Genomic DNA, 55,361 nt, shown 5'->3' with positions numbered 1-55,361 from the left:
AATTATGAGCATTGATTAATTTTATTTCATTGAATTAATTAGGGAGAAATTCTGGCATTGTGTGAAAAATAATACTTAAAGATTAATATATACAGATTAGGAAGGGAAAGCAGAGGATAATGGGAAATACTGAATGCAGAGAGAGCCCCAAAGTCTTTATAATCATCATTTTGAATTACCTCTTATCCAAGGATTTTAGATGAGATAAATTAATCAATGGATATTAGAAAGTAAATATAGAGACATTGGGTTTGCTCTATGTTTACTTCAATATAAATTTGGGATTGAAATTAAAGCTAAATAAAATATAATATTTGACGTAGTTAAGAAAGAAATGTTTTTAATAAAATTTATTAGTTATTTTACCAAAGAAATTTGTTAGGAGTACATAATTTGGTGTACCGAATAGTGTACACCCTTTCAAAAGGTGAGATCCATTTGAATATTTTATTCACGTGGATCCCACCCTCATGTGTACACCCTTTGATATACCAAATTATGTACCGTTTAGCTTTATCCTTACCTTATATATATTGTATCGACATTAGATAAATTATTATTCATCCCTGGCCTCACATGTAAAATTTTTGTTTGTAATTGATCAACAGTAAAACTTTATGTGTCGGGATACATTAGATTAACTCATCGTAAAAGGTCTTAAACTTGAATTTTTTCAAAGATAATAGGGAAAATACTCAATTTAAGTGGAAATTTTTTTTAACAACTCAACCTAATATGCGTTTTGTAATTTGAATGTGTTTTTGGGTCTATAGACTCAAAAACTCTAAATTAGAACTTAATTATTTCATCTAAGTTGTTGCCAGAATATTATGTTAGTTAATAGCATCCAAATATTGAAAAAGAGGCTGACTACCCACCAAGCAGAAAATTTGGAAAGACATGATGCATGTTAATAAAATATTCCCTTATCTTGCATGTCGTGAAATAGATCAAATGTATTTATATATTTCCTTAAAAGTGAAATCATCCAATGGGGGTTGAACAAATATGGGGAGATAAAATTTATTTATTCATATTAATGTCTTCAATATGCCTATTTACCTATAGGGCTGAACAAAACTCCCGAATCGAACCGAACCCGAAAGTTCTTCTCAAATTAGATACCCGAACTGATATTTGAATCAAGAATCGACAGGTATGGTTCAATTTTCGGTTCTAGGCCAAGACTCGAAGAACCGAATAAGAATCGAATCTCCGTAATTTTTTAATTAATTTATTTTGAATAAGTAAAATTATTTTATTTTTTCTAAATAAATTTGTTAACTAGTTAATTTAGTTCAAACCACAAAATATGATTTTCCTATTTCTAATTTTCAGTTCAAAATCAACTTAATCCAATTGACCTCAATTTTATCCAAATCTGTTATTCTACTGTAGTGTCGTTTCTACCGGAGAAAATCGAATTAAAGCTCTACAACATCTCTTTTAATTATTTTGAGCTTGCTATCTTTCTCTTTCTGTGATTTTAATAATCAAATTTATGAAGAATTCAGTAAAGAGAGACGTGAAACACATAAGATTGAATTACGTTATTTTGTAAGAGCTAATATTGAACATATCATTAATTAAATTAACGTAACTTTGTATATATTAAAATTTTTAATTATAATACGGAACCGAACCGAACCGAATCGAATGGAACCGAACTCGAACGGTTCCGTAATTAAATTTGGACCCAACGATCCCACTTATTAAATACCTGAAAATTTTGAGTCGGTTCGGTTCTCGTTAGAACCGAATCGAACTGGACCATGTCCAGCTCTATTTACGTACAAACTTGATTCATTTTTTATCACAAGATTGATATGCAAATTTCTATAATCGACTAACAGTTAAATTTGACTCTAAAACCTTCCTATGCTCTAGTTTTGTATTAAACAAACCGAGCCTTAACATCTTAAACTCAAAGGGATTCAATTCTTGAAGGCTCGCTACGCTCCTAGCGCCAAACTTGGCAAAGAGAGAATGTATATCGATAACTTCTTCCCTCATCTTGCACACTTAAAAACAATCAAACGCAAATAAAATCACCCGATGAGAAGTTCAACTAAGTTTTTCAAAGGGATGCCAAAAAAAAAAAAAGGGAAAATTTCATAAGTGAGAAATTAAGTATGATATATTTCAAAATTAAGAAAATAAGTTTCAAAATTCAAAAATCAGATTTTTATTTAAATTTATTTATGATTTAATTATTTAATTTATTAATTTAATATATTTAGGTCACGGATATATACAATTTGATCACGAATTAACAATTTAATTACTAATTTATTATTTTTTGATCACAAATCAAAAATTTTATGTCACAAATTATTTTACGATCACAATTCAAAAAATTTGAAGGTCACAGTTTGTTCATCGGTTACAAATCAAAAAATTAATTAGTCACGGATTAATTTCTAATCACAACTTATCAATTTAATAGTCACAACTTATTTTTCGTTCACAAATAAAAATTTTCATAGGTCACATATTATTTTTCGATCACGAATAAAAATTTTTGTAGGTCACAAATTATTCATTAGTCACAAAATCAAAACTTTATTGGTCACGATTTGGTCACAGTTATCTATTTAATTCATATTAATTTTTAGTCACAATTTATCAAATTGTTGGTCACAACTTATTTTTTTATCACAAATCAAAATTTTATAAGTCACAGATTTTTTTTGATTACGAATCAAAAATTTTGTCGATCATCGATCAAATTTTTTATTGTTCACAACTCATTATTCTTTGCAAATTATTAGATTAGTTGGTCACGATTAATTTTTTGGTCACAACTTAATCAATTGTAAGTCACAGTCACAATTTTTAGGCCACGAGTTAACCAATTTAATGGTCACAGACTCACAGTCAACCAAATCATCTGTGACCACCACCGACACTTGTAACCACTACATCACCACTGTCATCAGCCGCAGCCAAATCATCTGTGACCACCACCGACACTTGTGGCCACTACAGCCAGAACCACCATCGCCACACCAACAGCATCACAGTAACACCATCGCCATTGTCATAGCCTCGGCGTCACAGAACCACCACAACACGCCACCGTCATACCCACAGTATCACAGAACCACCCGCTACCCGAACACCACAACCATAACGCACACCTCCACCTCCACCTCCACATTCACCGCACCACTAAGCACTACACCCAGGGAACTGTTGCACCGACGAGCGAAGCGTACGTCGCCACCAACTGAGAGCACTGCGACACTAGCCAACACCGGTGCTCGAACCCCAACCCACCAGATCCAACCACAACTACCACATCACCCAGATCGCCGCCGCTAGAACCACCACCACAACCACACATCACCACCATCTCAACTGATCCAATCGACTGAGACCATCGCATCACCATCCAATCGACTGAGACCACCATATTACCATCACATCATCGCCTGAGCCACCACCATGCCTCACCACTGCACCACCACAGCACACACCAACGCACAAATATAGGTCATAGTTTGTCCAACACTACTGTACCTGCGCACCCACCATCACACCGCCAACACAACAGCACACAACATCGTACAATCACCGTACACAACCACTCATCGCACCATACAGAACCACCGGTCACCGCACACAACGACAACATCGCACCACCCACCCACCACACAACCCCAATCAACTTCCCCACACTTGAAACATCAACCATACTCTCCATTCCCGGTTCAATTGTCTTGACATCTTCTACCACCAGATGTCCAGCTCTGACAAAAACACTCCATCGCCGTAGCCGTAGTCGCCACTGCGCTGCCACCAGCACCAACACCAAGCAACCACCAACCCCAACACCATTGCGTAACCAAAAATCAGAAGAGTTAGAGCAACGCCGGTAGAGAGTCATCACTATAGACGGCGACATCGCTTAATTTCCACCACCATTGATAGTTGGCGGCTGAGAGGTGAGAATCGAGAGAAATGTAGAGAGAGAGAGAGAGAGTTTTGGGAATTAATTAGGTTTGTGTAATAGAGTATATATTTTTAATAAAAATTTTATTTTAAAAAATATTAATTAAAATAAAATCTCTGATTTTTGAAATGTTGAACTCCTCATCTTATTTAGAATTGTGATTTTTTAATGTATGGAATTGTATAATTTCCACAAAAAATAAAAAAACCAACTCATATGGCAAACATGGTCTGTCCCTCTTACCAATCAATCATAAATTAGATTATACAAGAGTCGAACCAGAGCCCTATCAACTTAACACACGTGCACATCCCTAAACTCAACCTAACACAATATGTCGACTTTTTAGTACCCCACGTGAGGAGGGCTGTACATCGAACTGTCAAGCTCGGTGTACATACATCAAAACCCCTTCTCTTTTAAGTTCTTTCCGTATTTTGTCTTTGAATAAAGTCACTTGTACAATGTTTATGCACAACTTGGTTGACAACAAGTGTGTAGAAAAAATCATGGCCATCAATTTTAAAAACTATTTTTCAAACGTATGAATGTGATATTTGTCAACTCATGCATTGTAAAATGAATTGTACAAATAGCATGATTATTTATCTTTTGGTGGAGTTGGGGACCCACAAATTATCCCAACTTTTTTGAATTATAAGTTGAAAGAACCACGGTTGTGTGGATTTTGGCCCACAAATTTTGTGGGTTCCCCATATTATCATATAACTACCGTTTTGCTAAACATGCCCTTGTCTATTACTTTTTAAGTAGTGTTATTTGGAAAACTTTCTGATTAGTTAATGAACTTGAGCAAGAAGGAACTATGAAAGACGAACTTTATAATATGCTCAAGCAATTTGTAATGGAAGCAGAAAAGGCCAGTGGGCAATGTCAACCCAACTATATAGAGCAAAGGCAACTCCTCCATTGCTTCAAATAATTAAAATCTAATACATAAATCCATCTCCCTACCAATGTAGCATAAACCCAGGATACAATTAATACAAATAATTCAAATAAGTGTTCTGAGGTCTTCAACAGTGTGTATTAAAAAAAAAAAAGGGACTTATTCTAATGGAATGTATTGCACAAAATGAGCATGCTCTGATGCAGGCCCTGATCATGCATTTTGCCCTCAATTGAATCTCAGGGTCAGACTATGATGGCGGTTGATAAAGGAATCCTTGATCAAGCCGCATATCCTTAAAAACAAAGATACTTGCCAAGTATCAAATATCCTACAAAACTGTGGCTGAATTGCATCATCCATTCTCGAACAGTATCTTCCTTTAGTGAGGTTTTGGCTTGTATCCATCAACGGCAAAGTTCCGTGTGGCAACAGGAAGCGCTAAACGAATTCCATCAATTTCAGGTTTTGCAATTATTTGACAACCAAGACGAGACCTGCAGAGAATCAAAATGAATAAATTCGTGGACAAATAAAGGCTAGATGAATAATTTATTAATTTTCACGACAAGGGAAGTACGTGTCAGTCAGCCCAAAAGCAAGATCTAACATGTCGTTCTCTTCATCAGCTGGATCTTCTAGTTTGTTGTAATAGTCCACGTCCTAGCAAAAAAGCACCGAAAAAAATTTAATAAACATGGTCGATTTTCCTAATGCATTTTCTCCCAAGATATCCCCTTTTTGTTTTCCCCTTTTAATTTTTTTCTGCTGCCCTAAGGGAATGGGTAATTCACGAAATAACTGTCCTTTCGTATAGTAACTTACCATCACAATAACATGACAAGTTGAACAAGCAAGTGACCCTTCACATGCTCCTGTAAAAATTACCCACCCAAATTAGCTTAGGCTCAAGCTTAAGCATACCATTTATGAAAACTGTGGTACAGGCAAAGAGAAAATCCAAGTAATTATGTGAAGATATAATCTGACATTGAACCAATATATGCCAGTAGAAAGGAAATTGAGCAAACTGGTATTCCGTAAACTCGCCCAAAAACGTGATAAGTTGACATGAAGTCCAGAATGGAGATTACATTTTTAGGCAATTTTTACCTTCTAGCTCTACGTCATTTTCATGCGCAGCTTCCAGCATTGACATTCCAAAAGGGACCTTGACGTGTATCTCTTCTCCATCCTTGTCTACAAATGTTACCGATACTCTGTTGTGTCCAGTCATGGTGCATAGGAAAACAACCAGTTAGATAATATAACATCATATATGAGCCTGATTTTGCTGTCCATACATCAGAAATCAAAGATGGCAATAACAGCAGAAGATGAATAACCCCCCTTTTTTATAGGTAATCAGATAGCAGAAGATGAATAACTGAAGTTTCTAATATGATGCTTATTAATGGGGACCATGCAAATACAATCAGTTCATAAGAGATAATCATAGAAAACAAAACGATAACATCATATCTACCTGAATTGGACCTCCTATTCTCCAACTATAAATTTGAAGGTTGGTTGAACCTTTTCTTGGGTAAAATCCTAACAGCGAAGGATAGGTTTTTCAGGCTAGTGCAACATTTCCATTTGGATTTCATCCTATTCAGGTTCTTTTCAATTTTCTCCTTAGTAATGTTAAGTGAACTCTCAAGGTGCAACCTTCTATGAGCCACTGATCAGAACCTGTTTGATTCCCTTTAGTTTAATTTATTTCTCATACTCATTTCCAACCACACATTCACATAATAAGATATTCTACACGTAAGTGCGTAGCTTTTCCTTACTTTTTAATCACACATTCTCCAAAAAATACTATTCAATATTATGTGTTTTAAATTTTAAGGCCACCAAACAGGGGCTTGATTTCCTACTGGGAAGAAAGGAACTAGAAGAAGAAAAGAAAATATATGGAGCTATATGCTTAGAGAACTTACTTTTGCTTTTCTTCACTGCCCTCTTCTGACACTTTCTTGGCTGTAGTGCAAAATGATTTTTGTCTCTGAATACAAAAAGGAAGATGGGCCAATGAACAAGTGCATCTAGAAGTCAATGGTTCCCAAGACTTCCCTTTTGCAGGGGAAGAAACAGAGAACGCTAAAATGAAACTGATGTATATTATTTAATATTACCACCATTTCAATTCCTATTTGACTTTCAAAATGAAGTTCCGTCATTGAGTATCACATGATTATATATCCATCAGTTACTACCCAGTGCTTGTCAAACCAAAAGTGCTTGGATTTTGATAAACAAAACCGTCTGGCATCGAAGTAATAGAAACAGACAAATGGAAGGCCTCACGCTCATTACATTCCTATTCATGTCATGTCATGTCATGTATATGAAACATTGAGATTTGAGACTAACTTTACACTCCAATTGCCCATAGCTTTACCATAAACTGGAGCCTATACTAGATCACAACCAACACTTAAATGTATGTTTTAACTGTGACCATTGTAGGTACAAGATAAAGCTCTGCAAGTCATTTAGGAACTTTCATGTCATGAAAAGGTAATATACATTGATTTTAGAACTGTGAAACACTAACCAGGGCTTGTGCATAACTGTTCTGAATCACAGGCACATACGATGTCCTCCATGTAGAAGATGGAGCTGAAATGCAACAAAAAGGAAATTATAAAAAGATGATGACGATGATGATGATAATAATAATAATTAGTGATTGAATAAAGTCCACCAAAGTACAGAAGTGTAGCTTTAAATGTGCATGTAAACGTTATAAGAAATTAGTACTTCCATACAAAAAAAAGGCATGAGAATATCAAGCTCTATTTCATCAAAATAAGGCACTTCAGCTAAACAAAATAAGATAAAAAATGAGTTAAAACAGCATTTAAAGGAACAAACATAGAGCACATTTCTCTTCTTGATGTTTCCCTTCCTTTTCATTGGCCCAATCATCCTCTATGTTCTGGATCCTTATGAGAGAACTGACAGTCACAACTCACAACATCTGCCTACTGGAGTTCAGTGATATCTCAAGTCACAGGCAATACATTCATTCTCAAAAAAGAAAGGCTTAACTCAGTTCGTATAAGAGGGAAAGAGTTTGATGGAAAACAGATCTCTGCCTATATTTCTTCAGAGTCCGTCCTAAGCCTGAATAAAGGAGAAGGCTATGGAACAGGAGTGATTTTTCAACAAAAGACACTCACGAGTTGATCAAAATATAACAAACTTATATTATTGTTTTATTTATGATAGATTTTTTTATGTGTTTTATTTGAAGAATAATGTTCAGATTTATATAATTTGGTAACAGAACAGGAATGGAGTCACAAAATGTAGCTTGCTGATGTTGTTGATAGAAAAAGAATAGACAAAATTGTCTTAGAATTGAGGAACCAAAGAGTTTCAAAGGAACAAAGCAGCAAGAGCATTCAGATTTCTGGATATGTTTTCTATTCTGCTGATTAGTGAAATATTCCAGGAGAATTTTTTTAATTTTGTAGCACTTTGAATCAGATCTAAAGCTCTTTGGAATGAGAATGAGTGACCACAACTTACAACTTAGGCATTTGCCCACCACAATTCATGCGAACAACCGTGAGAACGAATCCAAAAAAAAATAAAAATAAATAAATAATTGGAGCAAGCATTTATTAATGTTCAAGTTCCCCACTTGCAAAATATAGTTAACGCAATATTTATGACACATGCCATAAAATCCACGTGTGAAATGGATCTTGGTTTAGGAAGGTCATCAGCTAGTAGATTTACTCCTAATACTTCCCAGAGAAATACAAAGAATGTCTGGCGAGTGCAAATAAAATTAGCACCATATACCAGTTAATGTCATGTGAGTGAGACATAATAAAAAGAATAATGTTATTTATAATCGCTCACTACCACAGTCGCTCTATGTGACATTCGTGTGATGATTATACATCAAATCACTAACCGCCACATGTATGCCAAATAAGACGATTACGACGGTGAACAATTGCAATTAACATTATTCTAATAAAAACTTTAAGGATCATTAATGTGAAATATAGCACAAGTGAATAAAGCATACCTTTGACCAAATCCTTGATTGCATGAGCTGCTAGCAGAGAAAATTTAGAAATGAACATAATCCTCCCAAATGTGCAGCCTGAAGGATTAGTGATTAGGGTGATTAAGTCAGAATTTTAGTGACTACAGAAAATTTGGGGCCAGGCTCGACCCTGATCATGAGCATATGAGCCCTAATATGTATCCAAATTGGCTCGTGAAAATCACATAGATTCATCCCTGACTTAATTTAATGACATTATTAACAACCATAGCAGAAAAAACCCCAGGCATATGCATTTGAAAATTAAATTAAATTTCTGTTTCAAACTGATCTAGAACTTATATTAAATGGGTTGGGGGGGAGGTGGGGGGGGGGGGATTTAACATTCATTCAAAGTCAATCGGTAGTTCATAGAAAACGTATTCATAAATATCCACAAGCACATAAAACATATATCAACATGTTTTGTTCGACAAACAATTTATCAACATGTATATACTATATGCCGGATCGTATTTGTGCAAAACCGATGCCGTCAAATATGTCCCAAGCATATAATGATACCAATAATCTCGCTAAGAATCAGTCATTGCCTGAGGGTCTGAGAATGGACTTACACTCACGTGTTGCAACTTGCAAATAGTGGGCTGGCTTGAAGGAAGGGGAATGAATCAGTGGGAAGGTTAACAAATCTAGAATTAGGGACCAAGGCATGACAGATTTGTGGAAATGGGAGGAGAACATTTTCAATAACTAACAGTAAACTTGGATTTCTAGATTCCATATTCAAATGGTTAAGTACGAACTATTGACAAGTTATAAACTCAAAAAATATAAATAATCCATATCACATAGCGAAACTTATAATAAACCTGGACATCAACCCGAACTCCTTGAGTTAAATACGAGAAACTAAGTTGAATAGTTTCATTTCATATAGTGCTCATAGCTTCAGTTTTAAATTAATTATTACCCAGAATATACTGTATTTTCATTAATGTATTTATTTTATTGCTTTTAACATACTTTCCGCAGCTAGGGGAACAAATAGTTATAGACAAAAACCAAAAATTAACACCAAGAAAAACAAAAAATCTATAATCGACTAATCGTTCAGATTCATATGAAAAATTACCAATAAAGCAGTAATTCAATAAAAAAATGAAAACTTTTGCTAAATTAAAATTATGAAAACACCGAATAAGTTTAGAACATATTAAATATGCCAAAATAAACACACATTTACGCATTAAACTGAATTCAGAATCAATATTTCATCTCTCAATATACTGAATTCTAAAAAATCATAATGAAAAAAGAAAAAGAAAAAAAAGAAATAGGTACCTTAAATCGCCTATGCCTCAAGTGAAAAAGTTTATGCCCTTCAGCTGAATCTTCTTTTTCCCTTTTTCTTATGGAGATGGAATCTGTGTCTGCTAACTCTTAGTCGTAAGAAAAACGAAAGGGTAAATTCTTCTAGGAATCCCCGACCTTTATAAATGTTGCAACTATGTCCTCGACCTTTTATTTATGCCACTTATCTCTTCAACCTTTTAATATTATGCATCAGAATCCTCACATAAGGAAAACATCTATTATGAAGTTAAATTTTCAGGTCACACAAACGTGACGTCTAAAATATTAAGAAAAAGGTTCTTTTTTTTTTCTATTTCCGAAAACAAAGCGGGATTCAAATTATATTACAATCACGCTATACGGCCCAAGTGGGATGACAAACTCAAGTTACAAAGTGACGTAGCGTTTTTAAAAACAACAAAAAGAAAGAAAACAAACCTAAAAGGAAAAAAATCAAAAATCTGAAATATAAGGCGTTCTCTCTCTCTTCCATTATCTCTCCTTTCACGTTCTTTATCACCACTGGATTTTCCTCTTACCAGAGTTATGTACGGCTAGCAGCCGCTCAGCACCTTCGGCGTCTCCGCACTTCGCTCAACACCTCCGACGTCTCCGCACCTCCGACATCAAGCTTGTTTTCTTCCCTTTTTCTTTTCACCAACTGTCCTTCGATCGAGAAATTACAGACCCACCACCATCAATCAGTCCCTATTTCCACCCATTTGAAAAACCCTCAACCCCTCATCCCGCGTGCAACATCAGGAGCGGATTCTATCACAGTAACTTTGTACTCCGTTTGTTAACCAGTCCGAGGTGCTCTCGCGTTCCACTCAAATTAGTTTAATCTGTGTACTTTTTTTATGTGATTCATGTTTATATGCTGCAAATCTATCCACGATGTCTGAATTTGAGGCGGATTTTCTTTTATGTGTTCGGTTTGTAAATTGCTCAATTTATGGTGCGTGTTCTGGAACTTTGCGGATTGAGGTTTATGATTGCGTTTGTAGGGGTGAATATTGATTTGGTGATATGATCATTTCCATGGTAAAATAATGGGGGTGCTCAGATGATCGTTAGGTCATGCTGCTGTGATATTTTTGTTTATGAATCTGTTATGTGCAAGAGGGGTCGACACTTGTGATTCTAGCTAGTTACATTGCTACTGATGATCTTATGGTTTTGCAATGCTGCTGGCTAATTCTTGTCATAAATTCACTCTGATTAACTTGGCAATTTCTTCCAATGTTGCAGTTAGAAGTGTGATTTTTAGGATTGATGTGAAAAAGGATAAGCAAACGGCCAATACAGTAACACTTGCGTTACGTTGGCTAAACCAGCAGCGCACAAAGAAGTTGATGATATGTCTCGAACATTCGAATCTCAAGTGCGGCTTAATGATAACGAAGAACTTTTGATTTATGTGAATGTAAACTTGACCTTCCGCCGTGGAAAACCACCTACTGAACGAGAAACTAAGGGGAAAGAGAAGGCATAGTGCACTTGGTTAAGTCATGTATACTGTGGTACTATTTTTGTAGCAATGCCGCACGACATTTGTACTCTCTTCGTCTTTCATGAACGTATGCCATAGACGTACTTGATGGGAAGAATTAGTTTTTGATCCCATGCTTCTTAATATGAACTGCATTCTAATTAGAGTTGTGGTTATGTAATTGTTTGTAGCTTTAATTTAGTTAACTATTAATGTCATTTCATCAACTCACTCAGTTTGGAATTTCGCACTGTTGGATTTGGCAATGATGCATCGCTTTATTGAGTTGTGCAATATTTGAAGTGATAGTGGTTTGCACATTTGTGTCTGCATTTGCATGGTCTTGGAGGCATCTTGGATGGCTCATTTTTTGAGTACTAGTTGGCAAGATAAGGAAAACGTTTGGGGTGTGTCTTATTAGCAATGGCATGTATATTTTTTTACAAAGTTCAATACTGCCTGGATGTTTGGAATTGGCGCTTCACAACAACAGTTGGTTCAATTTCAAGCATATTCCTGTTGTATTTTCCACATTTTCCATTGTCTAAACCATCTACAAATCATTAATCACTGTAATCAAAGTAGCTCATGTAACATTTTAATTGCAACTCAATATATTGAATCAATATACCGGTAAAATCAATTGAATGTTATGTTATAATAAAATCCCAGAAAAACCATCTATCAAATTCATTACTTCACAACAAACCATGAAAACCATCTATCAAAATATAAATCCATATTAGAAATTATAAGCAACCATGAAAATAAATCGACCATTTGGTTAACACATACATGCAAGTTATGCCATCGAAAACAAAAAAGAGAGGCTACATGTTCGTACTGCTCATAACAAAATAAAAGTGGGTCATTTGCGAATGAACTAGCTTGTAATAACATTTCAATTTTTAGTGTTCTGATAACTGGCTTGGAACGTGAATGGGAAATGGCAACGGGTTGAAGATTGGACTACTCAATTGGGTTGATCCGAAAGCCTCTTGAAGTGGCATTTCAGGCTGACTTTGGAGACCTATATCAGTTTGAAACCAAATGACAAGCAATCAATTAAGAAGCTCATATTAGAAAACCAAAAGAAGACATCATTTAAAAACAACAAACTAAAATTTATTCGAACAACCAATTATTCCAACAAAGATCAACTAACGAAAACATAAATGTTGTTCATCACAATATACCATCGAATCGGGGATATTACTATCCCTCAGCGTCAGACTTCTTCCTTTTGTTTGGTTCGAACATGCCTGCATGCTTTCCAATAAACACCGTTAATTACTATACAAAAAAAAAGTGAATAAAAGAGTATGGCATAAGAATAAGAATATACCTTCGATTTATTCGATCTCGCCTCCAACGGACCTTTCCTCCGTTAAGTCTTTGGTGCCCCCTTCGTCTTTGATGGTTTTGGATCCCTTACAAGCCCACTTCCTGCATTTTCAGATGGAGTACACTGCAAAATCTTATTACTCCCATAATTGAACTTCGTCAAACTAAGTTCTATCCAATCCTTGATCGCACCATACTTTCGTTAGTCGTCTGCTGCAAGGTTTGCCACCTCCGTGAACGACTGACACATATCGTCATGCCTCAATTGTGGTGGAGTGGTAACCAAACCATCGTAGTGAATGGGGACCCTCGTGTGTGCTCTGGTGACATCTTCCCTCCATCGTCGCAAAATGTACCGATCCGGCATTATAGTAACGTCATTATGTATCAAAACCGTGATCGCATGTCTACACACTATTCCCCGAAACTTGAACAAGCGACAACTGCAAAATACTTCACTTTTTTCTCTATTAAACCACACCAGAAATATTTTTTTCTTTTGTCGCTCGCCACATACTACGTCTTCACGTACCTCATACTTTGCCCCCATATGTCCCTCTACTGCAGATATGAGATCGCAATAAACATTTCCCGTAAATTCGGATTGAACCTCTTTGAACTTAGAAATGGTATAATATGTCTGATATTGCTTTTCCATTTCGTATGTTGTTGCACACGGTATAACTTGAGAGTAAGACTTGAAATCAACCTGAAATTTCTTTTCAACCTTATTCCGCAGTGCTCGTTCGTACTGCTCAACGAACTGTTTCAACGATGTCTTTGAATGCATGTAACCATCGAAGAAGGTGTTCATACTTTCACTTCTTTGTGTCGTTGACATACCAGCTCAGAAACTTGTTTTTAGGAAACAGGGCACTCTGTTTTCGTATAGTCCCGACAACCAAACATTATCATGCAGCTCAAATGTCTCGATCATATCTGTCCAACCTTTCTCGAACTCTTTGACAGACTGTGAATCATAAACTATTACGTGTACAGTCGAAAATATTGAAGCTTTATCCATGTGGTATCCAAATTTTTTCGGCAACTTCTTCAGAATATGCCACAAGCACTATCTATGCTTTGTATTTGGGAAAACTATTTCGATTGCATTTTGCATGGCTCTATCTTGATCAGTAATTATTTCATGAGGAGCTTGATCATGCATGCACTTAAGTCATGTTCGGAACAACCAGACAAATGTATTAGTGTCCTCATTCGATGCCAAACCACACCCCAACAACGTCGATTGCCCGTAGTGATTAACGTCAACAAAAGGGGCGAAGGGCATGTCATACTTATTAGTAAGATAGGTTGTATCGAATGTGATGACATCCCTGAACTCTTTATAGGCTTGTCTACACCGGTTGTCTGCCCAGAAGACATTCTTCAACCGTGAATCGTCATCCAAGTTAATACTAAAGAAAAATCCCGAGCATCATGCTTGCATTTCAGAAAAGTAAGACCGTATTGCAGCTGCATCACCCTCACCAAGTCTTAGTCGTCTCACTTGATCAATATAGTCATGACAATCCTTTTCGACACACGTCATATTCTCGTAACCACCTGCTTCAACAACTGCAGAGTTAAAACTTTTATGCAATGGTATTCCTGCTATATCATTCACTTCAAGCTTTCGCTTCACACATGCACTCAACACTCGGTTGTACCGATATAATCTTGACTTACTAGGACTTGTCTCATGGTTGTGATCGAGATGAACAGTGTTAATTTTCCAGTAACCATGGATATCTAATGATACAGATATTCTAGCTTTACAATCCATCTGAATTGTTGGTTGCGGTTTCAGAGAAGTGCTTGTATTACTGCTTTTTCGTCCCTCACGACTACATGTGAACGTGACATATCTTAAAACCCCATCATCATCCCTCGATGAACTCTTCCTAACCGGAAAACCCACGGCATAAGCATATCTAGCATAAAAATCATACACTTCTGTTTCATCCTTGAACTTCATACTAACCTCAGGCGCAGTCAAACCATCTCCTCCTTCTGTTTCACCTTCCATGAAATTCACATTGTCCTCAACGTTGTCATTTTCGAAGTCCACGAGCATAATATCATCCATATTCTCGTCTCCTGCAAAACATGGACACCCATTATTTACGCGTCCAAAATGCTATACGTGAATCAATACATAGCTCAGTTAAGTGCATATATATTCCAATCTTCCACGGACTTCATCATAGGAATATGTGCACACATGAATGCAGGTTTTTGCTCAACAGAACTCGACACCCTTAACAACTCAAAACTTCTCCACATGTAGTTAATATAAAGCATCTTTCAAGAATAACTAAACGTGGGGCGGCCAACGTCGATGAGAAATTACCTCAAACCAGTTGCAAATATTCCAAAAATAGTAAACGTATGTAAATTAAGCTGTCGAAACTTTGCATTTCAAAAAAAAAAAAGTGTTTTACCATCCCTGTTTGTAAATGGAACATACCAGTAGGCGATGACAGCCAATATTGCTGGGTTCACTGTCGGCCCTGCTCAGCATGAAGAGCTGCAGTACTATCGAAGCTGCACGATTTCCAAAAATCGAATTTGGAGGATTTTAGAGCAAGTATATGTTGCATAAGCAAGAACAGAAAAAGCTCTATTCGGGTTTGTCTCGCTTCAGCTTGAAATTACAAAATGAGCAGCGCTATATTCAACTTTTGGAACAAAAATTACCTCTACTCCATAGTCCGGTTTTGTAGATTTCTGGAGCAACGAAATACAAGCTGTTGGAGAAGGAGACCGGAGTCATAATGGTTTTCGCGCTCTCTCTCCCCTGTTTTCCCCTCTTTCACGTTGAAGAATAAGGTTCTGCAGATTTATGGAGCAACAACTAAATACAAACGACCGGAGAAGGAGATCGAGCAACAAAATACAAGCTGCCGGAGAAGGAGACCGCAGTCAAATTCACGTGGGGAAATGGTTTCGCGCTCTCCCTTCCCTGTTTTTCCCTTATTTCACGTTCAAGAATAATGGGCTGGTTTTGGCGCCTAATTGACCCAATTATTTATCATAGCCGTCCATCCCCTTTCAATCCTAGGCGTACACATCATTTTGTTAACTCACTTTGTCATCCAACATTGTAGGAGTAGCATTATTCATTATATTAAGCCTCTATTTGAGAAATATTGAAAAGAGAATTCTGGGAAAAAATGAGTTTTGAAATAGTGAATTGTTGGAGAATGTTTAGATAAAAAATAAGAATAAATTTGAATTTACGTACAAAATATTTTATTGTAAGAATGTGTGAATGAAAAAGAGTTCGAGAAAAAAAATAGTTTTATTTTAATGATTGTCAAACAAGGGGTTTGGACAATTTAACCCATTAAGTCAAGTATCAAATGTTTGTTGTCTGGCCATTTAATGTTTAAATGGACGTTATCCGTCAAATGAAGATATCGCACATAATATTAAAAATTAAGAACATAAGTACCACAAATTTAAAGTCGAAATTTACGCTAAGATAATTGATAAGATGGTGATTATATTGGCGCAATTTTTACCTGTTAAGCTATATATTAATTGTATTCAAGGTCATATTATTTTGCTTATTGTAATACTTATGTTTTTTACTTTTTCGTCAATTTTATTCTTCCATTACTTAGAGAAAATTATTTTGTACTTTTGTATCTATTGATTTGTTAGATGTAATGGGCAAATAAGATTTTTTACGCCCTCCCAATAGTCTTTTTGGACAAAAACAATTAACAAAGGCGAGAATGTGCTAATTATGGAAGGTTAAAAATTAAAATTTGAGAATGTAAATATTACCAATGAGCCAACCTTGAGGGACCTACAATCAGTATATAACTGCCCTTAAGAAATAGCACCTGATAATGTTTAACTTAGCATTTCAATTTGATCGAAAGTTACAAAAACCTCAAATGAGAGTTTTACTATTACTAGTCCCTATCGTGTGCGTTGCACGAATTTTGTATTTATCGTATTTTTATTAGTGTATGAATTTTAGTTTTTTTTGAAAGTTTTTTAAGCAATATCTAAAAATATTTCCATGATATAAGAAAATAATTGTAAATTATTTTTACAATTGCATAGAAGTATGTTATCTAAAAAAAATATGCTTGTATATTTCATACTTGAATAATAAATATACAAACTATTTTGCTTGTATTCTTTGATAATGTTAATATGATTGAATTGAATGTGAAGATTATATTTCTAAATTTTGTGTAATTTAATATTGTAAAATTGAAAAAAAAACTCTCCGCACAGTGCGGAGAGAGTTGAACCAAGTGCAGAGTAAAAATAAAAATTAAAAAAAAGGTGCGGAGAGAGTTGAATCATGTGTAGAGTAAAAAAAAACTCTCCGTAACTCTTTCCGCACAGTGTGAAGAGTTGGTCCGCACCATGGCAAAACTCTCCGCACAGTGCATAGAGAGTTGCCAAACTCTTTGCACAGTGAGTAAAAAAAAATCTCCGCTCAGTATAGAGAGAAAAAAACTCTCCGTACAGTGCGAAGAGTTGTTTTCAAATTCCTTAATTACAAGTCAAATTTCAAGATTGTAAATTTTTCGAATATACAACGAAACAGAGTCGAAAAACATGGCTCAAAATCAATTATGTCTTCTTTAAATTCCAGTCACAGCTCAATCTCTTGGAAATGAGCTTTCTCGTGATTCATACAATGAAACAATATATGAGTTGTGCAAATAAGGGGATATTGATAGTGCCATGGCATTGCTTTCACAAATGGAGGCTCTAGAGTACTACCCAAATTCAATATTTTACACTTAGTTGATAACAGCTTTTGGACATTAGAAGCGGATACAATTTCAATGAAATTATACTTTCGGGTTGTAGGTCAGGAATTAAAGTGTTCAATACATTGCTCAAAAGTTGTTTGAGAAAATGCCTCTTGGAACTTGCAGAAAAAGTTCCGAGAGTTTTTGTTTTTCTTTTTACACTGTGCGAAGAGATAGTTTGCCATCTCTCCGCATTTTGTGGAGTCTTTTTTTTTTTTGCTCATGTGTAAAAAAAAATTTTTTGTCTCGTGGAGTTTATATAAACTAAAATTATTATTATTTTTTTAATGTTGTTGGCATGATGCGTGTGTGGAAGAATATTTGTCAATCACCATAAACAAAATTCTTCACAAAATACAAAAAATAAAAATGCATAATAAATCTTCTTATTACGCTAATAAAATTACAATAATTTTTTACAAATAACATAAAAAATCATTTTTATCTTCAACAAAAAAATACATTTAAAAATTAGCAATTTCATAACTTTTTTTTTAATTCTCGAAAATGCAATTATAAAAAAGGAAATAATATTGAATTACAACATTTAATACTTAAGAAATTCAATATTAAATAAATTTTATACATTTAAAACAAATATAAATCCATATAGGCAGCTTATCGTATATACAGCTTACCGTATATGCTGCCTACCGTATTTGCAGTTTACCGTATTTACAGCCTACCATATTTACAAACAACTTACCGTATTTGCACCTTAACGTATATGCTGCTTATTGTATTTGCAAACAACTTACCGTATTTTCACCTTACCGTATTTGCAGCTTACCGTATATGCTGTCTACCGTATTTACAACTTACCGTATATGCTGCTTACCGTATTTGCAACTTACTATATTTTTAAATACCGATTTTTGCACTTACAAATACCGAGAATGCAGAACACCGTACATTCACTTATCAAACCGAATTTCAAAAAAAAATTTGGATTTTTATTTTTTCAACATAAGCATAAAATAAATATTAATTATATATGAAACACAAAATATAAATACATATGAATATGGTGTTCAATCTTCAATTTTCTAATATTGAATTATACAAAATTTAGAAATATAATCTTCACATACAACTCAATCATATTAACAATATCAAAGAATATAAGCAAAATAATTTGTATAATCTCCTATATTTCTTATTCAAGTATGAAATATACAAGTATATTTTTTTCTAGATGACACAATACTATTATGCAATTGTAAAAATAATTTACCATTATTTTCTTATATCATGGAATTATTTCTGAATATTGCTTCAAAAACTTTCTAAAAAACTAAAATTTATACACTAATAAAAATATGATAATTGTAAAATTCAAGCAACGCACGTGACAGTCATTATCAGAGAGTTTTTTTTTTAAACTTCGCACTGTACGGAGAGTTTGTCAACTCTTTGCACTGTGAGAAATTTTTTTTGTTTCTTTTTTTACTCCACATTGTACGGAGAGTCTGCATAGATTGTGCGGACTGTGCAGAGAGTTTTGCCATGATGTTTGCTATATTTTCGCACTGTGCAGAGAGATTTTTTTTACTTCGTACTGTACAGAGAGTTTGTCAACTCTCCGCGCATTGTTTGCCATCTCTCCACACTATGCGGAGTGTTTTTTCTTCCTTTTTTACTCCGCACATAGTTTACCATCTCTCCGTACTGTACAGACAGTATATTTTTTATTTTTTTTAAAGTTCACATGCGAAGAGTTTTTTTTTTGTTCATGGCAGTTTATATTTACTAAAATTATTTTTTTTTTAATGCTAGTGACATGGTGTGGAAGAACATTTGTTTGACATAATTATTTTTTTAATGCTAGTGGGATGATGTGTGGAAGAATATTTGTTTGACATAAACAAAATGAAAAATAAAAAATGACATAATACATAGTGAAATTGGATTAATTTACTATTGCATGAATAGTAGACAATTCTTTCCCTTTTTGTTAGTTTTTTTAGTTCGCACTGTGCGGAGAGTTGGCAAACTCTCCACACATGATTTGTCATCTCTCCACACTATGCGGAGAGTTTTTTCTTCCTTTTTTACTTCGCACATGGTTTGCCATCTCTCCGCATTGTGCGGAGAGTTTATTTTTCTTTTTTTTAAATATCATGTGCAAAGAGTTTTTTTTTTGTTCATGGCAGTTTATATTTACTAAAATTATTATTATTTTTTTAATGTTAGTGACATGATGTGTAGAAGAACATTTGTTTGACATAAACAAAATAAATAATAAAAAATGACGTCATGCATAGTAAAATTGGATTAATTTACTATTGCATGAATAGTAAACATTTTTTCTCTTTTTATTTGAAATTAGATAAAGGCAACCTCTCACGTTTAGGGAGTGTTTGAGCCACATTATTTTGGTAATAATGCATTTTTGAATAGTGTATTTGATGAAAAATTTGTGGTTAAAAAATAAGGAAAAGTTTTTGATTTACGTGTAATATTATTTTATTGAAGAATGTGTGGTTGAAATGATGTCAAATCGTTGTTTAAGAATGCATTTTTTTAAAATAATGTGGCTCAAACAGACCCTTAATATTACAGAAATCTTCTTTTAAGTTTAACCTATATATGTCAAAGTAGATGGATCAGACTGAATGGGTTCGTGCGCATGCTGAGTCGTCTCGGATCAATAGGGTTAAGAGTAAGCTTGCGCAATCCATGGGTTTTTTTCCGATCAAAAATTTTTGTTGAAAACAACATTGAATAATGGTGCCACCTCTTGAGGCTACTAGGATACAAGATCCTAATGATGATTCTCAACCATCATCGCCATAGATTAATTCATCACCTTCACTATATTCATCTTCTTCGCCGTATCAATTGGCTTCACTGCTTCCAATAACAACACAACCAACAAGCACTTCTCCTGCTACTCCGAAATCCACATTGTCGCATAAATGAATGTGTGGATAGAAAGTAATTTGAGTACTGACGAACTGTTTATAAAAATGAGTCAAATGTAGGCTTAGAATTGAATTACAATTTAGTTGTATAATTAAATTAAGTAATGAACAATGATTTCTAAATAATCAAGTACAAACAAATTTAGCCCCTTGTTTGATTGTCATTATTAAGAAGAAATGATGTTTGAATAGTGATTTTTTTTTTTAAGAATGTGTAGTTAAAAAATAGGAAATTTTTTAGATTTATGTGCAAAATATTTTATTATGTATATGTTTGTTTGAAAATGAATACGAAAACTAAAGTATTTGTTCTAGAAGGAGATTAGCACAGGCTTAGCTGGATAACTAAAATTAACGAACGGTAATTTCTAAATAATCTACCGAACTATATATCAATTTTAAAAAGTAATCCTCCGTTTGGCAATATTTATAAATACAGAGGCTAAACTTCACTAATTTTAATTGGAAGGTCTAATTTCAACAAGTAGCGAAGAGCCGCAGCACCTTTAACCCTTCCGTTCATCCCAAACCGGCCGACAAAGATCCTTCCTTCTTCCTTATTTACCTTCAATAAGGTAAAATTACATAGATACATCTTTTTTTTTTTTGTTTTATTGTTTGCTGTTGTAATTTTAATGTTATATTATCTGATTTTGTTTTATGTTGTATTTAATTTCTGAAAGTTGCAGAAATTAGTTAGGGTTTAGTATGCTTCTTGTTATTATGTTTTTATATATGTGTATATGTTAATTAATTAGCTCAAAACTTGGTGTATAAACTTTTATGCTATATTGCTATGTATATATGTAAACTTAATTTCCTGAGCTTTGCTCTGTCTGGAAGGAGATTGAAACAAATCATAAAAATTTGAAGAGCTCTTATACTAACCTTAAAATTTGCTATAACAAGCTAGAGATTGATGAACATTTGTCGTACCTATTTTTGGGTAATCTTCAAGCTGTTCTTCTAGCTACTATGTATGGCCTTCAGTTGAAACCAAGTTCTGACATCGGAGATTTTCTGATTTAATGAACTTGATGAATATGTATTGAAACAATGCAATGCTATTTTTTTGTTTACTTTTCCAGTAAAAGTTTTATACAATTAACTTAATTGTGGCTAAGGCTTTGCCCAATGGGAATTAATTAGTGACTGTGGAACTCATTAACTGGTGCTCACTGCTCAGTAACCTTGGAGACTGCATTTTGTTGAAATACAGATACAGAACCAGACTGAACAGAATTAGAACCTGACTACGTTGTCATCCCACAATCCGAACCCTGCATTGGTTAAATCCTTAAAAGTTAAACATAACAGAAAAACTAGGATTTAAGTTTTTAACCGTCTCTATTCTTTCTTTTGTTCAATCTCATGGCCCCTACTCACCCTCCAATGATTTCTAATCATTATTCTTTCTTAACAATCCTTTATTTACCTGTTATAAATTTTATTTGTTTCTGTTATTAACAGCATAGTTTTCTTTTGTTTATGTGTTCTGTATTTCTTTTATATGATAACATTTCCCTTTCTTTTTCTTTACAGCTTGAATTTAGCGGTTTAATTGGTATAAAGTGAAAAAGATGGGGGTGAAGATAGCAAACGATGTAAATCCTGTGCCCCTTGTAGAAAAGGTAAAAGAACCAAAAAAAAACTCCCACAACATTGGACAAATGATAAAATAATGAAAAATTGTTTATTCCCTTGTTTGGTGGGAAAATCAGACTTTTGGTAGATTTTGATAAAAATTTATGAAATATATGACTGAAAAGTTATGGTTCTCATAAAATATGTGGATGAAATTAACGGTTGACTTTGATTTAGATTAGAATCAAGATTTTAATCCCCACCAAACAATGGCCTATAACTGTTGGTTTTTGAATATCCTAACAACAATTTAAAATGGATTTGCTTTGAAATGGTTTTGTTTTGCAGGGCATTTCCGAAGAAGAAGATATGAATGTAATGAAGTATCTGAGAGGTGAAGCTGCTAATTTAGAGGTACGAAAGCATTGGTGATGTTTTTACTTGTCTTTTTTGGTTGAATGATTTTTGCCCATTTTTTAAATTCTTAGTTCTTTTTTTAAAGGTTTTACAAGATAAAAAATTAAAGGGCCAGCTAGCTGTGAGGGAAGATTTGTATGGAAAATCTGCAAAAGCTGCTGCGAAGGCTGAGAAGGTGATTTCTTTTAATACCCCAACATAATTTTGTGTCGTGCAATTTGCACTGAGGTTGCCCGTTTCCATATCTTCTGTACTTTTTTCCTTAGCAATGAATTTTGAAGGTATTGTCATATGACTTCAATTCGGATTCATGATGTTCTAAAGTACCCTTCCCCCCGTTAGTGGCTCATGCCCAGTGAAGGGGGTTATTTGGAAGCAGAAGGTATTGAGAGAACGTGGAACATTAAGCAGGAAGCAATCGCTCGTGAAGTGGACATCTTGGGTTCAAGAAACCAATATGATATTATCTTGCCAGGTTGAGACCTCATTCTTATTGCTTCTGCTTGTTTTATGATGCAGTGAGTAAATTATGTTCTGACCAGTCTGCAGTCGGAAGATTTTTATGCTATTATACGTTGATGACCAAACTTGCAATTTTAGCTCCTGTTTGACTCTCTTTATTTCTAAATTCTTTTTCTCTCAGACTTATTTTCAACCGCACATTCATATAATAAAATATTTTGTTCATAAATCCAAATCTTTTTCGACTTTTTAACTACATGTTCTCCAAAAAATCACTATTCAAAGCATCATTTCCCCCAATTTCTCTTTATAATGGCCATCAAACAGGGGCTTAGTTCGACTTTTTCCCCCTATTAGTTAATACTTTGCCTTTTCAGATCTTGGTCCATACTCCCTGGATTTCACCCCTAGCGGTCGGTATATGACAGTAGCTGGACGAAAGGGTCATGTGGCCATTCTAGACATGAAAAATATGAACCTTATTAAAGAATTTCAGGTATCTTGTCCATTTGAATCATCTGCATGCAGAATCGATTCTTGTTCTGTTTTGTGCGATACCCCTGCTCCCTTCTGTTTTGGGGTGGGGGAATTGTTAAACTACAATTAATGCTGGAATGGTGTCTTTTAAGGTTTTGCATAAAATTATAGAATGAATTTTCTTTTCTTGTATTACTGGGTTAAGGGAATCCCAAATGAAGCCTTCTTTATTTTCTCGTCTCGGTGATTAAAACCCAAGTTTTTTTTTCTAAAATTATGTTTGGGAAGTGTTTATAAAAGGTTTAAATTATAAATAGATAAAAATGAATGTGGATAAGAGGGTTGTATTTGTAGGTCCCTTCAAACGTGTGGAAAAGTTGTTTGAGATAAACAGTTTATAAACACGAGTCAGTCATAGGCTAAATGTCTCAAAAGAATAATAATGAAGCTGAGGGCCTCTCGCCTCATATAGACATGCATAGATTATTTAACGGACGAATTAATTTATGTTCTCATGAGATTCTCTTTTTAGTTGGGGTTTAAACCATCACATCAAATTATAATCATGGCCATATCATAAAATAACATGCCAATGGAATTTGCTGATGAGCTATAATAAGCTAGCATGTTCACATTTTTTATCGAGTACTCAGGATATTGCTAGATTGGAAGTTTGTTTCTCATTGGAGTGTTTTTTACATGCTCTATTTGAATTTTTTCATAGATGCATTCTTGTTTAGATATGTTGGTCATTTGACTTTCTAACTATTTCTTTGATCGTATTGAGAAATTTTCTTTAGGATTTTGCAGACTAATAACTAATACTAGTTCTGTTAGGTTAGGGAAACTGTGCATGATGTGGTGTTCCTGCACAACGAGATGTTTTTTGCTGCTGCCCAGAAGAAGTAAGGTTTCTTGTCCTTTCAGTTATAGATGAAATATAAATGACTATAATTAAGAACAATTATTCATTTTCACCACAACAAACAATTTGTTGTCAAGACTTCTGTTGCTCCGACCTTTTTCTTAGTCCTCTTGTAAAATCAGTGATGATGAGGTGGAAACCTTTTCCATTTGCTTCCTGCACGCTTCCTCATCCATGTGATGGTTTATCTATGTATCATGCCTTGCATACATTTCTGGTGTGTTGGGCAGATCATTAGTTTTGGGTGTTTGCAATTCCTAATTTGGAGAGATCGATGGACCACGTTAAAATGGAGACTTCGGTCATCTTTTTGCCGTGTACGTCCGAACTACCTTATCAATTTTTGAACTATGTTACCTATCTTATGGAGCCGAATCTTTAGCATAGTACTTTGCAATCGTTTTCCAGTTTCCAATCTCATTTAGTTATCTGCTTGTTTCTTTTCTTTTTCCTTAATATGAAGCATGTGATTCTATAACACTGAAATAACTTCTTTTTCTGAGAAGCTCTAATGTCTACTTTAATTACATTGACTATCGTTCAAGGAAATGCTCAAAATTGTAATATTCTGCAGCGTATTATTAATGATATATAATTAACATTCTCTGTGCTTAACTGAATATGTTTACGTACACTTACATACATATCAATCTCCATGCTTAACTGAAAATGTTTACTTAAATGTAACAGGTACACGTATATATATGACCGCAATGGTACTGAACTGCATTGCCTGAAGGTTAGTAATTTGTCCTATTGTTGCTTGTATAAGGTTTTCATTTTGTGATACTGCCTTGATTCGTTTACCATGCTGAAGACCGTTCCTTACAGTATTCAGGGTTTTTTACTCGTGTCTGTTTTCTCTTTTTGTATTCCTGGAAGTTTCTGTTTATTGTATGTTCTTGCTTGATATAAATTAGAAAAAGTTGTCCAGAATAGCATTACAGTATATAGCAATTTAGTAGATGAACTTGTTTACAGAAATACGAGGGACAACCATTTTTTGTAATAGGAAGAAATAAAACTATGACGTTTCATTTGGGGGGAATTTTGTGCTATAAGGATTAATTTTGTCTATTTGTGTGCACTTGGTTTTCTCCAGGAGACTCAAACGTGAATTCAGTCCATTAGCATTAAATGTACTTGAGTTCTCTTTTCTCTCTTTCAGGAACATGGTGCTGCACTGAAGCTTCAGTTTTTGAGCAAACATTTCCTATTAGCATCGATAAACAAGTTTGGGCAGCTCCATTATCAAGATGTCACAACAGGGGAGATGATAGGCAATTTCCGAACTGGTCTAGGTCGGTCCGATGTATTGCAGGTAAATCCCTTCAATAGTGTAGTTGCTGTTGGCCATTCTGGTGGCACAGTAAGCATGTGGAAGCCAACCAGTTCTGCTCCTCTTGTCAAGATGTTGTGTCACCATGGCCCTGTTACGGCTTTGGCATTTCATTCCAATGGCCATCTCATGGCAACGGCTGGTATGGAGAGGAAGATAAAGATTTGGGACTTAAGGAAGTTTGAGGTTCTGCAAACTTTACCAGGACATACCAAGACGATGAATTTCAGTCAGAAAGGTTTGCTCGCTACTGCCTCTGGATCTTTTGTACAGATATTGAGAGATTTCTCAGGATCACATAATTACAGCCGCTATATGAGCCATTCCATTGCCAAAGGTTACCAAATTCAAAAGTTGGCGTTCAGACCCTATGAAGATGTTTTGGGCATCGGGCACTCCATGGGTTGGTCATCTATCTTGATTCCTGGATCCGGAGAACCCAACTTTGACTCTTGGGTGGCGAATCCATTTGAAACTTCTAAACAGAGGAAAGAGAGGGAAGTGCATTCTCTTCTTGACAAACTCCCACCTGAGACTATCATGTTGAACCCAACCAAGATTGGTTCTGTGAAACCTACAAGAAAGAGAGAAAAGCTCGCTAAACAGGAGATAGAGGCCGAGGGAATTTTGTGCTATAAGGATTAATTTTGTCTATTTGTGTGCACTTGGTCTTCTCTTGGAGACTCAAACGTGTATTCAGTCCATTAGCATTAAATGTACTTGAATTCTCTTTTCTTTCTTTCAGGAACATGGTGCTGCACTGAAGCTTCAGTTTTTGAGCAAACATTTCTTATTAGCATCGATAAACAAATTTGGGCAGCTCCATTATCAAGATGTCACGACAGGGGAGATGATAGGCAATTTCCGAACTGGTCTAGGTCGGTCCGATGTATTGCAGGTAAATCCCTTCAATAGTGTAGTTGCTGTTGGCCATTCTGGTGGCACAGTAAGCATGTGGAAGCCAACCAGTTCTGCTCCTCTTGTCAAGATGTTGTGTCACCATGGCCCTGTTACGGCTTTGGCATTTCATTCCAATGGCCATCTCATGGCAACGGCTGGTATGGAGAGGAAGATAAAGATTTGGGACTTAAGGAAGTTTGAGGTTCTGCAAACTTTACCAGGACATACCAAGACGATGAATTTCAGTCAGAAAGGTTTGCTCGCTACTGCCTCTGGATCTTTTGTACAGATATTGAGAGATTTCTCAGGATCACATAATTACAGCCGCTATATGAGCCATTCCATTGCCAAAGGTTACCAAATTCAAAAGTTGGCGTTCAGACCCTATGAAGATGTTTTGGGCATCGGGCACTCCATGGGTTGGTCATCTATCTTGATTCCTGGATCCGGAGAACCCAACTTTGACTCTTGGGTGGCGAATCCATTTGAAACTTCTAAACAGAGGAAAGAGAGGGAAGTGCATTCTCTTCTTGACAAACTCCCACCTGAGACTATCATGTTGAACCCAACCAAGATTGGTTCTGTGAAACCTACAAGAAAGAGAGAAAAGCTCGCTAAACAGGAGATAGAGGCCGAATTGGAGGATGCTGTCGAAGCTGCAAAAAGTATTTCTTTCAAGAAGAAAACGAAAGGTAGGAGTAAGCCAAGCAAGGTGGCAAGGAAGAAGAAAGAAGCAGTAGAGAAGGCTAAGAAGCCTTTCTTGGAACAACAAGCTAAAGGGGAAGGGTTATCGAAAAAGAAGAGGAAGAACATAGAAGAGGAAAATCAACTGCCTAGATCTCTGCAGCGGTTTGCTAAGAAGAGACAAGCAAATTGATGTAGCCCATCTTGCATTTTTGGTTTTAACTTTAAAATCTTGGCGCAAATGGTTCCAAACCTTTGTAGTTTTGGCACACTTGGTCCTTGATTTTGCATGAAACACACTTTTCTATCAATTTTGGTGAAGGTAGCAATGTTGTCCTTAATTAATTTTTCTTCCAAGTTTTTTGTTCCCCTAAAAGTCAAATATGATTTTATGTTACCATTATATTGTTATAAATTGAAACTACATTTCTCCTTTCATTTTCTCAAATTTTTCCTATTTTAGGGACGTGGGGTGTATATGTGTATATATATATATATATATATACATACTCGTAATTTTATAATATTAAATATTATTATCGTAATACTAAAAATAAAAATTGAAATTGAATTAACTTAAAAAGTTTTGGTCATGTTTGGTGGCCATTCTTTCCAAGAAAAAGAGCTTTGAATTGTGTCATCATTCTGGTGGTGCTCTAAAGTTAAAATAAGACCTAAGATCGGCGGAGAATATGAAATATGGCGAGGCCTAGCCCAATGTGGTGGGGGAAGGGAGAGTTGGAAGCAACCGGCCATTTTTGACCAGTCTTTCTTCATTTTGAGAGCAAGAAGCAGAACTACAAGAAAGCACAAGAGAATAAGTAGTTAAGGAGTAGAAAAAAAATTGAATTTACATACAAAATATTTTATTTGTGAATGTTTTATTAAAAATGAAAATGTAGGGAAAAAAAAGTTTTAAAAGTATGGAAATCACCCATGGGCTTAGTTTTATCGTATTGTTTTACTTTATCTAATGAGGTGTATTTTAGTCCATTGTTGCTATATACCTCACGATGGGGAAGACAATGACTCGTAAGCTCAACTCTTTTAGTATTCACAATCCTCTTTTAAAATTTTGGATTCATTTAAATGGAACAAATAATTATTAAAATTTTTCATTTAAGTTAACGTTTCATATACATAATTTCTTTGTTGATTATCAAGCCTTTTAATAAAATAGACTTTGTAGCATTGTATTCTATTTATATATTTATTTTTCGTGGCATATTTAAATTTTAGTATAGGAGTTAGAGATGTATGTGAATATTTACACTTGAAAATATGGTATCGTATATTACACTCCATATTTGACATCGAAGGCCTCTAAATGCAGTCGACACTTGCACTCAATAATGAGTTAAAAAATGTACGAGGAACATACTTTGAGTGTAAGAAACGAATAGGGGGGCCAAAAGGTCTGGACACAATGGAAACTAAAGCTAGTTAACAATATATAGATGGGTCTACTTACATATTTGTCAGAAAATTTGAATAGACTTGTGAAAGATTTTAGAAACATGGAAAAATATCGTGGAGAAAGTGTTGGAATTGGTTCAAAAAAATAACTGAAAATTGGTAAAGTGTAAAATTGGAAAAATGAAAAGGTGTAACTTCGTATCAATTTCGACCAAATATTCGGACTTGATCCGATGGTCAAATTTCAAAAAGTAAATAGACCAATTTATTTTACCCTTTGAGTAGATCGTCATGGTATATTTGAAATCTTGAAACCAATTCTGGATGAATAAGAAATTGCGGTCCAAAGTTGAAAGAAATGAAGTGTTACAACTTTTCGAAAGGATGCAAGTTTTGAAATAAAATGTTGCAACTTTTCAAAAGGATGCAGGTTTTGGCTCACACTACTTGATTTTTACCATTTCTACATCTATAAATAGGACCCTATGGACGTGATTTTAAATACACCATTGCGTTAAGCGTCCATTCTTCTCTTGCAATTCATCTTTCTCTCATTCTCATAACATTCCTTTGTAGAGGAAAAATTCCGTCGAAATTTCATCGTTCTTGTAGTTTGAAGTGCTGCTACCACAAGTGTGTATCCGTTATATCTTGAAAGACATTTGTCATTCAATCGTGAACACCGTAACGAGGCAATTTGTCTTAAGGAAAGAGTTATACTCGCCTCAAATTTCATTTTCTACTTCTTATTTCATTTTGGTTTTGTGTGGTCATTTTAATCATATACTTTGTGTCCTTACGTTATGTTCTAATTATGCCCCTACAGATTGGAACTTTTGCTTACAATAATAGTGTTTTGACTACGCTCCTGTGGGTTGAAATCTTGTTCATTTACAACATATACAATCGTTATACCGCTAAAATAAATACTCGAGACAACAAAATTAAGACAAATTTTGTACGTCTGCGGTTATTGTTATTTTAAGCACTCTACTTTGGAGTAGTCTTTGTGCACTATTCACTTTTCTCGTTGTTACTATGCTAAACTTTTGTTGTGTAATAGAAATAACTTCCGTTGAGACTAATTCAAGTCAAACCGGAATGGAAAATTTGGTCCCGCCTAGAGCAAATATTATGGCTACTCCAATGGCGATAGCAATTCAAATTACGTCAATCCCACATGGGGAGAAATCGAAAAAGTTCGATGGCGTAGACTTTAAGAGATGACAACAAAAGATGTTATTTTATCTCAATATGCTAAATCTAGTTAAGTTTCTTAAGGAAATCGCTCCCGTTGTACAAGAAGGAGAAAACAATTGGGAGTCAATCATTGCTTTAGATGCATTGAAGCTCCCTGACTTTCTATGCAAAAACTACATCCTTAATGGATTGGATAACACACTATATGGTGTGTAAAGTTCGAAAGACTCGGCTAAGGATATATGGATTCATTGAAAAAGAAGTACAAGACCAAGGATGTCGGAACTAAAAAGTTCATCGTTGGCAAGTTTTTAGATTGCAAAATGGTAGATTCAAAAACAATGATAAGCCAAGTCCAAGAGATCCAAGTCTTATTGCATGACATCCATGCTGAAAAAATGGAATTAAGTGAGTCATTCCAAGTTGTAGCTATCATCGAAAAGCTCCCTCCTTTGTGGAGAAATTTCAAAAATTATCTCAAGCACAAACGTAAAGAGATGAACTTGTAAGAGTTGATCGTCCGCTTGAGGATTGAGGAAGACAATAGGAAGACTGAGAAGAAGACTATTGTTCAACTTGGAGCAAACTTCATTGAAATCAAGCCAAAGGTCAACAAGAAGCGAAAGATCTTCGGTGATGCACCGCGTAGAATAACTCCAAGAAAGCCAAAAAGTTCAAAGGAAACTACTATAATTGTGAGAAGGTCGAACATCGCTCAAGCGAATGTCGAAAACAAAAAAAAATGCACAAGCCCACGTGGTTGAGAAGGACACCCTATCAAAGGAATACAAGAGATGAGCCTATCTACGGTTGTGTCCGAGTGCAATATGATTGGCAACACAAGGGAATTATGAGTTGACACCGGTGCTACCCGCCATGTATGTGCCGATAAGGGAATGTTCTCAAACTATCAAGAATGGAATGGGGAACAACTTTTCATGGAAAATGCTGCAACATCAAATGACAAGGTAAAGTCGCATTGAAGATGACATCCGAGAAAGAGCTTGTCGTCAACAACATCCTACATGTGTCGGACATACGCAAGAGTTTAGTATCCGGGTCTCTACTTAGTAAAAATGGTTTTAAACTTGTATTTGTGTCCGATAAGTTTGTGTTATCCAAGAATGAGATGTTTGTAGGAAAATATTATATGTGTGATGAAATGTTCAAGTTAAATGTTCTAACTATTGTACCAAAGAAAGGCATTATAAATAAAATTGCAAATTCTGTTTACTTGCTTGAGTTATCTTGTTTATGGCATGATCGATTAGGACACGTGAATTATAAATCAATGTGCAAACTTATCAAAGTTTAATTTCGGAGCTTAAAATCGATTCTGATCACAAATGTGAAGTATGTGTTGAAGCAAAAATGACTAAAACACCGTTCCATTCGATACAACAGAACACGATAACTCTAGAACTAATCCACAGTGACATATGCGATTTGAAATTCGTACAAACTAGAGGCGGTAAGAAGTACTTTGTAACTTTCATTGACAATTGTACAATGTATTGCTATGTTTTTCTTTTAAAAAGTAAAGACAAAGCGTTGGATGCCTTCAAATTATACAAGGTTGAAGTTGAAATGCAACTTAACAAACGAATTAAAAATATTCGAAGTGATGGAGGAGGTGAATATGGGGCACCATTTGAAGAATTCTGTTCCGAACATGGAATCATTCATCAAACAGCGGCACCCTACTCTCCTCAATCGAATGACATTGCAGAATGAAAAAATAGAACGCTTAAAGAAATGATGGATGCAATGTTGATAAGTTCGGGTTTACCTCGGAACTTGTTAATAGGATACCTAGTAAGAAAGTGAAAGAGACTCCATTGAGTTATAAAAAGGTCATCCTTCGTCCTATCAACACTTAAAAGTGTGGGGGTGCTTGGCAAAGGTTGAAGTTCCTAAGCCAAAACAAGTAAAAATCGAACCTAAAATGATTTATTGCATATTTATTGGATACGCCGAAACAAGCCTAAACAAGTAGTGCATATCGTTTCCTTGTACACAAGTCCAAAATTCAAGACATACACGAGGGTACAATAATTGAATCAAGGAATATAACATTCTTTGAAAATATATTTCCTTGCAGAGATAAGGAAATTGAAAGTTCGAATAAGAGATGAGGAAGAACCAAGGTGTAGTAAATGAGTTAGAACGTCCACATCATTTAGTCTAGAATTTCTAATCTACATGGTAGAAAATGACCCGAAGACTTTTGAAGAAGCTATATCAACTCAGGAAGCACCGCATTGGAAGGAAGCTATCAATAGCAAGATTGATTTCATAATGCAAAATCACACATGAGAGTTGATTGATTTACCTCTCAGGAATAAGCCTTTGGGATGCAAATGGCTATTCAAGAAAAAGTTGAAGCCAGATGGATTCATTGACAAGTATAAGGCTGGGTTGGTTGCCAAAAGGTATAGAAAAAAAGAATGATTTGACTTCTTTGATACATACTCACCCGTAACTAGAATCGTGTCTATAAGGTTACTACTTACAATTGTGATAATACATAACCTTGAGATTCATCAAATAGATGTTAAACCGACATTCCTAAATGGTGAGTTAGAAGAGGAAGAATACATGGAGCAACTTGAAGGGTTCGTTTCTCCTAACCAAAAGAACAAAGTTTGTAAACTCGTTAAATCCTTATATGAATTAAAACAAGCTCGAAATAGTGGCACCAAAAGTTTGACAAAACGGTGTTGTCAAACGGATTCAAAATAAATGAATGTGACAAGTGTGTATATTGTGAAAAATACACCAAATGTCTATGTAATTGTATGTCTTTACGTAGACGATACGTTGATAATGGGCAATAGTCACAAAGCGCTACTCAACACCAAGAGAATGTTAACGAAGCACTTCGATATGAAAGACATGGGTGTAGCAGATGTGATTTTTGAAATTAAAATCACTAAAACATCGGAAGGACTTACACTTTCTCGATCACATTACATTGAGAAAGTACTTAAGAAATACGAAGTATTCGACAAAGGTCCTTCACAAACCCTTATTGAGCCAAGTTTGCACTTAGTCAAAAATGAGGGAAAGTGCGTGTCACAACTAAGGCATTCACAAGCGATAAACAGTCTAATGTACATTAAGAATTGTACTCGATCAAACATTGCCTTTGTGGTGAATAAACTTAGTAGATTCACGAGTAATCTAAGCCATGATCATTTGAAGGCTTTGATAAGGGTACTTAGGTATTTGAAACATACCTTAAACCATGAATCACACTTCACGAAATATCCTGCAGTATTGGAAGGATATTGTGATGCAAATTGGATATCCGATATGAAAGATTCCAAGTCCACTAGCGGCTATTGTTTACCCTAGTTGGAGCTTCTGTCTCATGAAAATCAACAAAGCAAACGTGTATAACTCAATCAACTATGAAATTCGAGTTTATTGCTTTGGATAAAGTTGGAGAAGCAGCAAAATGGCTTCGTAATTTCCTAGAAGACATTCCATGTTGGCTTAAGCCGGTACCTCCAATTAGTATACATTTTGATAGTCAATCGGTGATTGGAACGGCAAAAAGCAGCATGTACAATGGTGAGTCTAGACATATATGTCATAGACATAACATCATTAAGCAACTGATCTCAAATGACATTATCTCCATAGATTATGTGAAATCAAAGGAGAACGTTGCAGATCTACTTACGAATGGTTTGCCTAGAGATCAAGTAAGTTGCCTATCGAAAGGAATGGGATTAAAATCTACTACATAAGAGTCTTTGCAATGGTAACCTACCTTGTTGACTAGAGATCTCAAGATCTTGGTTCAAAGAGACAACTAAGTTGTGAGGATTCCATGAAACATTTAGGAAATCAAAGTTCCTAATTTATTCCTATGATACGAAAGTGCTTTCTGCAGAGTGGTTAAATATTAAGTTAATCTTTTAATGATTACTATATCTTGATTAAAGTCAAGTACAATATGGTAGAATACTCTTAATAGGAGGTCACCTATGTAAGTGTGAAGTGGGGCCATTTCAATAAGAATTATTCTAGGCTAGAATTCTTTAAACACTTATGAAATCGACATGGGTTCAGGGCCAAAATGAACCAAGTCATGAGAAACAAGTACGAAATAGGAAAGACATCTGTGTAAGTATCATTGTCTTGGCTTACACTAAAGGCTGTATGGTTCAAGACATCACGTTCACCACTTAGCCGAGTAAATCCGATGGTATTTCACTATGGGAGGTTCAAGGCCAGAAGCTACCATCTCTCCATGCAATGGCTTTTCGCTCTCTCTCTCTCTACAATGCATCATATCATAGCATTACATGTACATACTCGAATTTCCATTCATGTGACGGATTGTTGGAATTGGTTCAAAAAAATAACCGAAAATTGGTTAGGTGTAAAACTGAAAAAATGAAAATGTGTGACTTCATGTCAACTTAGGTCAAATATTCGGATTTGATTCGATGGTCAAATTACAAAAGTAAATAGGCCAACTTATTCCACTTTTTTGAGTAGATCATCGTGGTATATTTGAAATCTTGAAATCAATTCCGAATGAATGAGAAATTATGGTCCAAAATTAAAAGAAATGAAGTGTTGCAATTTTTTGAAATGATGCAGGTTTTGAAATGAAATGTAGCATTTTTTCGAAATGATGCAAGTTTTGGCCCACATTACTTCATTTGCACCCTTTCTACATCTATAAATAGGACCCTCTGGACGCAGCTCACAATTCATCTTTCTCTCATTCTCATAATATTCCTTTGTAGAGGAAAAATTTTGTCGAAGTTTTGCCGTTCTTATGGTTTGAAGTGCTGCTATCACAAGTGTGTATCCGTTGAGCACCGTAGTGGGACAATTTATCTTAAAAAAAGAGTTATACTCGCCTTGGATTTCTTTTTCTACTCCTTATTTCATTTTGGTTTTGGGTGGTTGTTTTAGTCATATACTTTGTGTGCTTTACATTGTGTTCTAATTACGCTACTGCGGGTTGGAACTTTTGCTTACAATAATAATGTTTCGACTACGTTCCAACAGGTTAAAATTTTGTTCATTTACAATCTATACAACCGTTATATCGCTAAAATAAATACCCGAGACAACAAAAAGTCAATTATAGGAAATTTGATTGAATGATTTGTTAGGGGCATTTTGGAATAAAAAAGGAGAGAATTTATAACTCAATAATGTTAGAAGTACATAATTTTTTGATAGAAAATCTTTACAAACAACACATAGCACTGCATTCTTGGAAGATGGGGGAAAAACACAAATAAATAAATAAATTCAATCACACGTTACCACATCAACTTGGGTACAAGTTCTATAATGTTTTTCTTTACTCACAACTTTATCCTTTTTAACTAGATGTCCCATGTAAGAATTGTAATAATTGTCCAAAAGGGTTTACGAATAAAATTGCTAAAAGAATTCTTGTAAATATCTACAATGAATAATCTGGAAAAATGCATCTAAGCATAAAATAAAATTAATCTCCATTGTCAATTTAAGGAAAGTTGAAGAAGACCTGATTGGTTAAATTGTCAATTTAGCCCCTGTTTAGCCCCCATTAAATTAATTTTTATTTTTCTATCTTATTTTCAACTACACAATCTTCAATAAAATAATATTTCACATAAATCGAAAAAAATCTTCTTTTTCAAACATCCATTCTAGAAAAAAAAAATACTATTTCACCCATTAAATTTTGAAATAATGGAAGCCAGACGAGGGCTTAAGGATAGTTGAAGACTTGATTAGTAACCAATCAAAAAAGAAGCAAGTTGACGAGTGCAATGCAGCATTGAGGATCTCTCTCTCTCTCTCTCCCTCCCTCCCCCCTCTCAAATCACATCATATCATAAAATCTATTAAGAGATGAGGGTCAAATTCAATGTTAGTTGGAGAGAGTAACAAATCTAGCACGTTGGTTGAATTAAAAAAAAAATCAAGAAGTTGAAAAATCAAATGTTGGAATTGAAGATTAAAAACAAGAATTAGATTTCGAATATGTTTCTTATATTTATTCATTACGGGTGATGTTTTTCCAATTTTCTTGTTATTTTATCATTAGAATCATGTTAGGTTAGATTTCTTTTTGTGTTGGATGAAGATGAATCCTTTATTTATTTATTTTTAATTCAAAGATAAGTAATTTAGTAAATCTTGTGTTACTTGATTAAGTATGCATACCCATTAATTTTTTTAATTGCTTGATCATCAATTAAGTAACTATTTGATTGTCGTAATGTTGTGAGACACACAATAAGTAGAAAACTGTATAACTAACACACGGGTAATAGAGATTAAGAATAACATATATCAAGCGTGCAATCACCATAATCAGATTCCAAGATTCCTCCACTTCCTTAAGGCCCTTCGAGGTACAAGGGCCCAATGTTTCCAAATTAGTCCAACTTCGTACTATCGAAATAATCGAGTAATTGAATAAGTTCTATTCATATGAATTTAGACTTGGAACATGATCGGTTTGTGTCCAGAATAGAATTAACTTAACTTGAAAAATAAAGTAATACAGTAAGATTACTGAATATCAAAAATTTATGAATGAAGCTGAATAAAATAGTTGATAGTTCGAATTAGAATAATAATAGATGGATTCAGAATTCCAACTCATATATATCATACTTAGTTTTAAAATCATCTTAATTAATTAGTACGACAATTTAGATATAACTAAAATAAATTTACTTTGTGTCACATGCACTTGAATTTGATTACGAATTGATACGGTTCAATTTAAAGTTTATTTTATGTGGGACGATATTTTTAACTTGCTAGATCTATTACTTATTAATGATCAAGTACTCTTCCGAGAATTGTCCAAATATAAATTAAGAGCTACATACTAAGAAAAAGAGCGGGAGTATGTTATGATATTATTTTAAACTTTATATTAAAGATATTATGTTCCACCAAACTAAATTTTAGGCTCCGCCCAGGGTTACTTAACTAGATAATCGTCCTGTGCATGTCATATAACGTGAACTTGTCAGGTACTTTTGTTTTTGAAATTTCTCATACTTTATTATTGTAACTAAATTTAAAAGCAATAACTCATTCATCTACTTCAGGTTGCATGAAAGTGTCTTTTCTAGGGTTTAATTCGTACAAGATGCGTTCATCTATGAAATATTCTTAGATGAAGGAATTTTCTATAAATTAAAACCAATTTGTTGTAGGCTTAAATGTCAATAGAAAGTTGAGATCAACTTGCCAAAGAAAATTGAAAACCAATGTGTTGTGGACTTCAATGTTATAAATGGGTATTGACCGAAACACTTGTAACGATGAATTTTGGAATTAATAATAGAGATAAGAACATTCTCTCCCCATCTTAAAAATGAGACTAAGGTAGCCAAGCAATCTCCTTTTGAGAAGCGATATGCATGGACCAGGTAAGTAGAGATGCAGTTTCATGGTCTGGTCTAATAGGTGACAATATCACACCCTTCTCAGAGGAATAGTATTTTATATTTGCGTCATACGACTTGAGTTTGAGGCCTTTCATTTTCTTTGACCAACAAGTTTCTAACCCAACAGTGGAAAACAAGTTCCGAAAAAAGATTAATCGATGCCTCCCATTCAATGCTTCTTTATTCAATAAAAAAGTTGAGATCAGTTTGCTACTAAATGAATAAATGGGGGATCAAAGCGCAATACTACCATAAATAAAAAAGTTTGGATCAATTTGTTACTAAATTAATAGATAGGAGACCGAAGGTATAATTATTTCAAAGGAGAATTATCGTAGAAATCCCCTCCACCCCCGAAGATCCTGGCCACCGCCATGCGCCGCTGAATCCTCAAATCCACCATCACCACCACTTCCCTCAGTTCCCCGCTCCTACTCCACCCTTTCTCCAATTCCTTGACGACGCCGCAATCGATTCCCTCGCAGAGCACGACTCCACCCATAAAGCTTTAATCTTTTTTGGCTGCTAGTAAGTAATAAAAATCAATGTCATTCCTCTCCTCCGTGTCTCGTTACCTTTTCTCACCAATCCCACACAAACCCCTTGATTTTTCGTTCGCAAAACTCTGTCTTTTCACCACATCTTCACCGTCAGCCGAAAAGTTCTTGACCAATTTGCTGGAAAATAGGTCCAACACAGAAAAGGTTCTTGAATCTGTGAAAGCAAAGCTGGATGCTCCATGCATAATTGAAGTGTTAAGAAGGTGCGCTGTTAATGAACCCCAATTGGGTCTCAGATTTTTTATTTGGTCTGGACTTCATCCTACCTATAGGCATAGCTCATACGTGTATAGCAAAGCCTATAAATTGCTCAGACTTAAGAATAATCCGAGCATTGTTGTTGATGCTATATCGGCCTATCGGGCAGAAAATAGTGTTGTTAGTGTCAAGATGTTAAAGGTTGTTCTGAATTTGTGTAGGGAAGCTAAAGATGATAAGTTGGGCTTGTGGGTGTTGAGGAAAATGAAGGAATTTAATTGTAGGCCTGACACTGTGGCTTACAATGTGGTAATTAGGTTGGTAGTGGAAAAGGGTAGATTAGATGAAGCACTGGGGTTGATGAAAGAGATGGGTCTGATTGATCTTTATCCTGATATGATCACTTATGTTTCGATGATTAAGGGGTTTTGTGATGTAGGGAGGTTGGAAGATGCATGCCAATTGATTAAGTCTATGAAGGGGCATGGGTGTGTGCCGAATACAGTTGTTTATTCGACACTTCTTGATGGGATTTGTAAGCATGAGAGTTTGGAGAAGGCATTGGAGTTTCTAGGGAAGATGGAAAAAGAAGAAGAGGAATGTAGGCCAAATGTTGTAACTTATTCGGCAGTGATAAAGGGTTTTCTTGAGAAAGGGAAAGTGATGGAAGCGTTAGGGGTCTTGGACCGAATGGAGGATTCAGGTCTTCAACCTAATAGGGTGACAATTACGGCTTTGTTTGATGGGCTATGCAAAGAGGGGCGTTTGGAGGAGGCTTGTAAGATTATCGATAGAGTTAGTAGAGGTAGTGAACAGCATGGTAAGTTCTATGGTTTGCTTGTTGTGTCACTATACCGAATTGGCAAAACTAAAGAGGCAGAAAACATTTTTAGGATGATGATAGCTAGTAGGATGAAGCCTAATGGTTTGGTTTTGAGTACCATCATAAAAGCTATAGTCTTGGAGGGAAGGGTGCTAGATGGATTTGGTTTGTTTGATTCACTTGAAAAGTCTGGACATTTTCCTGCTGTTGATTCTGAAATTTACTCGATCATATTGGCTGGACTTTGTGAAAAAAGCCATTTGGTGGAAGCTGCAAAGCTTGCTAATCTGATGGTTGAGAGAAGAATTCAGCTTAAGCCTCCTTATTTTCAAAATATAGTCGAATACCTTGAGAAATCTGGAGAAGAAGATTTAGCTTCCCGTATAGGTAGTATTGACAGTTTATTATGAGCCAAGACTTGTGTTGTCCGTGACGGAGATCCCTTTTCGCTAATTGAGAAGAATGTCTTTCCTTTGGTTTGTAATTTCTTGATTTTAGGAATGGAAAGAGGCTGCTGTCTCCTCCTTTCAGCTTCTTGACTACTTATGGGGAAGAAAATGATATCATTTAGACTATAATTATTTAAGTAGTGAAAGAACACCTGAGGCAACAGTTACAGCGTGGCAGGTGGCCGAATAAGCAGTCGAATGATGAGAAATAGAGGGGACTTCTCACTGTAAACTGTAATTGTTAATGAGCAACAAACCTGTGCAGTAAAGAAAATATACTCTATAGAGGCTAGCATCTATTTTCATGCTTGAATATCCTTTCAGGCACCTTCAGATGGCAATGGAAATTCTCCTAATTTTGAGTATATATCTGACCTTAATTTGCTTGTTGAAACTTATATTTAATATTTGAACTATGGTTGATGGATATGCTTATTTGTACTTACACACTTTTCATCACATCTAGAGCACGGCTTACCCTGCAAAGATTTTGATTTCTAAGTGCAGCTTTTGCTGTAAGTGAAATTTCTTGATGTTGGAGTCAAAAGCTGATAAGATGTTAATTATTTTTCATGCTATTATACTTGTGCAGCTAGCACTGTTTCGTCTTATTCTACAGAAATAATTCCATTATGCGCATCTGCTATACTATTATGACCTATTTTTCTCTTTATTGAATACTGTTTGTAGCCTTGTGCGATGCAGAAGCTAGTAAAGGATGATATGCAAAAAAATGTCGTAAAATAGGGATTTGGAATCATTGACGTCTGGTAATTTATCTAAAAGAACATAGCACATATATGACTCTCCTGCTATGGTGCTACCTGAATACTTATATAATGAACTTGTACATGATAAACATGAAATATTTACCTGAATACTCAAAATAAAACGTAAAAAAGTTATTAGTGGGGTGCATTTTTGACATTTATAATTTGATGTATGCAATCATCCCTGCCTAAATGTTGATTGTGAAGAAGCACTAGTGAGGAATATTAACACTTCTGAACTAGAATAGAGAACTGTACATTTTCTTGCGGCTATTAGAAATTAGTAGAGTAAATATTAATTGCTGAAAACTGTACCAGAACATGCCAATACGATTTAGTCGCTGTTACAAAATTATGATGTGATTGGTGGACTTGCAGATATATAGATCCGTCATCATGCTTCAAAAGGAACAACCCAAAGTCCTCTTGCATAAGTTGGTGGTGTGATAAAGGTTGAAAAACTAAATCTTGAGCTTCTACCATTGAACATTATAGTGCACTTCGAAACTGACTATTACGGTTTGTTAGCTTCTGAAGAAGCAACTGTCATTATAATAAACCTTGTGTTACTTGGATTGTAGATGCTTCTAGTATGTAGTCGATGTTATACTTATCTCATCCTTTCTAGTTAGGTCTGGGAACGGACGAAGCTTTTCCATGAACCGCGTCATTCACTTATATTTGCGAGATGAGTGTACCAAGCTTGAATATGAACAATTCCATGTATGTATATTCTGTAGTTCTGTACATTTTCATTGGTTTGAGTGTCGCGATATGACTATTATGAAATTTGCCACTTAATAGTTCATCGAAAACAGCCTGCTTATATGTTGCATCTAGTCTCCGAGGCTCTTATGAACACGAGCCTGGTGTAAGCCTTTTTCTTTTTAGCTGAGCCAGATTTTGATTCTTTATTAGATTGTCGATGGTGCTTTATGAAAGGGCGAAACTGAACTGGACGAATATTTGCTGTGTCGTGGAAGTCGATGCATGGAAACTCGAGTCTCTCATTGTAAACCTAGGAGTTACCGAATGTTTCAACATTCAAAGAGTTGAAATCATGACAAAGCAAAAGCAGACAAGCATCTAGGGGCTGTTTTTGATGGATTATCAAGTGAAGGCAAAAACCTTTGTGATTGCTACAAGGAATGTATAAGGATTATGAAAAGCAAAAAACTGGTGTAGGGAATGCAAAAAAAATAATTTAAGCCTAGTTTGGCTCTGTTTTTAAACGGTAAAATTATTTTTATTTACATATTTTGAAGGGCGTAAGACTGTTACACATTTATCTACCGTTCATTTCTTTAAATCGTTTATAAAAGCTACTCAAACAACAAATAGAAACACAGTTTTGTCCTTATCATCTACAAAATGATTGTGGGCCTCTCTACACTTCTCTCTACCGCACAATTATACAGGCAAAAAAAATGGCAATTAAGTTGCTTGGTTTAGCAACCACGTGATCATCATTAGAGGGTTGGCCGGCTATGCTTACATATTTTTACGTGTAACTTTGTGGTGGTGGCGCCGCTGCATTATGTGGTGTTTATTTTTCTCAATTCTTGGAAAAGTCTATCTTCGGGGCATAGTCCAGTGATACAAATGATAAGAGGGGTTATTTTACGCTTTGCTGACGGTCGTATTGTGGGGGTTCGATTCCTGAAACATGAAATTGGATTCCTTTTAGACGCAGTGTACATACAACTTTTGTTTTCTGAAATGTTGGAGCACATATCGTAATTTACCTCCCTTACAAAACTCTAGAAGTGGGGCGGGGCGGGGCGAGGGAGGCCCTCAACCTTGAGGTTTAACCTTTTTTTTCTTTTTTCCTTGGAAAAGCCCATTGTTCACATGATTGTTGTGGGGCCCAGGGCGACATGAGTGCACAGCACATGAGCAGGGACATGAATTAGTGCGAGTTGTCATGATAAAAGAAAAAGATGAAATTGAACTAAAATTGAAAAGTTAAGGGGGCAAATGTGATCCTAGAGAATTTCATTAGAAGCATGCTGCATAGTTGTACCCCGTGACATTTTACTATTCCGTAACGTCTATTTTTTTGTATTCTTTAACGGTCTAAATTCTAATAACCTTTTTCAACGGTCCTGAGAAAACCGCCAGGACCACTTCCACCACATTTTGTTTTTAACTTATTTTCATAACTACTACTACTTTTTGTTACTTATCTCCAATTATAATAAAAAATTCTATCAACATGATTGATCAAGATTAAATAATAGAAGCAAATAAAACATATTGTGATGATTCTACTCAGTTTTCTTTGTTGGATTGAACAAATTATTGAAGAAATAACGTGTAGCACTATGCATTCATCTTATTCTTGATCCAATTGAGTGATAATTCTACTCATATCTTTTACTTATTTTATTAGATATTACATAAAGAACTCTGGAATAGGACTTTTCAAATGCTTGCTCGAGCAACAAAAATAGCGATTTTTTCCCTAGTCAACCACTTTACCCTTATCCAATTCTTGCCGAGTCTTCTTTATTTATTTGTTGATTGGATTCACATAAATATTCGCTTACGAAGTTTTTATATTTTTCTCTATTATAATTTTTTTCAAAACATTGAGTAGGAGAATACGACAACCTATGACGATCTCAAGAAATTCATATATGATTTATAAATATAATTAAAATTAAATTTTAATTAATATTAAATATTAATTTCAAAACTTTCCCTATAACTAGTTCTCTTTTGGGATCCACTATTATCTCTTTATAAAATTGTTGATTTGGAGCCTGTTTGAGAGTGATTTTGAGAATTGATTTTTTGATTGTTGGAGAAAAAGTGGGATCCACCTGTGAGAGAAGAAGTCAAATATGACGATTGAAATAGTAAAATAACGATCAAAAAATCAAATTTTTGGGAGAAAAAATAACTCCCAAACATGCTCTTGATTTTAAAATGCTAAAAAGCAGAAAAATGTAGAATAATGGAGGTGGCCCTGCTAAAAGATAAAGACAGCAAATCTACTGGCTACTATTTGTCTTTTTTGGCACTTTCCAGAAACCTCTCAATTGGTTTACCCCAAACTTCTACTTATTTATTACTTTCACTCCCATATTTTCTGATATACTACATTTCCTTCCCACAAAATTTCAAGATTTTCATTTTATCCTTGACATTTTTAATAATTGGGAGTTTCGTTGCTCTTTGTTAAGTTCATATTACACACACACACAAAAAGAGGTCATGGTTCCATAAAATTTTCAAAATGTTTATAAGAATGTTAAATGAGTAATTAACTATGATCGAGTTTGTACTTTAAAATTTAGATACAAAAGCATAATTCTTGATTTTCAGATATAATATGAATTTTAAGTTATAACATTGCGTAGATTTTTCATAGTTCATTAATTTATGAAATACAAATCAATTCAATAAGAATTCAAGAATACAAATGTCATGAATAGGAATTGCAATTAGAAATTAGGACTAAACTACCATATTACAAGTACCAAAGCCAGGAAAATACAATATGGATCCTTTTGTTCATTGCTTATAATAAAGTTTGAGTCCATATGTTCTAGGTGTTTTGTAATTCACTATATATTCAATACTCTTTGTATTAACATGTCTATGAAATGAGTTAGTATATGCATTACGATGACCATGCTTTTAATAATTCATTTTTAACAACGGTCTAATTTTAAATATACAATAATCTTTATTTATTATTATTATTATTATTATTATTATTATTATTATGCCCACACAAATCGTGCCTTAATCCTAAAATGAAAATTCAAAATTCAAACAAATGAAAAAGAAAAGAAAAAAAGTAGAAGGGTGTCAATGAATACATGACGTAAAATCCAAAACTTTCAAAAATAGCCAGTTATCAATATCCCTCTATATAAATCACTCTACCACTAACAAAATCATTATTCTTACCAAATTTTCTTGCCGTTTCTGAGAGTTCTAGAGAGAGAAAGCAAGAGTTGTAGAGAGAAAAATGGAGGGTAAAGAGGAGGATGTGAGGCTAGGAGCCAACAAGTTCACAGAGAGGCAACCATTGGGTACCTCAGCACAGAGCAAGGACTACAAGGAGCCACCTCCAGCTCCACTTTTTGAGCCTGGTGAACTCCAGTCATGGTCCTTTTGGAGAGCTGGGATTGCTGAGTTTATAGCTACTTTCTTGTTTCTTTATATCACAATCTTGACTGTAATGGGTGTCAGCAGGTCTGGCAGCAAGTGTGCTTCTGTGGGTATTCAGGGCATTGCTTGGGCCTTTGGTGGCATGATTTTTGCCCTTGTCTACTGCACTGCTGGCATCTCAGGTCCTTCTCTCTCTCTCTCTCTCTCTCTCTCTCTCTCTCTCTCTCTCTCTCAATATCTCTGTGTTAGTGTGTTCTATATTCTGTTGCTTAAGTAAATTTCGAGTCCGTTGTGTTTGGTGTGCAAGATTTTAACTCCTAAACATGCCAAGAATGTACTACTAAACTAATTTTAAGTCTTCATTTTCATGGGATCTTGGAAAATATGAAGTATGAAGCTTCTGTTAGTGTTCTATATTCTGTTCTCAAGTAAATATAGAGTTTAGTCTGTGTTTAGTATGGAGTATTGGATGGAAGTGAACTGTATAATGAACAAGATTTTATCTTCGAACATACCAAGCAATACTACTAGATCTGGGTCCTCATTTTCATGGGATCTTGGAAAGATGTAAATTATGTAGCTTCTTTTTGTGTTCGGTAATCTGTTGCTTAAGTAACTCTAGAGTTTTGACTAGTATAATGAGCAAGATTTTATTTTCTATATCTAACTAGCCACAAATGTACTAGTTGAGGATTTTCTTTCTTTCTTTCCTTTTTTTTTTTTTTTTGGTTGGAATTCATTGTTGTTTTTCAGGTTTTAAATCTTGAATGTGGTCTTGTAATGTAGTTCAAACCCTGCTCTTCTCTTCAAAATCTGCACCTTGTGTTAGCAGCTTATTAATTTAATGGGATGTAGGGTTTTGTGCTGACATTTCTTTATTGTGATAATGATTAATGCCCTTGTTTGAAAATTATTGAACTTTGTTTATGTACTGATGTTGGAATTTTTTATGGGTGATTTCAGGTGGACACATAAATCCTGCAGTAACATTTGGTCTGTTTCTAGCAAGAAAATTGTCTCTAACCAGAGCAATTTTTTACATCGTGATGCAATGTCTCGGAGCAATCTGTGGTGCTGGTGTCGTAAAGGGCTTCCAGCCTTCTTTTTACAAGGCTAATGGTGGTGGTGCTAATGTTGTTTCCCATGGTTACACCAAGGGCGATGGACTTGGTGCTGAGATTATTGGCACTTTTGTTCTTGTTTACACTGTCTTTTCTGCTACTGATGCCAAGAGAAATGCCAGAGACTCACATGTCCCTGTAAGTATTTCTTTGCAATCTTATTTTTTCTTGCCTGTTTTGTACTCATAGCATTTTGTTTATTGGTATTATTTTCGCTTTCTGTATGATTGCCCTTTCTTACACACAAGGCATGTGCCTTATCTGTAATGTGTTCGAATGTCTCATGAATTTGGTTATACTTTTCTAATTGAAAAAAGGATTGCAATGCTGGAAGTCCATATAGTCTTGGCATGGTTAGGACTTAGGAGCAATATCAATTTCTGCGCACGTCTTTTTTGTGATTCAGGAAGATGGAAATGAATTTCGAGGTTTTTCCGTAGTGTATGATGCTTTACATGATATATTATGGAGCCTTACGATAGGCGTAGCCTTTGATTTTTCTTCTAGTACATAGTTGGGCTAGAAATCAGTAATTTATGCCAAAACTTGAATCTTAACGTGGGATGCCAAATTGATGACTCCTTTGATCTTCCAAATTTCACAGATTTTGGCTCCACTCCCAATTGGATTTGCCGTCTTTTTGGTTCACTTGGCAACCATCCCCATCACCGGAACTGGCATCAACCCAGCCAGAAGCCTTGGCGCCGCCATCATTTACAACAAAGATCATGCTTGGGATGATCACGTAAGTTTACTTCATTAACTTCCACAGACAATCTTCTTACCTGTTCATGACATTTTTGGCGTCCATACATAAACATTTTTGTCACATGTGCCTTTCTTCAGTGGATCTTCTGGGTCGGACCTTTCATTGGAGCTGCCCTTGCTGCACTTTACCATCAGGTTATCATTCGAGCCATCCCATTTAAGAGTAGCAGCTGAAGAGGATGCTTGTTTTGGCTTAGTTTTTGCCTTCATGGAGTCGATGGTGTGTGAAAACCTGCAAATTTCGTCTTATCATGATCTAGGTTGTGTTTATTGTAGTCAGTATTTTCGTTTGTGGATTTGAAGAATTTAAGGAAACAGTATGTTTGGTTGTATGTGATAAAAATACTGGATCGGTTTGTAGTAATGTGGTCTCTTTTTTCTAAATGTTGTTGGCCCACACACCTTGTGGTGCGACCGCTCTACCGAAGATTTTCTCCTAAGTACCCCTTGGCACATAAAATCGAACTGCGTCAGCTTATGTGGTGTGACCGTCTTACCGAAGATTTTCTCCTTAGTATGTTGGTTGTATGTGACAAATACTGAATCAGTTTGTGGTAATGTGGTCTTTTTTTTCTAAATGTTGTTGGCCCACACACACCCTGTGGTACGACTACTCCACCGAAGATTTTCTCCTAAGTACCCCTAGGCACGTAAAATCGAATCTTACCAAAGATTTTCTCCTTAGTATGTTGGTTGTATGTGATAAATACTGGATTGGTTTGTGGTAATGTGGTCTCTTTTTTCTAAATGCTGTTGGCCCACACACCTTGTGGTGCAACCGTTCTAACGAAGATTTTCTCCTAAGTACCCTTAGGCACATAAAATCAAACTGCGTCAGTTTACGTGGCGTGACCGTCTTACCGAAGATTGTCACTTGCTTGCAACATGTTCGTTAAGATGACCCCCTTCTTGATGATTCTCGATGATGCTCTCTGTTCTTGTCGTCAAACCCTTTTTTGACACACGACAAATAATGACAATACTTTATTTCTGGATCTCAAACATAAATTTGCATCATTTAACGTCTGTAAGAAGCCAAAGAAGATATTTCAAATGTAAGAATATTGTAATAACTATTCTATGAATCGCCTGTTGTTTTAAGAGGAAACAACCCTTTTTCGTGTGAACGAACAATCTCTGTCGTTTATGTATCGAAATGCGTCTACAATTACCAATTAGAGGATTTGAAATGAAAAAAAAGTCTTCGAACTTCCTGATGTTAAAGCTCGTCATTTCTTTCTTCGAACTTCCTGATGTTAAAGCTCGTCATTTCTTTCATCCTTCTTAGAACCGGCATCATCAGATTTGCCCTTTTCAGCACGAAGCTTCTCAAATATTTCTTCGAAAGGAGGATCTCCCTCTCTTCTAAACAGTTGGTCCCCAATTTTTATCTCATATGCTTCTGGTTGGTTTAATAAGAATTCTTTTAACTGCACAAATTGGTAAAGACATTGTTGAAAGGTCAAAAACGAGGACATACCATCAATATTTACTGCCAATTTATATAAAAGAAGTTTAAATACAATGAGGGTTCATCTAAAACTCTATGCCACTTGTTTTCAAATACTACAATTTTGAAATTAAAACTTAGTATAAAAAACAAGCAAAGTGATGAACCAGACATCGAGTCATTGCTTTCATAGACGAGTTTTTAATTTGTTCAATTTCAAGATACAGTGGAAATAAATGCAGGGAAAAGGCTGCCTTATATATGAAGAGCAATCAACTAAAAATGTGGATCTATTTCTAAACTCTACACACTCCAGAGAATAAGCAAAAACAGTGAAAATGACGTTGGTTTAGGCAATATTTTAAACCAAGCAGGGTAATTGACTCCCAAAAGGTCAAGAGTCAAGGATAGAACCGGAAGACAATGTTAACAACATGGCATAAACTATGTCAAAGATGAGTCGCTCCTTAAAAACTTTTGAAAAAAAAGCAAACATGAAATTAGGTCAACATGCGGCCAGTGCATCCAGTTCTCAGTCGAACTGACTAACTGATCAGGTTTCATTCTGTTAAATTCAAGATTCAATTTTTAAGCTATAACATAACCAGATTTTTAACTACCAAAGTTGGAAAGGTGTAATAGAAATATTTAAAATGCCTATACAAACTCATAAACCATTTGCAAGCGAAATCTTTAAGAGCACAAGAAGCTCAATTCAAGAAATAAACTAACCTCAATAGCGTCTAGACCTTTTTCCATGGTGAACATAATTGTACTCAGATCGACCCCCATGAACTTCGCCTCAATTGCTCCAGTTCTTGCAACATTGGTCCATTTCATAGCAATTTCTGATACGATATCCTAATGTAAAAAGGACAGATCAAAACTTCCAACATTTGGCAGAAAACATGAATTCTTTCAGCTCAAATAAAGTATCAGAATCTCAAAAGATCCCCAATTCTTCTAACACTTCTATTTCACATTGATCATTGATGTAGATCTAGGTGTCTTCAGAATTAGAATAAGAAATATTTCCATTCAAATCAATGAACTTTTCGTGGCATTGATCCATCTCAGAGAAATTTCAAATATGATGTCCTGTCATATGGAGATTAAAACATCGAGCATTTGGCAGCAAAACAGGGATTCCTTCTGCTCAAATAAAGTATCAGAATGCCAAAAGACCCCCAACTTGTCGATCATTTCTCTTCAAATTGATAATTATTGTAGAGTTTGGCAGCTTCAGAATTCGAATTAGAAATATTTCCACTAAAGTTAATCTATTTTTCACAAATTCACATTTTAAAACCTAATTTGAAGCGGCCTATGTACCCAAATAGGTGGTCATTTTTAATTCTGTAAACCCTAGCTCAGAACCCAAAAATACAAAATCTCCACAAATTACACTCCGAACAGAAACACGTTCCATTCCAGTAAAAAATGCAAAATTACCTTAATCAGCAGTAGTACAAACTCACCTTGTCCCGGCCAGTGCCGGGTCGGAGCTTAACGAACCCAAAGACGGGTCCGAACTGGCGTTTCATCATTTCGTCCTGGATTTCGGAGACGCTCATTTTGTCGAAATTAGTAGGGGGTGGATCGAAGTCGGGTTTCTTCTTACTCTTGCCCCATTCTCTCCATGCCTCATCCTCCTCATCGTCAACGACGTCGTCTAGATCGTCGGAAATGTGGATCCGCCGCTTCGCTGAGTCGGCAAATCTGTAAAATGTGCATGCTTGAGTGGCGATTAGGAGCAGAAGGAAGAGGCAAATTGAGCCTGGCTTCATCTTCGTTGTGGACATCAACGGAGTTTGGTTGCAAGTAGTTTGATCATTCTGTGCACATGCCTTACCATCCCGTCTGCCATGATTAATTGCGCTTTAAAAAGATGAATTATTTTAAAATCTAACGATTTTTAGTTTAGATGAAAATAAATAACAAAACTTATTTATAAGTTATTACTTTCTCACCAAATAAATAAATAAATAAATAATGAAAAATAAATAAATAAAAAATGAAAAAGGGTTACACGTTACTTGCCTATTTATTCAAAATTTTATTCAGTAGTGAAATTCGTTACTCTCACTCGACAAAAATTGCCATATTATCGACGAAAATCAACTTAATGTGGAGTCACAAATTGACTTTCTATTGTTTGAGCTGCTAAAATACAAATTCCCAAATATTTATTAAGAGACGAATTCAAATTGTCTGCTAAGGTATTAATATCCACGTAAACCTTTATTTTTTTAGGTAAGTCTACATGTATCTTAAGGTATCCATACTCATGGAACAAAATATTAATTTTATGTTGTTTCATTATATTTTCACGGTCAGATTTATAGAAATAAAAGTTATTGTCAAATGGGAAAGATAAAAATATAATTTAGATAAATCGAGAAATTCGTCACCCTAGAAATAGCATGACATTGGCTAGATGTGATATTACTTATTAGTATCTAATAATATTAGATATTTTAGATCACATACCCCCATAATAGGTTATTGTCAAATGGGAAAGATAAAAATATAATTTAGATAATTCAAGAAAGTCATCACCCTAGAAATAGCATGGCATTGGTTAGTTATGATATTAGTATCTAAACCCGTAATATTAGATGGGATTTACTTGGTGCACATAATTTTTTGTATATCAAGGTGTCTCACATTCATATGGGATGGGGCCCACTCGAAATAGTAATTCTATGTGAGTGTGGGACGCCTTGATATAAAAAAAATTATGTACAAATAGTGTTATCCATATTAGATATGAATACCTATATTTTAGATTACATACCCCCATAATAGGTTATGACCATCCACACTCCAGAACACCTTTATCCGTAGTTTAAGGTATACATTTCATGTTTTAAAAAATTTAGATACTTATAAGGCATTATAGATGTAAATTTGGCTCATCGGTTCGAAACAGCCAATGGCTAGGCTTGGGGAAAGCTCAAGCCGGCTCGACCACGAGTCGGAGGCATTGACCCCCATTTCGAGGAGTCGGCTCAAGCCTGGGCCAACTAGTTAAATTTCAAAAAAAAAAATGGTCTGCAAAGAAAAAAAATCAACCGATTAACTTTTGTTGAGGCAGCTAAAATTTTTAGCTGATTGTTTGGCAACTACCAACAGCTATGAGAGAGAGAGGGAAGGGGAAAAAAAACTTGAGCGCTCGGCTCGATAAGGTTGCCGAAAGCTCAAGTCGAGCCTTAATTTTTTGGCTCAGGCCAAAAAAGCTCGATTTTAAAAAATTCGAAACAGGGGTTTTGGCTCTGCTCGTTGACCCCCTACGGGGCGCCAACGAATTTCACTAAAGTAATGGGTGTGTAACAATCTGAATAGATGAGCAAGCAATGTAAACTTTTTTTTTTTTTTTCAACGAACAATTAATAATCTAGGATTAAGTATAATGACCATTCATTTAATTAACTCCATAAGAAAATATGCCCTGTTTGAGCCCATTATTTTGAACAAATATATTATTAAACAGTGATTTGACATCATTTCAATCACGCATTTCTTAATAAAATAATATTACACACAAATTTAAATTTTTTCCTTATTTTTTAACCACACATTCTTCATCAATCTATTATTCCAAAATACATTCTCAAAAAATAATGTGGTTCAAACACACTCGTAATAAGTTACTAGTTAACATGCGATGGTAATTCATTTTAGGGTAAATAACACGAACATGTTACTTTGGTTCAATGAACAATTAATAATCTGGTTAACATACTATAGAAATTTATTTAAGGGTAAATAACACTTTAGATTCTCAATCTTTTCACTTTAATTCAATTTCAACCCCATTACATTTTATAGCACTTACCATCCCCTCATTTTATTGACTCATGCAGATAGTCTCTTTTGACAATTTTCATCCAAATCTTCGATTAATGTCACGTGGAAGGACAATTAAATTCCTTAAATTAAATAAACTAAAAAAGCTAAAAAGAAAAATAAAATTGGAAAGAATAACGATTATAATGTTTGGCTCCCATTTTTTTTCCCATATTTTAATGTTTGAAATAGGGTTTTTTTTTTTTTTTTTTTTTAAATGTGTTGTTGAAAAAGAATGAAAAATTTTCGATTTACATGCAGTATTATTTTATGAAAGATTGTGTGGTTGAAAATAAGAGAGGAGAAAAAAATGAATGAGAATAGAGGCCAAACGATGGCTTAATAAAATGAAAAGGAAGAGTGGTGTGAGAAAGGGAGAAACTCTTGTAAATGGTAAGTTTATTGGGGTTTGATAGTGAATGCCAATTTTTTTCCTGCTGCTTTAGAAGTTATTATCGTTGTATCCCTAATTCTTATCTATAAATATAAGACTCTGGTTCTTAATAAAATACATATAAGTATATTGACTTCTCTCTATTCTTTTTCCTTCTATTTTCTCTCTTTTTGTAACACGTTATCTACATGAGCGCTTAATTCTTCCAAGTTTAGTGAATGTAGTAATTCTTTAAGCAGAATTATTTATCACGTGTATCAAAATTAATTTGATGACATGTGATTTTTTTTTTATACATTCACATACATCATAACGAGGCTGTTTCTTTTTCTTTGGTTTTTGTTGGTTTGAATATTAATTCTAAGTCACATTTGTATACGTATAGATATTGATGTTCTGGTAGATTCAATTGCTCTTGAAGAGCATAATGATATAAGATCTAACATAAAATTATATTTTTACTCCTAAAGAGTAACTTTTTACATAATTTATTATTGTAGACAATAATATGTTATTGTTCGTGAAGAGCATGACATTAATACTTTTCATATTTCAGAAGAATATTGATCTATTGCTCTTGAAGAAGTAATAATAAAATATAATATGATCTCAAAATAGCACATTATAATTTTCGTTAATATTCTAGTTAGATCTTACTTACTCTCGAAAAGTATAATTACATACAATATAACATAAACTATATTTTTACCACTGAAGAGTAAATTCTTGTATAATTTATTATAATAATATTTGATTGCTCCCCAGAGTTTGAGCAATAATAAAATACAACGTGCTTTTGAAGTGGCACATCTTTCGAAAAATATCATTTTGAATTTGTGTTTATCCTTGATAAAAAACATATAACTAATGTCATAAGGACAATGATTTGTTTGACTACCTGAATGATATATGATTATATAATATTTAATCATATTCTTTAAAATTAATTAAATAAATTATATCTTATATTGAACCAAAAAGTCAATTTGATTTTATTATTTGGCATGACCAGTAGGGCCATCACTATATCGATAATGATGAAAAAAATCAAATGGATATTCAATTAAGAACCAAAAGATTTTTCAATCCAATGGAATCTTATATGAAGTTTGTTCTCTTTCATAATTAGGGTGATAAATGGGCCCCATCATCATCCATATTGACCATTTAAATATTATTTATATCTAATAAATTTGATATAAATACTAGATGATTGCACGATATTCAAAACCTGAAGTTTGAGAAATTATTGCTCAAGTCATGAGCATAATTTTTCAGATTATATAATCAGGATCGTGTCTTATTAATGCTAGTGGGTATAAATCTCAACATTCTAATAAGTGTTAGTTGGGATGTCGATAAATGATTTAACACTGTTTGTTGTTCGTTAAACACCTCCAATTAATATAATTGAGAGCAACATACTTCTTATTTTTGTTTAGAGTTATGCATCATGCCAACATCATAGTTCTCCATATTATAATTGGCTTACTGTTAGAACCTAATTTTTCCATCTAATCATTTTGATAATGTAATATATGTAAAATTGATCCATCAAAATGCACTGAGATGGAAAGTAAAGAATATTGAGAATAAATAGGTAGTTTTAACCCTTATTCCAAATGAGTGATATATTATTACGCTGAAAAAATTATTGTTAATTTGATTGAACAATTCTCTCAGCATTATGAGAGGAATTAAGAAGTTGAAAATAATATATAAATGCATCATCATCTAAATTATCGCTAAATATCATTTAAACCAGAAATTCGAAAGATAATTTATTTAGATGTATTTACTGATCAAAGAGATTAACAATATCTCACTCACGAATTTTCAGTGCTCCAATACGAATTGATGTCCTAGAGGAGACAATTTGTTAACATTATATTTGATATATCTATGACACATCTGAAGTATGATGGTGTCGATTCTAATAAAAAAAATCCTCAAACGAAAATTGAACAATTAGCAAAGATGGTCTCATTGAAGAGACATATACTCTTGATAAGTATGTAGACATAATAAATTATAAAACTCCGGAAGAGGTTCAAGTACCTGATATATTGAAAATTGAGATATCTCAATAAGTTATATCATTATGGGAAAAAATAAAATCAAACAAGAAATTAAAAAGTTGTCGACAACAGTTTTACACATGATGTACTGCATTATATTATGAATAGTGAAGAATCGAAATAAATCTGTCGAAATATATCGATCGAAGTAATGTTTGGCCAAATAAGATGGACGCAATCCTAAATTTAATTTACTAGAAAAAACGTGAAGTTTTTGGACCTGTAGTCCCAAAATCTAAAGGTATATACTACGCGAAACGAAAATGAGATAAATGAAATCGTAATGTGTAATACATTACTCTCAACATAGTGAATTTCACAAAGATCGTAGTGGGGGAAATCATGAGTCTATATCGTGTTATCTTAACGATACATGAAATTTGAAATACGTGATAATTAACTCATATGTCATGACTATTAATATTTGTTGGGAATCTACTTATACATGCACAGCAGAATTTAAAATAATTTTCGATTCCCACAAAAAATCGTCTTTGTGTTTAGATAGAAATTGTGATAAGATTGTACCTTTTCCAGATCTGCAAACTTCTTTGTTATTCTTTTCGTTCCAGCAATCTTAATTCGTCATCCACAGCTGTCCAATTGTCCAGTTTCCAACGGTAATCCACAAAGAGAACAAGATTGCAGATACCAGAGTTTTTCCTCTTGTGCCAGCAAGAATAATGAAAAACATATGGATCTCAAACCCTAACCATGTATTTATATAAATTCAAACGGGCTCGACCCAGTCCGTTCAAATATTTAATTAATTCATTTAATTAAACTCGGTCCGTGAATTAATTAATCCAATTAATTCGGGAATATAAATAACACATCCAACTAATTAATTTATCAAACGATTGTTAAATTAATCAATTGGCAATTTGCAATCTTCCAATTCTTTTTTGTGTGCGACCCATTAGGTTCCTGACCACGATGCCTAATGACGTGAAATATTATTTTAATCTAATCAAAATTGATAAATTAAAACACCCTTTTAATTTATCGTCAATTCACACTCGTTATCTTTGATTGACATCTAGTAATGTGTCAGGGCAATACATGTGACGGGAAATGTCACGTGGTATAACAAAATCAAATTCGTTCGTTTACTGTGAAACTATAATCCCTTCGT

At 34.6% G+C, this 55,361-nt stretch overlaps 5 protein-coding genes across 9 annotated transcripts; 3 read left to right on the top strand and 2 right to left on the bottom strand.

The window, feature by feature from the left end:
* Positions 1 to 4,863: 4,863 nt before the first annotated feature.
* LOC111390068 (adrenodoxin-like protein 2, mitochondrial) lies at positions 4,864 to 10,332 on the bottom strand. 2 transcript variants are annotated; one of them, XM_023015054.1, is made up of 8 exons: positions 10,246 to 10,332; positions 8,920 to 8,997; positions 7,429 to 7,493; positions 6,812 to 6,876; positions 5,979 to 6,085; positions 5,691 to 5,740; positions 5,446 to 5,528; positions 4,864 to 5,362 (listed from the first exon to the last, which is right to left on the bottom strand). In XM_023015054.1, the coding sequence occupies exons 2-8, from the start codon at positions 8,975 to 8,977 to the stop codon at positions 5,248 to 5,250; spliced, it is 543 nt and encodes a 180-aa protein (XP_022870822.1). In that variant the 5' UTR covers positions 8,978 to 8,997; positions 10,246 to 10,332; the 3' UTR covers positions 4,864 to 5,247. The 2 variants fall into 2 exon arrangements, with proteins under 2 accessions (XP_022870822.1, XP_022870829.1); XM_023015061.1 differs by having other exon boundaries at positions 5,476 to 5,528; positions 10,246 to 10,328.
* A 10,924-nt stretch (positions 10,333 to 21,256) lies between these two features.
* LOC111390053 (probable U3 small nucleolar RNA-associated protein 7) lies at positions 21,257 to 27,952 on the top strand. Of its 3 annotated transcripts, XM_023015037.1 has the most exons (10): positions 21,257 to 21,379; positions 22,347 to 22,435; positions 22,737 to 22,802; positions 22,891 to 22,980; positions 23,148 to 23,280; positions 23,645 to 23,763; positions 24,582 to 24,649; positions 25,360 to 25,408; positions 25,838 to 26,623; positions 27,540 to 27,952. In XM_023015037.1, exons 2-10 carry the CDS (start codon positions 22,385 to 22,387, stop codon positions 27,783 to 27,785), a joined length of 1,608 nt encoding a protein of 535 aa, XP_022870805.1. In that variant the 5' UTR covers positions 21,257 to 21,379; positions 22,347 to 22,384; the 3' UTR covers positions 27,786 to 27,952. The 3 variants fall into 3 exon arrangements, with proteins under 3 accessions (XP_022870805.1, XP_022870806.1, XP_022870812.1); XM_023015038.1 differs by lacking the exon at positions 25,838 to 26,623 and having other exon boundaries at positions 26,754 to 27,952; XM_023015044.1 differs by lacking the exons at positions 21,257 to 21,379; positions 22,347 to 22,435; positions 22,737 to 22,802 and having other exon boundaries at positions 23,087 to 23,280.
* Positions 27,953 to 37,923: 9,971 nt separating this feature from the next.
* LOC111390022 (pentatricopeptide repeat-containing protein At5g47360-like) lies at positions 37,924 to 41,190 on the top strand. Its single transcript, XM_023015013.1, has 2 exons — positions 37,924 to 40,033; positions 40,820 to 41,190. Exon 1 carries the CDS (start codon positions 38,187 to 38,189, stop codon positions 39,630 to 39,632), a length of 1,446 nt encoding a protein of 481 aa, XP_022870781.1. The 5' UTR covers positions 37,924 to 38,186; the 3' UTR covers positions 39,633 to 40,033; positions 40,820 to 41,190.
* Positions 41,191 to 44,336: 3,146 nt separating this feature from the next.
* LOC111390030 (aquaporin PIP1-1) lies at positions 44,337 to 47,012 on the top strand. The gene is made up of 4 exons (XM_023015021.1): positions 44,337 to 44,748; positions 45,530 to 45,825; positions 46,292 to 46,432; positions 46,534 to 47,012. Exons 1-4 carry the CDS (start codon positions 44,424 to 44,426, stop codon positions 46,627 to 46,629), a joined length of 858 nt encoding a protein of 285 aa, XP_022870789.1. The 5' UTR covers positions 44,337 to 44,423; the 3' UTR covers positions 46,630 to 47,012.
* A 443-nt stretch (positions 47,013 to 47,455) lies between these two features.
* Positions 47,456 to 49,801, bottom strand: LOC111390040. 2 transcript variants are annotated; one of them, XM_023015030.1, is made up of 4 exons: positions 49,384 to 49,801; positions 48,638 to 48,766; positions 47,703 to 47,885; positions 47,456 to 47,668 (listed from the first exon to the last, which is right to left on the bottom strand). In XM_023015030.1, the coding sequence occupies exons 1-3, from the start codon at positions 49,705 to 49,707 to the stop codon at positions 47,712 to 47,714; spliced, it is 627 nt and encodes a 208-aa protein (XP_022870798.1). In that variant the 5' UTR covers positions 49,708 to 49,801; the 3' UTR covers positions 47,456 to 47,668; positions 47,703 to 47,711. The 2 variants fall into 2 exon arrangements, with proteins under 2 accessions (XP_022870798.1, XP_022870794.1); XM_023015026.1 differs by having other exon boundaries at positions 47,456 to 47,885.
* Between the last annotated feature and the right edge of the window lie 5,560 nt (positions 49,802 to 55,361).

This window comes from Olea europaea, chromosome 3, assembly GCF_002742605.1.
Source record: "Olea europaea var. sylvestris chromosome 3, O_europaea_v1, whole genome shotgun sequence".
Taxonomy (NCBI): domain Eukaryota; kingdom Viridiplantae; phylum Streptophyta; class Magnoliopsida; order Lamiales; family Oleaceae; genus Olea; species Olea europaea.
This window is presented reverse-complemented; position numbering and strand designations above follow the sequence as displayed.

Excerpts from the sequence above, each read along its gene's own strand:
- LOC111390068 (XM_023015054.1), bottom strand. The coding sequence starts at position 8,977 with ATGTTCATTTCTAAATTTTCTCTGCTAGCAGCTCATGCAATCAAGGAT. Across the intron at positions 6,877-7,428 it reads ACAGTTATGCACAAGCCCTG|AGACAAAAATCATTTTGCAC; the intron begins GTTAGTGTTTCA and ends TTTTGTATTCAG. Across the intron at positions 5,741-5,978 it reads AAATGACGTAGAGCTAGAAG|GAGCATGTGAAGGGTCACTT; the intron begins GTAAAAATTGCC and ends TAATTTTTACAG.
- LOC111390053 (XM_023015038.1), top strand. The coding sequence starts at position 22,385 with ATGGGGGTGAAGATAGCAAACGATGTAAATCCTGTGCCCCTTGTAGAA. Across the intron at positions 22,436-22,736 it reads CTGTGCCCCTTGTAGAAAAG|GGCATTTCCGAAGAAGAAGA; the intron begins GTAAAAGAACCA and ends TTTGTTTTGCAG. Across the intron at positions 22,803-22,890 it reads GTGAAGCTGCTAATTTAGAG|GTTTTACAAGATAAAAAATT; the intron begins GTACGAAAGCAT and ends CTTTTTTTAAAG.
- LOC111390022 (XM_023015013.1), top strand. The coding sequence starts at position 38,187 with ATGTCATTCCTCTCCTCCGTGTCTCGTTACCTTTTCTCACCAATCCCA.
- LOC111390030 (XM_023015021.1), top strand. The coding sequence starts at position 44,424 with ATGGAGGGTAAAGAGGAGGATGTGAGGCTAGGAGCCAACAAGTTCACA. Across the intron at positions 45,826-46,291 it reads CCAGAGACTCACATGTCCCT|ATTTTGGCTCCACTCCCAAT; the intron begins GTAAGTATTTCT and ends CAAATTTCACAG. Across the intron at positions 46,433-46,533 it reads ATCATGCTTGGGATGATCAC|TGGATCTTCTGGGTCGGACC; the intron begins GTAAGTTTACTT and ends GCCTTTCTTCAG.
- LOC111390040 (XM_023015026.1), bottom strand. The coding sequence starts at position 49,707 with ATGTCCACAACGAAGATGAAGCCAGGCTCAATTTGCCTCTTCCTTCTG. Across the intron at positions 48,767-49,383 it reads CCGGCACTGGCCGGGACAAG|GATATCGTATCAGAAATTGC; the intron begins GTGAGTTTGTAC and ends TTTTTACATTAG. Across the intron at positions 47,886-48,637 it reads AAGGTCTAGACGCTATTGAG|TTAAAAGAATTCTTATTAAA; the intron begins GTTAGTTTATTT and ends CAATTTGTGCAG.